Raw genomic sequence first — 72089 nt, forward strand, 5'->3', positions numbered from 1 at the left:
GATAAGTTCTGTCCTGTGGGAATCACATTTGAGGCAGCTTTCGTTAGTTCCTGGGCCTTTGCCTTTCACAGAGTGGAAGCTAGCTGGGTCTTGCACTGAGAGCATCCTTCCTTTGACTACAATGCAGATTTGCCCTTTCCCCAATCTCTTTATCTCTTTAAGCACAAGTCAGGAGTCCAACATAAAATGTCCTGGGGCTTTTTCTCTTCCAACTGTACAGTTTGTGTTTCTTCTTGCCCCACTTGTCCTTTTTTTCAGAAGAGTCCTAAATAACCACGTGACAGAGTCAATATCAGACTCTTGAAATCTCCTCTGCCAAAGAATTTAGCCCGCTGCTTTTCTCAGGAAAATTCTTAGGACAAGGACAGAAAGCAGCCACGTTCTTTGCCAAAATATCACAAGAATGGCCTCTAGCCCAGTTGCTGCTAACATCCTTGCTTCTCTTTGAGGCCAGTTGAGCTGGGCTTCCACAGTCCACATTGCTCTTAGCGCTACTGTCTCCCAGTCTCTGATAGGATGTTTCCATAAGCCCTGCTTACAGTAGTCAACAGATTCTTTAGTTCAAAGTCCCAAAGTCTTCCATATTCCTCCAAAAACCACATAGACAGGTCTGTGGCAGCAACGGGGCCAACTTCTGCATTAATTACTTTTCTACTTCTATGATAAAATGCCTTGATCAATGCAATTTATAAAAGAAACCATTTAATGGGGCTTTCAGTTCCATAGACTTGGATTCCATGATGGTGGCAGAGTGAAGTCCTGGCGGCAGGTACATCTGAGAGCTCACATGTAGAACTGTAAATAAGAAGCAGAGAGAACACTGGGAATGACATGAAGTTCTTTAAACCTCAAAGCCTGCCATCTTGGTTAGATTTTCTATTGTCATGATAAAACTCCATGACCAAAAGCAACATGGGGAGGAAAAGATTTAGTTTACCTTACATGTTCGATCACAGCCATCATGAAGAGAAGTCGGGGCAGAAACTCAAAGCAGGAACCTGGAGCCAAGAATTGGTGCAGAAGCCACGGAGGAACAGAACACTGCCTGCTTACTGGCTTGCTCCTCGTGACTTGCCCCATCTGCTGTCTTCTACCAATCAGGGCCACCCACCCAGGTATGGCATTACCACCTGTGAGATGAGCCCACTCCCTTCAACCATCCATCAAGAAAACGCACCACAGGCTTGCCCACAGGCCAATCATTTAACCTGGTGAGGTCATTTCCTCAATTGAGGTTCCTTCTTCCAAATGACTCTAACCTGCATTGAGTTGATATGAAAACTAGCCAGCAAATCCATTCCCAATAACATACCACTTCCCACAAGGTCACGCTGCCTAATCCTTCTCAAACAGTTCCATCAATGGGGACCAAGTATTTAAACATATGAGCCTATGGGGGCCATTCTCATTCAAACCACCACAGTATAGGCTGTAATCCAATGGGGAGTCAAGGAGCCATGTTGCAAGGAGGAAGCAGCTACCCTATTGTGTGGATGGTTAAGACAAACAAGAAGAGATCAGGGAACTCCCCAGGAGGGCTACTTAGGCTTAGTTGCCCTATGAGTGAATGTGTCAGTATGGTATGCCAAGGTTGTGGTTATTACAGTGGCTCTTCATTGTTCTGTCTATAACCCTCCCGCATGCAGAAGATTTCCCTTTGCTCCTGGGCATCCATGAACAAGCTATGATGTGGTCACTAAAGTAACCCTTTCTTTATACCACAGGTATCTGGAACAGTCTATTCCTGGCTCTTTCCTTTCCTTGTTGCTGCAATGTATCAGCCTACACAATGAAGGTTAGTCACTAAGCAGGCCACCCACAGACCGATATCCATATTCCAATGGAAACTGGCTCATAAATCAAAAGAACCTATGTAACACATCTTGTTGATCTGTTGAAATCTATGTGCTACTAATTAGCATGCTCACTAGGGAAAAAACATACACACACATGGGCAGTGTATACTCTCTCTCTCTCTCTCTTCCCCTTCCTTCCTCCTCTTCCTCCTTCCCTCTTCCCCCCTCCTGTCAAACATACACATATCTTACTGTCTGTTTCAATGTATGTACGTCAGCTGAGTAATGGTGTCTTTTGCAAGCAGACAGAAATAACGGGACTTTAAAAGACAGGTTTTTATTGTCCCACCAAACATCTTAGAATGGATCGAAGTCTCGGAGGAGAGGAAAACAAAACCACTCTCTCGGAGGCTTTCTGCCTACTCCTTCAGAAAATTGTAGGCATCCCAGGCAACACTTAGGAAAGTATTAAAATTTGAGCAACATTGGTTTGCTTGTTCATATGCATCCCCATAGACTTTCCCACCACGTCCATAGAAGCTTCAAAGGCTCCACAGTGAGATCCATCAGGATGTGGGGAAAGCGGAGAAAGACACCACTCCTGTGTTTGGAGACGCCGTGCTGGCACGAGGGCTCTCAGGCATCTGGAGATGCCAGCCTGACACAGTGTCTGCAGTTTCAGACTGTTTAATGAATTCTGAGAGCACCGCATCGCAGGTGCTGCAGGAAGTATGTTAATTTAAGATCACATCTTCCCAATCCCCACAGGTTTTATTCCAACCTAATAAATGAAATAATCTCCCGGCAAGCGCCCTGCTTACCTAATTAGGCACAGGACTGAGCAGCAGCATTTGGGGTACCTCCATGGCACTGGTCACCTTCAGAAGCTCACCTGTGGCCTGGCTGTGGGTTCCTGCCCCCAGCCTGCTATTATGCACAGATCAAAGGCAAACAAAAGAGGAGCCTGCAGGACTTCCCTACCTGCAGCTCTCATTTCCCCTCTTTCCCAGCCAGTTTCTCGTCTCGCCTTTCTTTATAAATACATCGACAGTGCAGGAGCCTCTGAAACCCTACGTGGCTTAATTAAACTAAAGCTTAGGTCTAATTTCCTGTTAATTCACTAAATAATCATATGATTAAGGTTATTTTTAAGCAAATGGAGTTTTTCCCCTTGAAGGCGCACTAATGGGAATGCTAGGATTCTATCCCAGGCAGTGGATCAAATGGAGACGGGTGGCATTATGCCTGCTTCTCACCTTCAGAGCCTAGCCTCAGGTTGCTGCCCAATGCTCTCCACCTCCCCCACTCCCACATTCTCCCTCACTCCTTCACGCCTGGGCTCAAGCCCCACAGACAGGCTTCTCCTGACCACCCAGGTCATAGAGCCACTCCCCCTTGGGAACTGGTGCCTGGGCCTCTCTGCTCAAAGTGACAACATGCGGACCGCACTCCCTAACTTAGAGGAAGAGTTCGTAGACCAACGCACATCATCCAGAGCCGACCTCTGGGTCTGCCTGGGCGGATTTAAAGTTGGCATCTGAGCCTGACCCCTGACGCCCCAGTTCATTTACTTTGGAATGAGGTCTGGGTCTCAGTGGAGACCTCTGGTGCTGAGTAGAGCAGACCTGGTGAGCGGCCATCCAACAGGGTGGCCCATTGGCGACATCATCTACACAATCAAAGGGGTCAGTTCATCCTCTCTTCACCACAAGATTATATATATATACATATATATGTATATATATGTAAATTTTTTGTTAGATTTATGTATTTTATTTTTATGTTAGTGTTTCGCCCGTGTGCTTGTGTGTGTGCAATGCATCCATGCTTGGTGCCCTCAAAGGTCAGAAGAGGTCATCAGATCCCCAGGATCTGAAGTTATGGGTGATTATGGATCACCCACCAGGTAGATGATAGGCATCAACCCCAGGTCCTTGGTAACCATAACAAGTACTCCTAACACTGAGCCATCTTTCTGGCCCCTAAAAAGATATTTTTTATTTCACTCTGTGATGTGCAGACCCCAGAACCAGACTCCCTGAAAGGGTGGACTTGTATAGATTCTACACTCCTGACCTAGCTTCCCTGTTGCTAGGAAGCAGCACCTTTCTTTGTCCTGATGGAAAGCCACTAGGCTGGAGGAACTGAGGTGTTTAGATAACCAACCTCCAACCCTCAGAAGCTTAGGAGTGAGGTGAAATGGAGAGAAGACAGTGCTTGTGTTGGAGACTTTCTGGATAATTCTGGGCTTAGAAGGACCACCTTCTGCCAACTGCTGAGGCCTCATTCTCTCCCACACTAAAACAAGGGGCTCACAGAGAAAGTCACCTCTGTTAGGCAGGGCCCCAAAGGGGCTGTCCTCTGAAGAGAGGTTTCAGAGCAGTTCCACCCAGTTTGAACTGGCCTTGACCTGGCCTCAAATAAACTCTGTGTACATAAAGTTTCCTGGACCATTGCTGGGACTGGTCTAGCCTCGAGCCTTAGCAGTTACAGCAGGACTGTTGCTGGGACTGGTCTAACCTCTAGCTTCTGAATTCAGTTGGCTTCTCTCATTTTCCATTTTCTGAGCTGGGCTTTGAACCAAACCTCCCTGTGGAAACCCAGAAAACGCTGCCAGGTTTCTCCAGGCCCTGCTTGAAGTAATCAAACCCCCAGTGAATGCCCTAACTCAGCCAACGCCGGCTTAGTCGCCAGCCCCTGCCTTGCTAAAAAATTCATAAACCACAGAACAGCTGGGCCACATTCTGCTCTCGGAGCAAAGCGTCCACTATCGGGTTTTCATCTGGCACTACTGAGAACTAAGTGTTTATTCTTGACAAAGACTTGAAAGAGGAAACCTCGCTGGCTGTCTGCTGGAGTCACTCGAGGACAGGTTTAATGGGAATCCCATACATATTCCAATGAGATGAAAGATATTATTCATTCCTAAAATGTCTTCAGAGACTCCATTAATGGAGAAATTCCAAGTGACAGAACCAAACACGGGTCCCCTAATATCTACATATAGTCGTATTAGAGAAGGGGGGGAGAGAATGCTTCATAACAGACCTCCCCAAAATCAGGCTTCTTTCCTTCTCAGCACAGAAGATAAGAGATGGTTGTGAGGGCCGGGGGGTGGGGGGGGGCTGAGAGGACAAAGGGGTCCCCAGAAAAACATGTGGGGCCAGTTAAGAGCTCCGTTCCCTGGCAGGAGGGATTCCATCAGGAAGTTTCTGTATTTGAACAATTGCTATGGAGACATGTCCTCTCAAGAATTTCCTCGATCCTGACAGGTTTGGTAAATGAAACCTTGTTATTATGCCATCAATATTCCATGCCTGGATAAGCTGTAATTAAATAAGCATTTTCAAAACCTCTGTTCCTTCTCCAAAGACTATATCCTAAGGGAGCAGACAGAGAAGCCGAAGTTCTAAAAGCCTGAGTCCCGTCTGATAGGGAGAGAAATGAAGATGCTCAGAGTCAGGGACCCCGTTTTGTCATGTAAGGGTCTGGTACGGCGGTACTGTGGGAGGGGCGTGTGTGTGTGTGTGTGTGTGTGTGTGTGTGTGTGTGTGTGTGTGTGCCAGAAAACGTAACCTTCTGGCCCGCCAATCACAACTTGCCTATCTGTACCTCCACGGTGCAATGGTAATTACTGCTCATGGGAACAATCATGATGTGCAGTGATGAGCAGTTGTCCTGCAGGTCCCTTCGCAGTGGGAACAACGCTCTGGTTTTTGTGTGCTCAGCTTTCATAGCAAATTATCTGGCAGTAACAAAGGGGCACTCCACGTTTCCTTTCATTCTGTTCCCCTTGTGTACTAAACGAGACGTCCAGCTCAACAAGCAGGAAACGAGGGTGCAGGATTGAGCCGCAGGAACGGAGAACGAATGGAGGGGTTTATTGCAGCCTAGACATATTATACACCCCCTGCCTTAGACTGACTGACTCGGGGTAAAATTAGGTATAGAGCAGAAGTTCTGGCGGCTGTTTCTAGTAACCCACATTGGCTCAGTATTTATATTCCTGGCCAGTAAAATAGCGCTAATAGAAACGTCTGGTGAAACAGATAAGGTACAAGCTTTAAACAAACCAAAACTAGCCTGAGAGCGGTAGATGACGCTTTCAACTATGAAGTGAGCCTTCATCCTTCAAAACAGCTTCACAAAAGTGTGCCTGGGCCCTGGAAACATCCTTGGAAGACCCTTCTCGGATGAGAAGGGGGAAGGGGAGGGAATGGAGGACTTCCGTCAGACTACAGAGCTGACTGGAGGTAGAACTAGACCCGTGAACGCGTTCATCACCATGACTCCTCATTCTGAGGAGGTTTTTGTGTCAGAGTGCTTGCTTGTGACCAGAGATAAAAATAGCAGCTGGGCACCGGGCAGGCGTAGGTAAAAACTGGCACCGGGCAGGCATAGGTAAAAACTGGCACCGGGCAGGCGTAGGTAAAAACAGGCTTCAGCTCCCAGCATCAGGCCCCTTCGTCTGACCTTTCCTCTAGTCTCCGCCCCTGTGGCCTAGGAGGTCTGGAATCTTCCTCCTGTGGGGAGAGGATGCATGAGCTCACCAATCCAGGAGACTTGAGTCTGAGATCTGATGGAGGTGAAACAGAGAAGGCTGTCTTCCGATGACACTAACGACGGAGGTGGGGAAGGGGAATCAAGGCTGGAGCTGCAGAGACCCGTAGCACCCAAGGCTGAGTCTCGAAAGGAGGAAACCGAACCATGGCGTGAGCAAGTCCAGGTCCTGATGAGAAGCCACGTTAACCTCTTGGCTTTCAGTGGGACTAGAAGCCATGCATTTTCTTTCTTCTTCTCTAGTCAATTCGAATTGGGTTCAGTTAGAGTAATCTTTTTCTTTATCGTTAAGTCTTTGAGGGGGGCAGGTAACTAAGAGGAAGACTGTGGAACTTTCTTCAACCTGTCTACGTTAAAAGCTTGCTTCTACAGGTCAATTAGAAAGAAAAACAGGAAAATTCCTGAAATGCTTTCACCTACTCATTGCAAAAGGTTGAGAGAAGCCCCCGCCCGGCCCCATCCATAGCATAGTAAAAGAAGAGTAATTACATCAAATTATGGTAACATGTTGGTCGTGAAATTGTTACTGTCCGTCATCGGTTCTGAGACACATTGTTCTCAGTTCCATAGTGGCTGTGATCGCATTTGCAAAAGCAAGGAAGTCTAACCACGGGGTTTGAATGTGGATTCTTCCAGGGGGCATTTGCATTTGTCTCTGACAGTCCGAGTAACCTGAGACCACTAGAAATCAATCTCTCTGCTGGAGGATTATCGGACCCAAGACGCGAATTCAGCCCTGAGGCCTAAGCAAGTCTCTACCAGCCTGCGCTGGTACACAAAATTCACAGCGTATTGTGCTCTCCTGCCTTCAGAAACCCACACATGAGGCAGATATAGTACTTTTCCGGGCCTTCTAGGGTTTCCATGGGCCCTTTCTTTCATCAGTGTGTAACCTATTGATATCCTTACTTCACAGGGGCCTCCTATTGGACGCTCAACATGGATATATTTTTCTTCAGTCAAGGGGTATGTAAAATAACAGTGCTTGCATAGCGTGGCTTCTTGACATTAATGAAACATATTGTCATGGATCTTTACCAGCCCGGAAAAGCAAGGGTGATTGTAAAGGAAGCAGAATTTCCAGGAAACCATTTCATCGATGCTGCTGACTGTCTTCCTTCTGTTAGAACCAGGGCTCTGGACTAACACAGACCCTTATGGACATCCTCCCGAGCCCCATCCAGCCTAGAGCAGACAGGACTCATGCACACATATTTTCTGAATTAGCTGCATTAGTGATTGCTTAAAACCTGGTGAACATTAATGTAACTACAGAGGCAGAGGAGAGCTGCCACAAGGAGGCTCTGGGGGCTGACTGCCTTCTGATACTGTCCCCGAGACAAGGGTCTCTATGGAAAGGGGCTCCCCGTCCAGAAAAGGCTAATTAAATACCTCTGTATTATGAGAAAGATACCCGTTCACAGTGAGGCACTAAATGCCGTCATTAAATTATTTGTCACCGGGCATGGTAGCATACACCTTTATTCCCAGCACTCTGAAGGCAGAGGAGAGAGAAGTATCTCTGTGAGTTCAAGGCCAACATGATCTACATATCAAGTTTCAGGGTAGTAAGAACTACATAAAGAGCTCCTGTCTAAAAATAAATAAATAAATAATAACAATTTTTGTCCTTTCATGTGAACTTCACTGGGTTCTTGAATAGTGTTCCATTTGCCCGTCTTGCTACCAGTAGATCAAATAGCAATGAATATTTCTTGTCATTCGCTTGAGCTTCTATAAATGCCACAGAAGCATTCTCCAGTACAACAGGAAATGATTCCAGAGAAGGCTGAACAAGATGCAATCTTCCAGCCTTCAACTCTGCCGCCACTGGGGTGAGACCTTGGTTAAACCCCGATTTAAATCCCTCTTCCGTTCACACTGCCTGATGCTCCTTCCAGTCCTCTTCCTCATTTGCTGCCAGAGAGAAAATATTTGCTAGGTGACTCTCCTGGTCTCCACCTCCTTCCTCTTGAGGATTGCTAGAAAATAGAGCATTGACTCCGGGTCTCCCTCTTTCTCTGTTCCCCTTAGAGCCTCTTGCCATATAACAAGATTGTTAAAGACAAATTGCTAACCATCCCTCTTACACACACACCTCATTAAACGGCTTGCGCAATTTTCTCTCCTTCTTTCTCCAGGGCCGCTGTAGGGAGAGGTGCATTTATAATCGGTGCCACTGTCACGAATGACTGCTAGGCTCACATAAAAGAAAGAATACACTCTTTGTTTTGCAAAAGGATTTCTGTTACATATAAGTGATTTTTTTTCTGTTTCCTTAATGATTGGCATGTTAGGAGACCTCCGGCCGCCTGGGGTTCGTGTTGGTTGGTAATGGATTCTGTTGGAATGGGAGAAACTACCCAGACTGCCAGAAAGTAACAGCTTGAAGGTGGTCTGCTGCCATTGTCCTCGTTTTCAACATGACTGAGAAGCTAGCATGAGTGGAGAGGAGTCGGCCTCTCGGTGCCTCAGCTCCCCCAGTTAAAATCCAAGTTTCCAAAAGACCAATGAAAACCAAGGGAGAAATGGGTTATTTTGGACAGGGCACTTGCCCTGAGTTGGGAAGCCTAGATGAAGACTGTTTTCCTGCTCCCCGGGGTAGAGTCAGTAAGCCTCAGTTTCTCCACTATGAAAGGGAAGTAAAACTGGCATTACTGCCAGCACACTGCCGGGATGCCCTGCAGGCTCTCAAAATCCTTTCTGTACAAACAACTTCAGGGACCACCTAGCCAGGAGTCAGAAATGAACGAAAAAGAAGAGAAGAGAGCTAGGTAGTGCTGTGCTTGTGGGCTCTAGAAGCCAGTTCTGAATATCATCCACTCTAACTGGAAGGCTGCCTTAGGAGCTCAGCTCCAGATACACGCTACACACAAAGGCTCATTAGGTGAGCAACAGGCAAGGAAGGTCACGGGACTGAAACATAGTAGCTACAGTTTGAGCGAGGTTATCACAAGGCCAACACAAAGGGAATACAGTGTAGCCAAGGGACACAGCAGGAAGAAAATAAAAACGCCAGCCTTCCCAGGGGACAGGTTTGCCTCTGCCCACCCGCCAACACAGAAACCCTCAGCTTCCATCTCAGCTCTGTCTGACCTCAGCTGGCACCTCCGTGCTTGACGGCAGCCTGGGAGCCATGTGTGACTAGACAGTGAGACAGAGGTGACTTCCCTGTCCTGGAGTCCCAGGTACCATATACTCAGCAGCCGCATGCCCCAATGTATCCCTGCAGCCGTCCTCACAACTGGAATTAAAGGCCTTGCGTGGGCTCGACCCAGCCGAGGAAGCTGACCACACCCTGGACATCCTAGACCTTGTTGGCGCTCTATGCAAAGCCTACACTGTTCCCCGTCTTCTCCTCAACTTGCAGGCATGATGGCCTAGTCCCACCACATCTCAGGGTGGGCCTTGAGAACCCAAACACCCAGCTGAGAGAGAGCTTGAGTCTAGTGAGAGCTATACCGTGATCGGAAGAAGAGCTGTGGGCACCAGAAGGCCTCGTTCTCTCCTCAAGCTCTGCCCTATATCTAGACTGTCAGGACTCTGGGCAAATGCCTCTCCAGCAGAATTAGCTTCAGAATGGAGCAACCACGTTGAAAATATAACATCCGTAAAATTCTATACAACTTAAAAGTTTTTAAATACTAGAAAGGGGTTGAGTATACTTTTTATTGTCTAGAAGCAAAAGATATCAAATTTAAAATTTATGAGAACCTTACATTCTCAATAATAATTTGTTAATTGAGTGATGAGACCTAGCTTTCAGTTTCTTTTTAAAATATAAACTATCAGTCAGATGAAAACATACATTACACAGTGCTATGCATTGAAGATTCTGAAGGTGACTCAATTTTTTAATAAAAAATTTATTTTTCTCTTTTAATTTTTCTTTTATATTTATTACTTTATAGCTGGGGATGTTTTGTCTGCATCTAGTGCATGTATTCCTGGTGTCCAGAGAGGTCAAAAGAGGGCACTGGATCTCCTGGAACTGGAGTTACAAATGGTTGTGAGCCTCTGCTTTTGGATGCCGGCAATCACACCTGGCTCCTCTGTAAGAACAAGTGTTCTGAAGCATTGAGCACATCCCTCCAGACCCTCCGTTTACTTAGCCAATTAGTTTGTTGAGAAAGTGTCTCACTTTGTAACACACACTGACATGGAACTTATAATGTGGCCTTGAACAAGCCTCATGCCTTAGTTCCCCAATAGCTGGGATTTCAGGAGTGTGTGTGCCCCTTCCCTGGTAACTACCTACCACCACCCCTTGGCTTGTCTAAGTGGGTAGTCCACTGCAATAAAGGCCACTGGGGTGGTGAGTTTCAGTCATAAACCAGCCAGCATAACAGATGGAGACGGGCGCCAATGAACAGCAAAGCCAGCCAAGGAAGCAGCCAGAAAAGGAACGTCAAGTCACCAGACTGCAATCAAACAGGGAGAGAGGGAACCAGAAGCCTCAGAGCTGAGACGTGTCAGAATGGGAGGTGACAGAGAGGATCAGGTGAAGATCCAGATCAGGTTGAAGCAGAATATAGATGCTAGTTTCCCACGCCACCATGTGAGACCAAATGGCAGCAGTTTTGGTTTTCCTGCTGCTGAAGGCCTTCTCGCCACCTCTCCTCAGGGCTGGGGGCTTTGCCGTGCCAGGAGGTCAGCAACCATCCCTTCCTCCAGCGCTATCTCTACTATGGATCAACGCAGTTCCCTAAGGTCTGCTTTGCCCATGCCCTCTTCACCCGCCACCGCCAGGAATGACCTACTGACCTCTTTCCACCCTGCCAGCCCTTCGTCTCTGCTCAAGACATTTGTTTCCCAAATCCTCTGACTCCTTCCCAGTTCCCCCAGTTTTTACACTTTTTTTTCCCCATCTAGAAAGCCATTTCTCTTCTCTCCTCCCTCCAGATTTTTACTCTTCCAGTACTACCTAAGATAAAATGGAAAGAAGAAAACAAAACACAAACACCACATGTCACTCAGGACTATTACAAAAGGCAAAAGATGTCTCAGAGAATAGGGTTCAAGTTAGCATATACCATGGACAAATGGATGATATACCCAAGAAGCAGGGGGTGGGGTGGCCCATAGGAGATGCCTAAGAGGAATCCTGAGGGGTCAAGGGGAATCTGGACTCGACTGGCCTGGCTGGATCCTTGTGAAGACAGGCCAAAGGTGATCAGACCTGTGAAGTGATGGACAACAGAGCACACGCCATGTCCCAGTGGACAGATGGGGAGCATGGTGGTTCCGGCTCGGCCGGATTAGCAGGGCTCTTGCTAAACTGGATTTTTAAAAGGAAGTACATGGATGAACCAGGACAAAAACACGTTCGTCAGACGCACTGCAAACTCCTCCTCCTCGTGAAGTCCTCCAGGATTGCTGGCCCACCAGTTGCTGAGCCTACTCTAAGTCCCCGGGTCCCCAGCCGTCTGTCATCCATTTGGAATTAATGTGTCATGTCGGATGGGGTTGCACTGGTATCTTTCAATCGTTTCTGTTATTTAATTTTCTTTGTTTACATCTCATTCACTTTTTAAAAAAAAAAACAATCTCTTGTCACATTCTTTTCTGTATTACACAAGTGCCCAAGAAGAGGCCTCAATTGCATCAACCCTTAATGAATATTTATTAACTGCTTTGTTGAGGCTGCTGGCTTTGCACTTCTTTCTCAGAATGATCACTCTAAAGCAGGGCAATAGCTGTGCTGCTGGAGTCAGAGCCCCGGAGTTCCTGCCTGGTGATGCCATTCACCAGCAGCAAGGCCTTGGGAAATCGATTGTGCCGTGTAAGCCTCCCCATTAACACTGGTTGGGTGCAGTAGGAAGTTAATACACAAGAGAAATTCTAGAATATCTAATGGGGAGGGGCAGCTACTACTAAAAGGGAAGAATCTGGAATACCTAATAAGAGGCGGCTGCTATGAGAAGAGAAGTCAAAATGGATTGGATGCTTACAAGTTTCATAACTTCTCTCTGGACTGGTGCTATGTACCGAGAGGACCAGAAACGGGAATAATTAAATTTATTATGCATTTTCAATGCCTGAAATAACGCAACTGTTTCCCCGGCCTACGGGCCTGTGTGTAAGAGTCATTAAACATATTTTGTTGGCTCCTCAGGATTCAAAGGGAAGTCTTGTAGACTTGGAATCTATGAAAGAATTAAAGCCCTTTGCTTTCACGAAAGGAGACAGGGAGAGGGAGAGGCGAGGCTGTCTTGCCACTACCCCAATCGTTCTCACTCCCCAAAGTGAGGCCCTGATTAGTTTTAATAGTGAAAATGTTGCTTTAGACCAATTCAAAATCGATTTATTAAAATTGACAGATTATCCAGCCCTTTACCATAAAAGGATGGGCTCACGTGCCCTATAAGTGTTTCTCCAAGAAACCTGGGGTTGTAAATGCCTTCCTAGAACGCTATCAATTTAAATGATTGGGGGGAAAAAAAACAAGACATAATAAGTGACAGATTTTTCAAATCAGATAAAGATGGGAACCAGATTATCTGTCTGGGGTGATAGATTGCAGCAATAATAAATTCACTTCAAGACACTGGATCAATTTTTAATCAAGCCAAGAATTATTATTGCAGAAAGATAAAATGACCCATGAGAAGATGCCTTAATTTTCCACCAATCAAATTATAGCCTTTCTAAATAAGATGTAATGAGATCCACGGAATATCCAGGTTACACATCCCACCTAATTACCCCTGTCCCCTGCCATGTAGTGATATACTGGTGGTAAACTGACCTCTGCATTTGCCCAGATGAAAAGATAATTAGTTTTTCCACCAAGCTCTGGTGAAAATAACAGCAGTGACACATGTCATCTCCTTCCACCAAGTCACAGTCTCTGAGGTGTTTGTTCTCAAAATATACAGGATATGACCTACTGGGTAATAAACCACACAGTCATTAAGGGAAGCTTGTGTCTGACAGAAAAACAGCCACCACCTCTAAGTTGGTGAGGGGAAAGCCGGGAGGTAAAGAAATCACTCTGCACTTGACATTAAACTTTATCAACAGGGAAAGACTCCCCTCCCCAACCTCCCCCAGGAACCACCAATCAGGAAATGGAGCTTGAATTACTGACCGTTGTGAAGGCTATCGAGAGGCCAGATCCTTATGTTCCAGCTGACCCACCTGTTCCCATCCATCCTTTCAGGCTAACAGGCCTCCATTTGGGATCTTGAAGCTTCCTTCTCTCCTCCAAACGCTGCTGGAGGAAAGAGCATCAGTTTGCTCCTAAACAAATCTACATGGCGACCCTCCAACAGCCAAACATTCATTCAACGACTCTCACTATTGCGAGGAGACATATCCCCGTCCTTTTTCTGGTTCTTAAAACAGCCCATCCAGCCTGGATCAAATGAATCAAATCACTTTGTTCTTGGTCAGAGTTGTGTTGGCTGGTTTAATGTTGACCTAACCCAAGCAAGAGCCATTTCAGAAGAGGGAACCTCAGGTGAGAAAATGACCTCACCAGATAGGCCTGTGGGCAGGCTCAAGGTGTCTTTCTTGATTGAGAAAGATGTGGAAGATCCCAGGCCATCATAGGCTGGGCCAGCCCTGGCTGGGCAGGTGGTCCTGAGTTGTAAAAGAAAGCAAACGAGTGGTACCATCTCTGGGCTGCTGGTCCTGGGTTCTATAAGAAAGCAGACTGCGTAAGCCTTGTAAAGCAAGCCAGTAAACAGCACCCTCTGTGTACTCTGCATTAGCTCCTGCCTCCAGGATCCTGCCCTGTTTGAGTTCCTGTCCTGACTTCCTTCAGTGATGAACAGCAATGTGGAAATATAAGCCAAATAAATCCTTTCCTCCCCCCCCCCAAAAAAAAGAAAGCAAACGAGCAAGCCCGTCTTCTTTCATGGCTTCTGCTTCAGTTCCTATGTCCAGGTTCCTGCCCTGACTTCCTTCAATGGCAGACTATGATTTGGGAGTATATGCAAAATAAACCCTTTCCTCCCCAAGTTGTCCTTTTGATCATGGTGCCTTAACACAGCAACCAACTGAAACCCTAATTAAGACAAAAGTCATGGAACTCAAACTGAGCTGTCTTAGTGCCGGAATTTCTTATATTTCTAGAATGTTCATTCGGATTCCCTCTTTCAGCCCATGATTAAGCTGAAGCTAGGATGTTCCTATACAAAGACTACGAATAAACCGGTGGTCCCAGGGTCGTGATCAGACTTCTGGTTTTTGGTGGAAGTAGCAGCCAACTTGAAGTGACATCTCTTTGGGATATTCTTATTGCTAAATCCTTTGAAGGGCAGTTTGCACTTCACCAAGAGTGCACAAACTGCAAAGATCTTGAGTTTTCAAACACAGTGCAAGGCCAGTCCAAATGCCCTCGTTGACAGCAAGCTGATTTGCCATCCACTGGAGGGGAGAGAAATCTGTCAATTATTCTAAAGTTATATTAGATGTTTACTCATTCAGCTGCAGATCTCAACATGGATAGTTCCCAAATGTATTTATTAATAAGAATTACTGTGTATTAGTTTTATTATTTTGATTATTTAATGTTTATGTTATAAAATGTTTAGGTCTTCTCCAAATTCATGTATTAAAGTCTCAACACCCAATGTGAAAATATTAGAAAGTAAGACCTTTGGAAAGTATTGAGTTTTCTGAGATTGTGGGCCTATAATCCCATGCTGGGACTGGTGTCCCCTGTGCTAGGACTGGTACCTCCCATGCTGGGGCTGGTGCCTCTATAAGAAAAGGAAGAGGCACCATTTCTACTCTATGAGGACACAGCAAAGAGACAGCATCTGAAAATTTCACTAATTTTTAAAAATAATGGCAGTCTTTTGAGATCTGGAAAAGGGCCTCTCCATGGACCAAACCTACTCATACCTTGATTTGGGGCTTTTCGGCCTCCAAAACTAGAAGAAATAAATGCTATTTAGGCCACAGAATCCTTGTTATTTTCATAGCAACACAAGATGGTTAATATGTGAATATATGAGTAATAATTGTTGTATTGATTATGTTACAATTTATATATAGTACTATGTAATACGGAAAATGATATGCACTTTTGGGAGCACAATGCTGACAATTTAATATTGACTGAGTCAACTCCACAGCACAAGGTCTAACTCCTTTATTCTAACTAGGGGGGGAGGGGGAATCAAGACTTAAACAAGATACAAATTTGCACAAAGTCCCACAGGCACTAATAGCCCAGGCATCCAGTCTCTGCTTAAGGAAAAAGATACAAAGTGAACGTTCCAGGAAATGGCTCACGTTCACCTTCAGTTAGTCTTCAACAAGGATTATCACCCCTGGACAGCCACAGAGAGCCATGATGTCCCACTGGCAGGTCTCCCCACTTTCCTGTCTTGGCTTTGGATGCTCTGTGTCCTCCAAGCACTCCACCTTCAAAATAATTGGCACAAGTACAGAGAGCATCATCTTGAGTTTAATGAATTCCAGCGATTCATCGTTTGGCTCCCCCTTCCTTGCTAATTTATTAATAACACTTACAATGAAATTGGCATGCTGTATAAATTCTTTCATTTTCTCTTTTCCTTAAAATATCATTCCAGCTGATCTGAATGGCGCTATGCTAAGATTTACAGTTTATTACCAGTAACGCAGCTACAGCCAATTGACCATAAAAGCCAGCTACTTTTCAGTAATTCAGACTGTCCATTGTAGTGAATAGAATATTTGCTCAGCTGTATCTTGGGAATATTAACATGTTCAAATATCCCTTTGCATCTGGCATTTGAGCAAGCCAATACCTTCGGAATCATCGGCTGAATGGACACTTCTGTCTTCTTGGTGTACTCTTAAAGATAAAACAGCATAACTATTTGAACAACAACAGGCAGACCATTGGTGGTCAATTTATACTATTTGTCTATGCTAGTTGTATGGGCAGGTACTCATGAATTCAGCTGTAAACACCTCTTCTGTTTTCATATGAGTCTATTTTGGGAACACGTTGTAATGACATAGCATTGCAATTCCATTGACCCTAGAGCCTAAACAAGTCCATGCAGAGGTATTGCTCAACTAGTGAAATGTTTTTAGCAAGTTTTCAAAGTGCTACGCTACTAAGAAATCATGGCAGAGCTCTTGGAGTCCTTGAACTGGATTGTCTAAACTGGATCTGCAAAGAGCCACATGGCTACCGGAAGTAGATGTTCTCTCTAAGGCAGCGAGCACTAGACACTAGACACACACAGAATGTGCTATCTCAGGAAGCTAAACTGACACAGCCCCTGTTCTTACCTCTTTTTTACCCAGGAAATCTCTTGTCTTCATAATAATATCCATACCCTACACACACACACAACCCCGATTTAGTGGGTTGAACCACGGCAGTTGGTGGCAATTGGTGTCCCCATGGGCTACTGTGTCATGAGTGAGATGTTCTCTATGATGCCACTTGTGAGTGGGAAATTCACTGGGATCAGAGGTAAGCGGTAAGCATTTGGTTGACACTTTCTAAAGAACTTGGCCATTCAAATACTTTTATTAAAATGTTCTCCTTGCCTCCAAGAAAGCAAGAAAAATGATGCTTAATTAAATGCTTAATGTTTACAGTTCAAATATTAGTTTTAGGTCAAATTTATGATGTACTACACTCATATTTTTATATTATATAGACTTTATAGTTCATTGATATTTCTTATGCAATCAATGTATATAATATATCCAAGTCCATTTATATGACAGCATATTTTTATTCTTTAAGATTATGATAAAGGTTTATAGCTATTGCATCTTTACTTTTATTAGATATTTTTATCATATCCATGGTTTATTTAATAGTAAGCTCTTGGTGAAGATTGCAATGCCCAATTATGACATTGTTCTTATGGGAAAAATATGACCATTTTACAATAGTTTCCAGGAATGGATTGTGGTCAAAGGCAAAGATAATGGTGCTTTAAAAGAAGCAATGCTCATGTATGTGTGTATATGCATGCATGCATGCATGTGTGTACATGTGTGTTGTGCACATGTCAAACCTCTAGTCTATCTAAGCTGTGTCACTAGACAGTTCTTCCTTTGTGCAGGCTTTGAGAGACACCTGCAGTTTCTTGGATGTTCTGGCCCACAGCGCAGTGATGTGGTGGGACAGGAAAAGCTTTGTAGGGTGACCCAATGGTCCATCACATGAAAAAAAAATAAAGCCCACTCTGGCCTCTCAGTCACTGTCTCCTGCGCCCCCCCCCCCGTGTTTGTAGCCATTTCCAGACTCCTAGACATTCTTAGCAATCGCAGAGTAAATCCATCCGCCTACTCCAAAATGCCTTGGGGGGAGACCAATGGTACAACAGCTCAGAAAATAATCCATAATGCCAAAACTTCAAACAAGTGTGGGTTCGGTGTGATTCTGAGTCCTTTAACACGCCCGATTCCCAAAGTGCCCACATTTTATTTGCAAGGGTTTCTTATTTCCTGCACAGATGTTCAATTCTCCCGAAAGGATTCCCCAAACAATATTATTTATAACACTCAGAAAGCCACATAAATAGCCATCTTTCGAATGAAAAGTACCTTTCTCAGTCATTTAAAAAGTAAGGTCTCCCTTTTTAATTGTGGAAATCAGGCAATGGGAGACAGACTGTGAATACAGTGCCCATGGAGGCCAGAAATGGGCACTAGGGATTGGAGATACAATTGCTTTGATGAAAGATTTGAGAGCTAGGAACTGAATTCTGGTCCCCTATAGAGCAGCAAGTGCTCTTAACTAATGAGACATTTCTTCACACATCTCACACACACACACACACACACACACACACAAACACACACACACACCCACAGACACACACACATATAAGGGGCAAACACAAGAGCTAGGCTGCCATGGAACTCACTATGTAGCCCAAACAGGTCTCAACAATCCTCTTCTCTTAGACTCCCCAGTATTGGGATTATAGTGACTTTTTGGTGGTGGTGGTTTGTTTGGTTGGTTGGTTGCTTTGCTTTTGGTTTTTTCAAGACAGGGTTTCTCTGTGTAGCCCTGACTTTCCTGGAACTAGCTCTTGTAGACCAGGCTGGCCTCGAACTCACAGAGACCTACCTGCCTCTGCCTCCCGAGGGCTGGAGTTAAAGGCGTACGCCACCATCGCCTGGCAGGATTCGAGTGATTTTAATGTGTCAAGTAAATAAGAACTCCATGTGTCCTCAAAGGTCAGGCCACCGAATAGGACACATGTGAGAAATTTTTATTCAGTCCCCAAAGCCATGGGACACCAAACGTGAAGCAAGGTGGCTTGGTGAAGCTGTAGAAACTCACGTGGCGTCACCTGTGCTTGTCTCAGGCCACTGTGTAGCCATTTCCTTCTGCTCCGATATTCCCTCCTGCAGGAAAGACGCAGCTCCCCAAGACACTAGAAGCTAATGGGACTTACAAGAGTCAAGGAGCTCAGGAAGGTGCAGGTTCTCAAGGCTCCCCCCTAGAGTCTAACAGGGGTGAACAGGCCCTGGAACAGGAGAGTCTGGCCAGCCCGTTGCATGCAGCACTCAGGAGCTGCCGCCCATGCTGGGGTGGGCTTTGTGGAGGTGCAGCTGTCTCTGAGTTATCTGTGCTCCTGGAAGGATGAGGGGTTACCCTCATCCACACTCCTGTGAGTGACCCCAGTAAATTCCCTGGTACTGAGGTACGCTAGACGGAGGTAGTGTTGTTTCTTTGGTCTGTTCCTGATGAAGGGATGTGTGTTCGTTTCCCCGGCGAAAGTCACAACAGCACAAGCTTATGCAGGCTCAGCACAGTCACTTTCTTTGTTTGCTCAGGCCCCGGGACCTGCCTTGATTGGCAGTGGTCGCAGCCGCCTTCATACCAGAAAAAGTGCCAGGAAGCACGGGACAGGGAAGGCAAATCAGATGCCGTGTCAGACCTGGGTATTACATGCCGTGGCTCTAGTGGTGAGCTTTCCGGGCTGGCAAGAACACAGGGAAGGAAGCTAGTGAGTTCAGGGAAGATGGCAAGGGTCCAGTCAGAACCTCGGTCCAGAGCCAGCTGCCGCCAGCAGAAACCACTCAACACAAAGTGATTTATTATTAGGTTTAGGTGACTTAAAACATCTTCACAGAGAGTCTCCAGGAGTAAGTCCTGGTGCCCTTCCACGGTGGGAAGCTGTCACCTTCTCATAGCATGTCGGTTGTGTTCGGAACAGGGCGTCCTGGCTTCCCTGCGCCGGCCAGAACAGGTGCTGCGGGCCTAGCCTTTTCCACTCACTCTTCTCCGCTCTGACCCAGCCTGGCACATACACGGAACCAATCGAGCGCACTGAGTCAGAGTCTAAGGTGCATTCAAGTCCCTTTCTAATTCTTCAGCTTTTGCAACAAAGGAGAGTCAAGTTGTGTTAAAATCACAGATGGAGCCAGCTGTGGAGGTCCAGGCTAGTAATCTTAGTGTCCGGGACCTGGGACCAGAAGAATCAGGCATTCAAAGCTAGCCGGGGCTATAAGAGGCACCATCTCGAAAAGAAAACAGAAAATAACAAAGGCGATCATAATCTAGAGACAGCAAAGGAGCAAGGGCGAGTGAACAGTAAGGAGCTGCTACAAGAAGAAAGTGTGGCTTCTATTGCAGGAGGTAGACTAAGCCAGAAAGGGACGTGCCAAGCTGGGGGACTTACACAGAAAGTCAGGGTCAGCTGGAGCAGACATATCGGTGGCTGCTCCCTTACAGACAAGGAAGGGCTTACCCAGCTAGTTGCTTCAAATGATCAGCTTGCTTATTTGCCTGAGTATCTGAAGTAGCAAGTAGAAGCTTCCAGGCCACCCTTGCCTTCTTTAAGAAAACTTGGAGAGAGGAAAGGATGGGCCTCTCCTGATGGTTCAGCCTGCTGTGGTAACTCAGCTGCAAGCCGGGCCTCGTGGGTGGCAGAAGTCACCCTGCATTCAGCCACACAGGCAGCTCCTATGCTCTGAAGAGTTACCCACAGCTGCCCTAGTCCCCACCCCCACCCAGCTCATCTCTCGCAAGCATGCAGGGAACCGGAAACAGCACAGTCCTCTTTGTGTGCATATGAGTCTAACCTTTATGGGTACCACTCAACAGAATTCCCATCAGCTTGTGTCGGGCATGGGCAGACCTCTGACACCAAGGCAGGCCAGCGTTCTCTAAAGCCAGTTCTGGTCTTGTATTCAGGAATCTGCCCACATGGCAAGGAGAACCCCAGGTGGTGGCTGCTCGGGCATTTCTACATGTTTTATTTACTCCCCACGATGATGGGATAGAGGTAAGAAAATTAAAGGACTGGAGAGTTGGAGCTTAATAAAAATGATGATGAATCGTTCCAGGGGTATACACAAACCAAACCTCCAAACTACAAATGATGGGTCCAGAAGGGATCCCCATACATCAGGGCTTCCACCTCTGGAGCCAGAGTCCAGGAATAAATGAAGAGACTTTGAGGGCCCCTGGTGAGATGAACCACATCCTCAGAAGTTTCCTGGGAGCACCCCAGAAAGAGCTGCTGTGAAGAAGCTTTCGTAAGCCTTCCTAGCTTTTCTGACTCACGGTGGAAGAAAACAATACAAATGATTCGCAAACAACTTCAGAACTGAACTGACAAGTGATGGCGGAGGAGTGGGGAGGTCGGATGCAGTTTGCAAGTTTGTCAGCATCCAGTGTCCTACACTGAACCCTGACTGACTTTAAGTCACCTATAATCCCTTAGAGGTGCACATGTCCTTGTCATTAACACTGATTTGCTTCAGAATTCCCTCCCACTTTCTTAAGCAGATGCCTCACGAGTGGGCACAACTGTAAGCCCATTGCCTCAACCCTACAGAGTGGTCTGCATTTTCGGGGAAACTAGAAACCTTGAAATCAAGAGTGGAAAATAAAGGGAGGACACATCATTTTCTGACTGTCAGTTTGATGAGTTTTAAGATCACCGTGGAGACGAATCTCTGGGTGTGTCTTTGAGAAAGATTCTTGATTAGTTAACTAGAGGCCAGATGGCCCCACCGTGAATTTGGGCAGCATTATTCCACGGTGGAGGTCCTAAACGGAATAAAATGGAACAACACCTGCATTCATTAGCCTCCGCTTCCCAGCAGCAGACTCGGTGTGGCCAGGCTGCCTCCTGACGCCTCAATGTCCTGCTCAGGTACATGCACTTAAAAAGTGAAAATAAAATATTTTTATGCAAATTTTGATTCAGTTCCCTTGATGGCATCAGACCAAGCTGTGAGTAGCAAGGGCTTGGGGAAAATCCCCCTGAAGTCAAACAGCTGGGTAGAAGAGGCCTCATTTGGTCTTGCGGTCTACCTCTACCCGTTGTGCCACTGGTTCTAAAATCGGCAACCCCTGGGGACTCACTACAGATGCACACGTGAGGACCCTCCCCAGAGTCACGGTATCAGAAGTTTCAGGGTGTTTGATTGTTTTTTTCTTGTTGCCGTCACTGAATGCCTGACCTGAAGCCACTCAGGGAGGAAGGATTTATGATGGTTCACAGGTCAGAGGCACATCCACTGTGGCGGAGAAGGCAGGGAGTCAGAGGTGGGAAGGCGGCTGGCCACAGAGTCCACAGCCAGGAACGCAGGTGTTGTCTCCTTTTTATTCAGTCTAGGGTCCTCCCCCACGGAATGGTGCTGCTCACATTCATGGTGGGCCACCTGGCCTCTAGTTAAACTAATCTAGACTCTTCCTCACAGACACGCCCATAACGATTTTAAAATTCATCAAATTGAGCCGGGTGGTGTTGGCGCACACCTTTAATCCCAGCACTCGGGAGGCAGAGGCAGGTGAATCTCTGTGAGTTCGGGGCTGGTCTACAAGAGCTACTTCCAGAACAGGCTCCAAAGCTACAGAGAAACCCTGTCTTGAAAAAAAAAAAAAAAACCTCACATCAAATTGACAGTCAGATTAACCATCACATAAGGTCCACAGGCCTGTGGGCCACCAAAACTTCCATAGAATGCTGCTGCTTGAACCCACCACATTGGGCAATAGTTGATTCTTCAGGGATTAGAGTGACTTGCATCTTCTTTGTTCAGGGTTTTATATTGTTTCATTTACTTTCCGCTATAAAGTCTTTTCTGTCATTTCTCAATGGAGTCTTGAGCTGTCTTTGGAATTTTTATATATTACAGACGTCTGTGCTAATTACTGCCACTCAGGAGATTGTTTCTTCGGATAAAGCAGGGAAGATATTGCCTCTGTCCCTAAAGACACATTGCTCTTGTCTCCTCCCCAGCAAAGAGTGACAGACAGCACAGCCTACAGAGCCCATCACGGAACGCACTGGAAGCACTTAACGGGCTATCCAAATCCAGTCTGTCTGAGCTCGGGTTATGAGGTGCAGTTTAGCTGCTGCAGGCGCACGGCTTCATTACCTTGAAGGATCATCCCCCAGGGCCCGCGAACGGAGGTTTCTCCGCTCGAGTGAAATTGTTTCCCCAGAGCAAATTCCCCACTACGACAGCAACAAAGATGTAGTCAGCCTTTCTTTTCTCCACCCAGAACCTCAGACCTTCAACGCTTTCCCCAGGGCAGAGGTCTACGCGGCAGTTTCCAGTCTGTATGAATGAACGCAGGAACAACAAAAAACCAGGAAGCAAGCAAAACAGTTTTCTCTTCTTTAGCCCAAAGTAATGGCATTCCACCATTCTGTTCAGTTACACATCTGCTTGCAGGTTCAGAACCTTCCTTTCACCTGAACCCAGTCCGGTCCCCTTCATCCCCACCTCGTGCCCTTGACGGCTGGCTGGCCTCCAGGCAGGGGATGTTAGAAGTTGGGAAGTGTGATACGCACTCGACGACAGCACATACCTCCCTGCATCTGCACTAAATCAAACCATTCTTTGCAGCACTAGTAGACACGGCCAAAGGCACTTGTAGCCAGTAGGTGTCCTTTGATTGTATTTTTAGAGTAGCCATGATAAAATAGAGTTGGATAGCCCAAAGAAACCAATAACTAATCTGACAGTCGGAATATATCTGGAGAATTCCAACGTGTCGTTTGGAGACCCGTTCCTGCAGTGTCATTGGAAGTAATGTGTTCTGTTCTGATTCCCGACTTCCGATAAACCCCGAGAGCTGATTTAAGTGTTGAAAGATACAAGAAAGCAACCCCAAAGCCCGGTGCCACTGAGAGAAGCACGCGCTAGACGCATGTGCACATACACGCACATGTGTGCAATGTATCCAGCGCCGCTTGAGACCAGGAAAAAACCACAGGAAGGAAAAAAACAAAACCTCACAGCCCTCCTGCTGGATCACCACTACCTAAATCAGAGCCTTGCCCAAGAACTCAACGCCCCCCCCCGACTGTTTCCTTCAGTATTTAATTAATTTGCACCCCCCATTCCCACAACTCATATTCCTCGAGTTGCAGCAGAGCCCAGCCCCAGAGAACCAGACACAGATCAGCACTCTCGGAAGCTGGCACTCTGGCTGTATTTAACAAGAAGCGGCACTGACAGTAATTGGAGTTTCATATCAAGGTAAATAAATGGCAAGATCATAAGAACACACTCCAGCGGGCCCCGTGCGTCCTGGAACAGCTAACATCAGAGAAGCAAGTTTAGCATCAGGCCTCGGTGGAGCTGCATTTTTCTATAAACAAACAAGGCGAAGAAAGCCTCGCCTTTGGTCAAGCTCGATTCCCACTGAAGAGAAGATGGATATTCCGTTTCATAGATGTTACCAAAAACTGCGGCTTTCATTTATTTAGTAGGAGGCTTTCACCCCCCTCAGCACGCAGACCCACGTCACATGACCCGCAGTGGGCCTGCAGCCTCTCCCAGCAGCAGCAAATTGTCCAACTGATTAACCGTGCTGGGGTATTAGGGCTCCAACTGAGTCCCTTTAAGGGTGGCTTGTCTTTCTCTTTTATCCGCACGGAAGGGAGTGCTCTCGCCTTCTAGAACTAGCAAGTTTCCTCTGGGAAGCGCATTCACAACCTCAGCACAATTGGCATTGTCACTGGTTGGTGGGTGTTTTGGGGTGGCAGTAGGCTCAATGACAACTCTACAGACTGTGGTTGATACCTGCGCCCAAACTCCCTGGGCTTGTAGATATGCCATACTACACAGATGGAATTAAGAAGGCAAAGCATCTGACCTTGAAGCAGAGATTTTCTTGCAGGACGTGGGTGATCCAGTGACATCCTAGGGCCCTGAGGAGTGCAGAGGAAAGAGGTACAAAGATGAGAGAGAGAGCGAGGTTTCAAAATGCAAGAGGGGCTTTGGCCTCTGGCCTTGAATACATGGCAAGGGACCACAAACCAAGGAATATAGGTAACTTACTGAAGCTGGGAAGGCCAAATGAGTGGTTCTCTTATAGAGCTCCAAATGAAGGCTGCCTAATGACATCCTGGATTTAGCCCTCTGGAGCTTACATGTGGACTCTCCCCAAATTAATGTAAGAATAAATCTGCTATCGCTATAAACCATTGGATTTGTGGTGATTTCTCATGGCACTGTCATGGAAGCCTTGTACTGAAAGGGAGTGTGGGGCTATCCCACGTGATCAGCTACATACATGACCTGTAAGAGACGCCAGAAGGATTTTCCCCCAGTGGGAGTCGTCAATCAAAAATGTCTCCAGATCCTGGTGATAGTGGACACACCTTGAATCCCAGCCTTGGGAGGCAGAGACAAGGCTGGTCTCTGTGAGTTCAAGGCCAGCCTGGTTAATGGAGTGAGTTCCCAGACAGCCAGAGCTATGTAGAGAGACCCAGTCTCAAAAAAATAAGTCTCCAGACATTGCCACATGTCCCTGGCTGACAAACTCACCTGAGCTTAATCACTGCCCTCAGGCTGTTTTCAGAATCATAGTCTATCAACGTAAGAATTCTACCACTGTTGGACCAAGAAGTTTCAATACTGCAGTATCGTGCCTCCCAAAGTATTTGTTTTGGAGAGAGAGAGAGAGAGAGAGAGAGAGAGAGAGAGAGAGAGGAGGAGAGAGAAGAGGGGAGGGAGGGAGGGAGGGAGGGAGGGAGGGAGGGGAGGGAGGGAGGGGGAGCCAGATGTGGTGGTACCTATAAACCTATAATGTCAGCCCTGGAAAAGGCTGAGGCAGAAACATCTCAAGTTTGAAACTAGATTAGTCTTCATATGCATAGAGAGACCCTGCCTTAACGGGAAATCCTCACTAGCACCAGAAGAAAGCAAGCTCACTCTGCAGAAGGCAGGTGAGAAGGTATTAAAGACATAAGCTAAAACCAGACCACTGCAGAGCTTAGCCCTCCCTAAGGCGGGGTAATAATAAAAGTGCTAAGGGGTTGACAGCACTTGCTTAGCTTCCAAGACTATTAGCAGCTGCACTGGACTTCACCCCCCACACTCCAGGCTGCCAAGACTTTCTTCCCAAAGCCTATAGGTTTTCTGTAGCCTTACATCGGAGGTTGGAGAATCAACAGGATACATGGAGAAATGTAGAAAGCCGTTTTCTCGTGGTTCGATAAGGGTTTGAAGGGTGTTGAAAGGTGATTGGGAGTGAGAGAAGGGCCCACACAGGTCAGAAGCTGCTTGTCTGTCCAGTCCTCTGACCCTCTGTGAAGACAGAGTTCACATCACATGGAGGCTGATCTTTTGCTGTATTTTGGCAGTGCCAGGGGACAGGATCCATGGCTTGTACATGCTAGGCAATGCTCTCCACCAAGCACATTCACAGTATATGTGAACTGCTTCACATGTAATGTGTGTTTGCACTGTGGGGGTGCTGGGTGCATCCGTGCAATTGAATGTGGAGGCCAGAAGTCAGCTTTGGGTGCCTTACTACCCACCTTAATTTTTGCCCCTAAAGTCACCAAGTTAACTAATCTGCTTGGCCAGCAAACTCCAGGGACCCACCTTTCTCTGTCTCTGCTAGAATTACAAGCAGGGAACCACTGCCTCTGGCTCTTTTTAAAACATGAATTCTTAGAATTGAACTCAGATCCTCATGCTTGTAAAGTACCTTTACCCACTGAGCTCTTCTGCAGCTAAGGGAACCTCAATTGAGAAAGTGTCTCCATAAGATCCAGCTGTAGGGCATTCTCTTAGTTAGGGATTGATGGGGGAGGGCCCAGCCCATTGTGGGTGGTGCCATTCCTGGGCTGGTGGTCCTGGGTTCTATAAGAAAGTAGGCTGAGCAAGCCATAGGGAGCAATTCAGTAAACAGCACCCCTCCATGGCCTCTGCATCAGCTCCTGCCTCCAGGCTCCCCATCTTTTTTGGGTTGCTGAGTATGCAGTCAAGACATCTGGAGGAAAATTCCCTCTGTTCGCTGACACTGACCCCTCCTAACCACACGGGCTACAAGCTTCTTTGGTTTTCATTGTCTTTTTCTTTTTCTTTTCTTTTTAGACATGGCAAATTTATTTATTTTTTATTAAAAATTTCCGCCTCCTCCCTGCCTCCTCCCCACCTCCCACTTACCTCTCCCTCCCCCCCCCCATTACAGACAATGGTTTGCTTCAGAGCCACCTGGAACTCGTTTGCTGCCCACCTACCCCAAGAATTTTCCGGTGATCTGACTGCTTTTGCTATCCCTGGGTAACCACGTCTCGGGGGCCAAGCTCATCCGGCTGTTACTATTACTGTTCCCCATACTCCTGGGGCAGGATCCTCTGTCTAGAAGGACCCCATTAAAACACAATGAACTGCAAATTCCAAACCTGCCAGATATCACTTTGTAGGATCAACGATTTAGAGTTTCTTTTATTCATGGAAGATTCCGGAAGGAGCTGCAGGGAGAGAGAGCAATTGCCAGACAGACAGCTACCCTCCCTGCAATGGACAGTAAGTAAGCATCCATAAAGAGTCATTCTGCTACCAGGATTCTTCTTCAGGCCTGCATATCTGCCTTATTTTGCTATCATATTAAGCACAAAAAAGCAAAAAACAAAAAACAACGCCAGCCCCTTTGCAGTGTCAGGGATATTTCTTGCTCTTTACCTGAATTTTTCCTTTCCTAGCTTCCCCACTTTTTTTTTCCTCCAAGAGGTAATTAGCCTTAGGGCAAGAGGACAAAAATGGAACACTGCATTAGGAAAAAGCATTTGGGTTTATGCTTTATTGATGCTGTGTTTAACAACACACATGCACACACACACCACGTGCGCACGCACAAAAAACCAAACAGTAGTTATTTAAATTGGTATGTGATGGAGCGGTTTTATTATCTTACACTGAGCTGAACAAACAGAAACCAAAGAACTTCTATCATCCAGTTGGTAATTAGAGAGATAAATGTATTTCACATTGAGCAAAATGCACCTGGAACTCCCGCAGGGATGGCAGGTCCCACCGGAAAACCCCTGTTGAGGACTGGAAAGCCAGTCTGCCTCCAGGCTTGGTGCTGTTCCAGCAAGATGAGTCCCTTCAGCAGGAAGTTCCTGCCTTACACATCAGAATGACATGGAGGAGATCCCAGCCTCAATCAGAAGTGGGAAAGTCAGATAGAATGGTTCAAAGCTTGGCTCTGAACTTGTCAAGCTAAGGGCAGCAAGTGCTCGGGGCGCTTTCCACTGGGAAGTCACTGAGAGACGGGCGGGGTTGGGGGTGGGGGGGGAGAAGCAAAACCTGAGGCAAGACTTCCGATCATCTGGTACTGGAGGTATACATGGTTTGTGTGGCTACCATGTAGATGCCAGTAACATAACGTGAAAACACAACCTGAACTTCGGTAGGGATAGGCTACGTGTGGCCAGCATTCCTGGAAAGAAGACGTGTAAAAGTCGAGTGGATTACTTTGGGGAACTTCATTCAATCAACACTTATTATATTCCCCATGTGAAAATGAGTAGTTACGTGGAAAACATTTGAAAAGCACAACATAGCTCCTTTCTTGAAAGTAGGGTCGATATTATAGAAGTAATTGTCCTACAATTTGGAACCAATGCTTGCTCTAAGGGAAGGTACAGCCAAACACTTCCCTGCCATTCACAATGACGAAGGGGATCCAGAAGGGTCTGAGAACGCCAGGGTATCTGAGCTGAGCCTTCCTGTCTGATGAAGTACCTAATTCGGGAGCACAGCTGGAGCAGATGCCCAGTGACACAGATGTAAGGCACATCTGGGGGACAATGTTCCCTAGGGAGAGAAAGCTGAGAAGGAAAACACTCTTCCTGGCTGTGTAGCTTGTGGCCCCCCATCGAAGCTCTTGAAGTACCTATTGTACCCTCGGTGAGTATGACCAGCACATCCCAAGTGGCTTCATGTGCCATACTTCCTGTGATCTCTGTATAATAATTGCCTGGGGATCTTGGCCCACAAGAAAGAGTGAGCATGATTTCAGTTTGGGAGTTGTTGTTTTAATGGTTGTTGCTCTTGCTGTTCTTTTTCATTCACTTCTTTTTTATATACCACTTTTAATTAATTCTTTGAGAATTTCATGCAAGCGTACGATATCTTTTGACCATAGTCACCCTTAAGTCCCACCCCCAACTCCTCTCAGACCCACTTCTCACCTACCACCCCATCTCAATTTTGAGGTCCTCTTCTCCTAAGTCCATTTGGGCTGCCCATGTACTTACGGGTGTGAGGTCACCCCACTGTCCATGGTCATCCTACCAGGAGCTGCACCTTAAAGAAACCCTGACTCTCGCAGCAGCCCTCAGAGGTCAATAGCTCCTCAGCAGGAGGAGGAGTGAAATGCAGACTTGCTGTGTAGTAGTCTCCAGCCGGCAACCCCAGCTGTTTGGGGGTTCCCGAGAACCGTGGCCCTGTCATGTCCAGATGTTTCACCAGGGTGGCGCCCCCCCCTCTCCCCGATCTCTGTCTCTTTCCATCTGTAAGCTTCTTCTCCCAAGATGGTCCCTGGCCTTGCAGTAAGGGGAATGAAACAGATTCTCACCTATGGCGTACACTCCACAGACACCTATCTTTTGCCCTTCGACCAGTTGTTTGAACCAGAGGTTCCGTGTTCACCACGTACTCTGAACAACGACCCTCTCTGATCAGGTCTGAGAGCTGCCCTAATCGAGGCGCAGTGTTTTGTTGTTGGTAGCTTTTGGTAGGTGACTACACTTAGGGTAACATCGTTCTGCACAATCCATGAGGATAACTGGCAGTACAGAAGCTTAGCACAGCATCCAAGACCAGAGCACGGAGGACCACCCCATGGAAAAGCTGCGCATTGGGGGCCAACAACCCTAGTTTGTTCCTTAGAATTACAAGCACCCTTTTAAGTGGGCTAGCCTGCATGTCAATGGCTTCAGGAAGAGGCCCTGGGGTAAGAACTAATGTCTTAAAGAATACTGAGAATTTGGCTCTGCAAGTTGACAGTACATGCAGATCTCAGATCTCAGATTCTATACTCAGCTCTGACGGCCATAATGCAGTGAGCTCTTTGGCAAGTTTAAGGTGAATTGCCACTGTGTGCTGTTCAATGAGGGTATTGTTTCCTAGGTACAGGATATACTCAGCCCTTGCTCTTTTGAGTTGCAAGCACAACTCGCAGCAGCAGCCTTGCTCAGCGATAAGATTACAACACACAGCATGACAAGGCCTATCAGGGCAGCCGGCCCTCAAGCTCCATGTATATTCTAATCTATAGATGGAATTCAGCAAAAATAGGATCCACATCCTCCAAAAACTTGTCTCTCTCCTCTCAAAAACATGTTTGGGTCTCATTCCTGTGGAAATTGTAAGTCAGGAACTAAGGGATGGGTGGGATCTTGTGAGCGTCTACAATCCGGACGCTCACAATCATCAAAAGCAATCATCAAAGTTGCCGTGCCACCCTAAATACATTATGTAACTAGTCCACATAGAAAGCGGTTGCAGAGGATACCCCATTCCCCTTAGCTGTTTACACCAGCAGCTATTTCTTGGGATTGCAAGGTTCTCCTCAATAACTAAGATTGTAGCTTCCTGCCTGGGAAAAAATGTCATTGGACTGGAATACCAGGGACACTGTGTGACCCGATGAACAAATATAATGTGCATGGAAGGGGGGGATGAACCTCATTCCATTCACACTTCCATTTAGTTGTTTCTAAAAACACATATTTTATATATACATGTGTGTGTGTGTGCGTGCGTGTGTATGTGTGGTGCATGCATGCTGAGAGCATTCACACGGTGGGGCTTAAAATTAATAATCAAATTATTTGCACATCATTTTAATTAAATCCACATTTTTCCTGTCCCTCCCCAGCTGTTGGCCTGTTGTTTTGTGGCATACATCTGGCAGTCCTCAGAATTCTCCACAGCCACCAGTCCTCTCAGTCCCTAGATACACCTGCTCTCTGCAGCTGGTCCCCAACAGGTGCAACGGAAGCCTGCTTGATGGGCATTATAAACACCACCCGCTGTTGAGCATCTGTGAGGTAACAACGGGCCCGATTCTACCTCATACTTCTTCCTTCAGGGCAGTGAGGGATGCCTGCGTGAACCAAACAGCTGGCAAGCACATCAGCCACCTCCCGGACTCAGGAAGAAGTGCTTTGGGTCACCAGGCGTTAACAGCTGAGGCCACCTTCACAGTCATTAACAAAAGGTCCCCTCAGAGAGAGCTGGACCTGGTGGTTCCTGGTTTATCTCAGCTTCCAAGCCCTCGGCTAGTGGCCTGGATGCTCCGTCTCCACCCTAATAAGCAAGGCACAAATCTCCTCATGGTCCCCCTGCTTGTGACCATTAGCCACCTGGTTTTGATTGGGGAACCTGCAGACCAGTGCTTCCCTGAGAACTTCCAAATGAGAAGCATATGGAAGCCACGCATAATGGGAGAATTACCACACTGCCGCTCCTTGTTGATAGAGTGATAGATATTTCAAGCAGAATATTGTTCAGCATCTTTTGGGTCAATTTGGATGTGTGCTCCAAACCCCGGAGTTTGGAAAGGGGTTCAGATAATTTCTCCTGTGGCGATCTGAAAAACCTCTCATCCTATCCTGATGGCATCTATGTAATTAGTCCAGATATAAACATGGGTCTAAAACTGCGCTCCGTGGCCAGCACAGTTAATGGACTCGTACAGTAAAGCAATAAGAGTTACGATGAGGAATTTCGATACAATTAAAACCATAAAGCTAATCATGGGTCTGTTTGAAATGAATTCTAGATAGGAATGAAGCACTACAAACCGCTTCCTCATTAAACAGTTTCCGGGTCTACTCACAGAGGTTCACAGAGGGTGTCAGTCACCTACAGATAACTGAGCTGGGACTAAACACACAAAGATGGCCACCACACCACTGCTTCCCTTGGTACTCACCTTGCGCCAATGCATCACTCGCCCTGCCCCTGTGAGATGAAGGTCAAGTACCTCTTCATCAGCATCCTCTTGGAGCCTTTTCACACACTCTCTAAGCTGCCGTGTATAGTCAGTCTGTCACCTGACACGTGCAGAGGTTGCCTCTGGGGGTCATAGGATCCTTGGCCGCCATGACGCCTCGCTGCTTGCTTGGCAAACTCATTACGTCACCCCGTGACTGTTGAAGCACCACGGATGACTGTGTGAGAGCCTGCATCGATTTCCACACAGGATGTTTATTGATCATCACGATAATGGTCTAAAAACACATTCCTAGGCCAAGGAAACGTGAACATGGGGAACAAAACTGGGGTTGCCTGAACTAACGGTGTAGAACCGGACACCGAAGGATGGGATTGCAAAGCCCACAGCACCCACTTCCTCGTTCCTTCACAAAGATCCATGGAGGCAAAGTGTCATGTGGTGTTCTCCCAGGAAGGAGCTCATCCTGGCTCTTAGTGATAGTCTAAAATGTTCTCTCAGGGATCTCCCTATTAAATGCTGGGGGCAGTGGCTTGTGTGATCACGGAAGGCAAAAGTTGTAAGTGGTAGACAGACAGGCTGACAAAGTCAACATATCATACCATACATACATTGCTCTGGAATGTGGTTGTAAATCAGAGTGACCTATGACCTTTCTAAAACTCCAGATGACCAGACTCCATCCTTGGAGGATCTGTGGTGTCCCATTTGATACTTCTTGTGTGTTAGAAAGCACAAATCCCCAAGATGAGACCGCTGGTTCCCACACTGCCCTGAGAGGAATGGCCTGAGTCTGTTTAAAGAGGCAAGTTCTTCTTGGTGCCTGGGGTGATGCAGTCCTGCTGGGCTTGAGCCTTGGTCTCCAGACGGTCTAATACCCTGTAATGTATTCAACTGCTCTCTTCTTGCTTGATATTTAGGTTCTGTTTCATATTCTGATGTTATAAATAACAATGCACTGAACATCCTTGGGCACTCAATTTCTGAATAATTTACTTTATAATAGACTTATAAAAGAGAAATTACTGAGTCATAAAGGATGTGAGCTCTTTTTCAGTTCTTAATACATATTGCTAAATTGATTTCTATAATGCTTATGCCGATTTATATTCCAAACAGCCAAGTCTGCTAATGTACCTCCCTGTACCCTTACCAACCCTGAAGAATATCTTTACTTTCGCTGGTTTCATAGGTGGAAACGATTGCTCATTTCAATTGGCATTTCTTTACTATAAAAGCAGGACTTTCAATGTTATGAGTCATTAATAATTCTGCAAACAGACCATGGACACTGTTGGGTCAGTCTTAAATTATTCCTTTGTCAAATGTTTTCAGCTGAAGTCTATCATGGGCCCCCCCACACCCTTATGAGACTACATTTCCAATTTCATAATTGAAATCAGAGGGGAAAAGTAAAAGCTTTTTAAAGAAGTTCATCACTGACTTTTGAGAGCACCCCGGCATTCACATGAAGAGGGTGTGTCTGTCCCGTAGTCACATGGAGAGGGCGTGTCTGCCCCTATAGTCACATGGAGATGGCACGCCTGCCCCTATAGTCACATGAAGAGGGGACTCCCACATCATTCTCCTGTCAGTGCATGGGCAGACATGTCCTCTTCATGTGAGTACAGAGGCAGATACGCCCTCTTTATGTGGCTAAAGGGGCAGACATGCCCTCTTGATGTGGGATTCCCCTCTGTATGCTGTGAATACCATTGTTAATAAAGAACCTGCTTGAGCCCACAGTAGAGAAGGGCAGAAACAGCTAGGCAGGGAAAACTAAAGTGAATGCTGGGAGAAAAGAAGGGCAGAGTAAGAGAAAGCCATGAAGCCACCGGAGACAGACTCTGGGAACTTTAGCCGGTAAGCCACAGCCACATGGCATACACAGATTAAAGAAAAGAAATGGGTTAATTAATATGTAAGAGTTAGCCAATAAGAAGCTAGAGATAATGGGCCAAGCAGTGGGGTGGTGGGGGGGGGGGGGGGTTTTAATTAATATGGTTTCTGTGTGGTTATTTCGAGGTTAAGTGGATGGGAACTAACTAGCAGTCTCCATACTATAGGAGGAGGGTGTGTCTGTCCCTATAGCCACATGAAGAGGGCATGTCTGCCCTGTAACTCATGTGAAGAAGGCGTGCCTGCCCCTGTACTCACATGAAGAAGGCGTGTCTGTCCCTATAGTCACATGAAGGGAGCACGTCTACCCCTAAAGTCACATGGAGAGGGTGTGTTTGCTCCTGCAGGCAGAGATTTACCATAAAATTGGAGTGCTAATCTTCTTTTTCCATAACATCTGTGTGTTTCAACTCACAGCAGGAAAAAAAAAGACTAATTCTGTATTTTGTTCCTTGAGGGATAGTTGTTTGGTAGTTTTACTTTTTTTTTAAACAAGAAGGAATGGATAAGTAATAGAAATAAAACTGCTATCAACACTTTCTCCACCGTCGTGAAATAGCCACACAAAACCAGGGATAAGTTGCAGCAAAGAGCTGTGTGTTTGTGAAGTGCAGTTGGAGCACTCAAAAGGCTGGGTTTCACTGTGGAAGAAAACAATGAAACTGAAATATTTAAATCTTTTCAAGACAACGTGAACTGTGAGCGCTAAGTTCACTCTACACACTGTGGAGCCTAAGTTAAATTCAGAATTTATTAAGCACTTAGCATGTCAGTTTTTAGATCTGTCTCAGATATTTCTAAAAATAAGTAAAAATCATCCAAATTTATGATTTTAAAAATGTTTTTAGTGCATGCATATGTGCCGGTGTGCATTCCTGCGTGCATGTGTGCATGTGTGTGAGTGAGAGTGAGTGTGTGTGAATGTGAGTGTGTATATGCATATGTGTGAGTGTGTGTGCATGTGTGTGAGTGAGAGTGAGTGTGTGTGAGTGTGTGTGTGAGTGTGTATGTGAATGTGTGTATGTGTGCATGTGTGTGAGTGTGAGAGTGAGTGTGTGTGAGTGTGTATGTGAATGTGTGTATGTGTGCATGTGTGTGAGTGTGAGTGAGAGTGAGTGTGTGTGAGTGTGTGTGTGAGTGTGTGAGTGTGTATGTGAATGTGTGTATGTGTGCATGTGTGTGAGTGTGAGTATGTGTATGTGTGCATGTGTGTGAGTGTGTGTGTATGTGTGCATGTGTGTGAGTGTGTATGAGTGAGAGTGAGTGTGTGTGTGAATGTGAGTGTGTGTATGTATATATGTGAGTGTGTATGTGTGTGAGTGTGCGTGAGAGTGTGTGTGTGTGTGTGAGTGCACATGCCTTTGGAGGCCAGAGGTGTTAGATCCTTTAGAGCTAGAGTTACAGGAGGTTGTGAGCTACCCACTGTAGGTTCTAGGAAACAAACTCAGGTCCTCTCGAAGAATAGTCTGTGCTCTTAACGACTGGCTGTTCCAGCCCCCAAATTCATTACATTAAAACTTCATTTGTGGGTCTCAAGAATGTTCTACCACTGAACTCCATCCCAACCCAGAGTTAAGCTTTGAAGGTAGCTTCATGCATGTCAGCGAGAATGTAAAAGAAGCAATGTATGTGTCAAAAGTTTTCAAAATCCTTATACTTTTGAATTAGTCATTTCTTGTCTAATGGTTTATCAAAAAGGAAAAAACAGGAAAGGAGGAGAGATGAATAGAAAAAAAGGAAGGAGATGGAGGGAAGAGATAGAGAGGGGAGAAAGGGGAAGGGAGGAGAGGAGAAAAGACAGGAAGGGAGGGAGGAGGAAAGAGAAAAGAAGGGGAAGAAGAGGAAGGGGAGGGGAGGAACAGAAAGTAAAGGTGAAGAGAGAGGAAGGAAGGGGAAGATAAAAGAGGGGAGGGAGGGAATAGGAAGGAAAGAAGGGAGGGAGGAGGGAAGAGGAAGGGAAAGGGAAGAGGATAGAGGAAGAGAAGAGAGGCAGGAAATGAAAGAAAAGAAGGGAAGGGAGGGAGAAGAAGGAAGCCCAAGCATATGAAGAGTTTTTCAGCACAAAGCTATTACTCATATACATAGACAAGAAGGAAACAGAAAGCAAGTTTTGCTCATTAATTTAATCACAGTGGTACCAAGTAACAAGCCAATCAGATTTTTAAAAATAAACATAAAGCAATGAAATAAAAAATAAATAAAGATGTCCTTGGGGTGGCAAGGACGTCTGTGCAGCCACAGTCCCATGTTTTCTAGGTTTCACTATTTCCATCCCATTCTTTCCCATTTCAACAAAACAATTCTTTAAAAGCTTGTTTACTCATGTCACTCATCTGCCATAGCCTCCAGTGACGTGTTACCACCCTCATCCCTGCCAATGGAATACTACACCTTCTGCAGCCTGACTCTCTCGCCGTGCTCAACACACACACACACACACACACACACACACACACCATGCTGATGTCCACCTGAGGCCTTGACTCTCTCACTGTGCTCAACTTGGCTTCACACACACACACATACACACACATACACACACACACACACATACACCACACTGATGTCCACCTGAGGCCTTGACTCTCTCACTGTGCTCAACATGGCTTCACACACACACACACACACACACACACACATACACACACATATACACACATACACACACACACACCACACACACACATACACCACACTGATGTCCACCTGAGGACCTGACTCTCTCACCATACTCAACATGGCTTCACACACACACACACACACACACACACACACACACACACACACACACCATGCTGATGTCCATCTGAGGACCTGACTCTCTCACCATACTCAACAGGGCTTCACACACACACACACACACACACACACACACACACACACCACGCTGATGTCCACCTGAGGACTTAGGATCATAAGTCACCGATCTCAATCCTTTCATGTGTAGCTCCGTGTTGACTCAATTCTCAGAGATGTGATGCTGCTGACTTTGAAGAAGAAGGTAGGAAGACACAAGGCAAGGGTCGTGGGCACCTCTACAAGCATATAGGCAAGGAAATGGCTCTCCTCATGACCTAGACTGACACTTCAGACTGGATCAGGGCTTCTTAAACCTTTTCACGCTTACAGTCACTTTCACCTGAGAAATGTTTGTGTAAGTAACTGTACAATATAGAAGTACAAACCAAACATGTATTGAGAATAAATCATAAAGAAATTTATTTTGAAACAATTCACTGATAAGCTTGCAATTTTACCATTTGTGAAAGGGGCATCCAGATCTGCACGTCCATGGGATGGATGTGCTTGCTTATGTTTATATCCAGGACTAAACCTTGGCTGAACATTTGATACCACTGAATTTAAAGCATCTTCAATATTTTTCAGAGAATATCAATATTTTGATGTTTTAAGCATCAGTGTAGAGAACACTTTTTCACATAAATACATAGCTCAAAATAGCAAAGGTACATCTAGGGCCAGTTCAGAAATTTTTAGAAGTTCTATCCTAACATCAAGTCAAAAATTAATTTAATAAATTTTATGAAGCTCAAGTGGAAAATTCAAAAGAGTGTTTCTCAAAGACAAACATTCTAACACAACAAAATCCAAAGATATATTAATTTGATACTCACATACCAAGGAAAACATCTGAAATTCTTTATTTCTGTAATCAAATTGTGTTTCTCTGAGAGCAGTCAAACACACTGCAACTTGTAAAGCACAATCATCTTTACTCTGAAGAGAGGAGTTCCAGGCAATGTCTGTCAGCTTTTCATGAGGTGAGGACCTGCACAATACAAAGTGAAACTGGTGTGTGTTTGAACAAAGCCAGGAGTGAAGTCACATGACGCAACACAGGCAAGCACGGCCTGAAACACCTTGCATTCACTGCACTGCTGATTTCAAATTCTTTGGTCATTGCACATTTAGAAACCTTTTACTATCACCAAATGTTTATTATCCCCACATTTTGTTAAGCAAACCCACAGTTTAAGAAAGTTGATCCTAGATCCTATAGCCCTCAGGTCAAGTCTAGCCTGGTTTTGTAAAGTTTCCCAGGAACACAGACCGCCTAAGCATTTATGTTTTGTGGTTGTGTTACTTTTCCTGGACAGACAAATAATATCTATTCACCCTAACCAGGGCATCAGTGGCAGCCCAAAGAAACAATTCTGCCAAAGCCTGATGGAGGAGGGTCATCTGTCTATATATTACTTTCATTGGTTAATAAAAAAACTGCCTTGGCCCTTTGATAGGACAGAAGATTAGGTAAGTGGAGTAAACAGAACAGAATGCTGGGAGGAAGAAGGTAGTGAGGCAGACGCCTCAGGCAGTCGCCATGACTCTCCTCTCTGAGACAGACGCAGGTTAGGATCTTCCCGGTAAGCTACCACCTCATGGTGCTACACACATTAGTAGAAATGGGTTAAGCAAGATGTGAGAATTAGCCAATAAGAGGCTGAAACTAATGGGCCAGGCAGTGTATAAATGAATACAGTTTCCGTGTAATTATTTTGGGTAAAGCTAGCCAGGTGGCGGGAAGTGGCCCTCCGCCGTTCCATCTACAAAAGCCAATTTGCTGAAACAATGAGTTTATTGGGCTTGCTCAGAGGAACATGGGTGAGAATTTACTTAAGGGACTGAGGGTGACCTCCCCAACATTTACATCACCGCCGAGTCCTCCTTGTCATGGATGACCTCATGGAAGCAGCAAAATGGAGTCCCACCTTCATTTATCTTCTTCACACCTTCCATAGGCTCATGTGTCTCCCAAAATCACGTGGATCTGAGGGGCAGGAGGAAAAGGTGAGTAGCCTCTCAGCAGAGTATCTTACAGTTCTTCCCCAACTTCTTCTACTGGGGAGAGTTCATAGTCCCATTACCACCATTGTAGACCAAGATATCATTATATGCCTTACTTGTGTCTTTGCCGTGACTTCAGAGCCAAGGTTATCTCTGCCTGGTGGTGGTGATGGAGTTATTCACAGAGGGGAAGCCGTGCTTCACCAACTGCCCATGCTGCCTTGCTACTCCCATGGCTGAGCTGAGTAGTAGCACACACATATCCCATAGCATCAAAAGCCAGAAACGGGTATGGTCCAGACCTAGAACGTTACAAAGGAAGTTTTACCAATCCTTCCAGAGTCACTGGAGCAGCCCCATAGAAGCCCTTGATCAGGAAGTGCTCACGAGGCCACAGGGGTACCTGATGCTTCTCTGTGCAGCCACGATAAGAGGGACATGCCTGTCTTTTCTCCTGCAGTTGGTTTTGTGACTAGTATCTTCTAACCTGCTCAGTGAGGGTGAGGCATACAACCAACAATCCGAAAAGATCCAGCTGCGGCAAGCTAAGATGTTTGCTTCTGAGTGAGTTGCATCCCGCCACCACTTGCCCACCGCCCAGCAGCCGGCAAAGGGTCCATCCTCTTCTTTCACTGAAGTTGACTGCTGAGCAGCCTTCCAAACGGAGCACCTTGGTCTATAGTTCCTCTGTTTCAGACCCAACAGCGCTTCTTCCTAATTGACCACTTGCAGGCTTCTCTGTATGTCCTTCACCATACACCCTGGGTTGGTGCTCTAAGTCCCCTCCCCCAGAGACACGGAGCAGTGTGAGAACAGAGGCGTGTGGCTGCAGTTACAGTATTTCTCCAGAACTGGAATTAATTATTGCTACTTGCTCCTCTGTCCCTCTTAGATCTGCAAAGTGTGGGTCACAGTGACTTTGTTTTTCTTGGCCCACCACATATTGAAACCATTCCTGCATGTCGATACTGAATATCTCTCTCAGCCAAATCCTTGTGAAAATTACTTACTGTGCAGTACAACGGAACGAGTTTCTAAAGTTGAATGTCTTGGGGTATTTTATCTTTTCAAGTGCGTACCAAAAGTGATTAAGTTCAAACTAAGGGGTACTGTCCTTGCCAGTTTCCGTTCTTGACACATATGTGTCTGGGTTTACGAGTTCAAAGGCCTCTAAAAGGATTCAATCTCTAGCTTCAATTTTCTCCCTGTGAGTGAGAAGCTGTGTTGCATCCCGGCTTAAACCATCTGCAAAGAAGTCTGTGGCATGGGGCTTCTGCCCAAGATGTCTCTCATGTGGCCAGAAGAGCCAAACCAGAGCCCTCTACCGCACCGCAACCCCTCCAAGGCAGGCCACGGGGGCGCCACAATGGGGTGGAAGGCAAAAAACACAACTACAGGGCTCTGAGCAAGGGATAAGTGTAACAGTCCTGCGCCAAAAAGTATGACTCAGCATGCTCTCACTGCACACCCAGCCATGCTGCATTCCTGGGGCCTCGCCCTGCTGCCTGCTCCCCTCCTCTTCCCCCACCCAGTGCTTTCGCCTCCCTTCCCTGTCTGCAGAGATCCAGGATCCCACAGCTCCTTCCTTCTCCGCTTATTCCCATGAGAACACCACACCACCTTTCTTCCACTTCCCCCCCAATCCTGAAGAGATTATCTATGGGATTTGCACAGCTAACCCGGTATTAAACCCAGAAAGCCCGTCACAGTTTTCACCTTTCCCCAAACCCTAGGTTTACTTTCAATGCCTATTACGAGACGGCATTCAGTCTCATTCGTCCTTAGAAACCCGTAGACTCACGCAAGCTTATTTACAATCCCAGGCAGTTTCTGATGAAGCTACTCCAGCCTTGGACAGAGCCACAAGGCACTAGACATACATGCTCAGGGCTCACTCTTGCCACTGCACTGGCGCAGCGCAGCGCTGCAATATTTCCTTAGGCAGATTACTATAAACAAATGTCCTTCTTGATGTCTACTTATTGCCACTTTTTGTATTTTTGTGCTTTTTTTTGTTAGTGGTTTTTACTGTATAAAATGGCCCCAGGACAATGCTGACAAGTAAGTGCTGAGTTGGACAGGAAGAAGATATTCTGGCGAGCCGGTACACAGAAGCGTGGCTATAGATAATGGTAGCTTAGTGGCGTACATTTCAAAAAACTAAAAGGAAATATTTTGAAAGTTTCCACCATGAGGGAATAATAAAAGTTTAAAGAGATATGTTTAACATGACTTTCTATGTGTGTGTATGAGTGTGCGTGTTGAAACATGTTATGCCACTAATATATAATTTTTATGTGCTAGTTAAAAAACAAATGTAATAAATAATGAAAAATAAGTATAAAAAGTAAAACAGCTACCAAGAATTCAGCATCCCTGAATTCAGGTTTCAGGCAGTTGTGTACTCTATGAAGGTGAGCACCCAGCTGCATCCAACGGTCATACTTCTCTTGGACATGCAACCAATGATATCTGTCTTAGTTAGGCTTTCTACTCCTGTAAAGAGACACCATGATGGCGAAACTCTTATACAGAAACTCTAATAATTGGGCTGGCTTACAGTTTCAGAGGTTTAGTCCATTATCATCATGGCAAGACTTGGAAGCATGCAGGCAGACATGGTGCTGGAGAAGGAGCTGAGAGCTCTGTACTTGGATCTGCAGGCAACGGGAAGTGAACTCTCTCTAATCTGAACATAGCGTGAACATAGGAGACCTAAAGCCTGCACCCAGAGTGACATACTTCCTCCGACAGAGCTACACCTACACCAACATAGCCACACCTTCTAATAGTGTCGCTGTCTATGAACTTATTGGAGCCAATTACATTCAAACTACCACAGTATTTAACCATAAGTTTCACTAAAGGATGTGCCCTCAAAGAGAAACACGCCAAGGTCCAGGGAGATGGCTCAACAGTAAAGATGCTTGAAGCCAAGCCTGACGACCTGAGTTTGGTCCTCGGAACTCACATCATAGAGGGAGAGAATGACTACTACAAGGTGTTCTCTCACTTCCAGACATGCACCATGGGGTGTGTGTGTGTGTGTGTGTGTGTGTGTGTGTGTGTGTGTACACGCGTGCGCACACACACACAGAATTGATCAATCAATCAATCAATAAATGTAAAAAATTAAGGCTGTGGATCCATCAGCTGACAAAATCATGACCAGAGGGTCACAGAAACCAACCCTTGTATTTCCCATAGAGCAAACGGCTCTGTGTTCACTACTTCAGCATTCTAGGTGGCTTTATAGAACATAATTACCGCAATAGTAAATAGTAAAGACTGACAGTCAATACAAATCAAGAATCAAATCAAATTAACGTTACGCACACAGGAGGAGAGCATCTTCCCTCTTTTACAGACGTGCAGATCACGGTCTTGTTTTGCCATTCATTCCCTCTGATGTCAACCTCCAGAGTTCCCCAGCTCCTGGCCAGGCTGCTCTCCCAGCCATGTGTCCTCCTATGCCGCGTGAACAGCCTCAGGTCCTGCACCAAAGTCTACTCCTCTCCCGCTACACCCAGCCCTACCCCCTTCTGAAGCCACTGCTTTAACCTTGAGGTAAAGCAAGAGTGGGCTCCAGTTATGTCCACTTTACATTTCCTTTGCAGATTCCTGTTTCACTGGTCCCAGGCCTTGTGAGCTGCCCATTTCCTCCCTAAGCCCACAATTCTAGAGTGTTTGCATTCATGCTGCTGTTCAATGCATTGTCAAGACTCCGTGGAGATGTTCACAGTCCTAGTTAGGTTTCTGTTGCTGTAATAAACGTCATGACCACAAGCAAGTTGGAGAGAAAGGGTTTATGTCAACTTGCAGCTTACAGACTATCATAAAGAGAACTCAGGGCAGGAACTCAAGGCAGGAACCTGGAGGCAGGAACTGAAGCAACAGCCATGGGGAAAGACTGGTTACTAACTTACTCCCATGGTCTACTCAGTTTGTTTTCTTACAGTTCCCAAGATCCCTTTTCCAATGGTGACACCATCCACAGTGGGTTTAGTGCTTCCACAGCAGGCACCAATAAAAGAATGTCCCAGACATTGTCTGTAGCTCAATTAGATGGAGGTATTTTCTCAACTGAGGTCCCTTGTGCTAAGTTAACAAAAACCAAACCAACACACTCATTGATTCAAACCTTCCTGTTCCACACACACCTTCGGTTTTCCCTCTTATACTCCAGCTAAAACAAAAGCATTGCCATGGGCACTCTCACTGCCCCCCAACACCCATCCCACTTGAAGACTCAAAAACCTTGCATGTGTAGATGTTCCCATCAGTCTGTTTTCTGACCACAAGGAGATGACTGTGATTGGTTAAAATGGTCCACAAGCTCATCCCCATCCAAACTGTGTATTGTGACTCTCTACTGTGTGGTTCCAAGAGACCAGGGCAACCTCTGCACTCCTCATCTCTGGCAGCAACACCTTCTTGAGTAAGATGATTATTGAAATGTCAGCTCTTCTAGCAAATCCTTGGAAGGGGAAGCATTGTGATCTACAAATAGTCATTGTGTGGCCCCCAGGGAATTAAAGGATCCAGACATTGAGCTTCAAGGACGATTCCAGGACAAGAGAAAGGGAAACTCACAGTGGCAGAACCCATCACTGACCACCAAGGAAACTTTAGCAAGAGTTCACATGGTCTCTGCCCCGCCCTCCAACTGCAGCCCACAGAAGATGTGGAGGCCAAGGGACACTTCCTGCTCTACCACTGAGATGGAACCAGCAAATGCTAGACTAGAGATGCTGTGGGTCAAAGAACTTCTCTATGAATGGTTAACCGTGAAGAGAAAGAAGAAATGAAGAAAGCTTACAGATTCAGCGAGAATTACATCGTAACAACCAATTTGCAATATGTGGAGCTTCCGTGGACTTTAATTTAATAAACTGTTAAAAAGTAAGGTGTGGATAAGATAATTAGAAAATTAAGTACTACCTGCACATTGAATAATATTAACAGAGTATTGTTAACTGTTTTAAGCATAATGACACTGTGAGTATCTTTAAAAGAAAACAGACCTTATCTTTTTTTTGCAGACATATTTTAGTGAACTTTTTTCTTAGCATGCAGAGGAATGGGTTGTATAGTCTTTATAGGGATTCACACAAACATATTTGTTGCTGAAATGATACAGTTGTGGGGAACACACTTCCTGGTAGCACAGGGCTGGGGGAGAGGGGTGTAAAATTGGCAGAGGTTTTGCTGGTTGCTGCTGAGTGAGGCAGACGGCATGCACATCAGGCCATTCTGGCTGCTCCCGTGCATATTTAAAATTCTCCAAAACAAGGGGACAACACAAGCATATGGAATGTGGCTCTCCCGCTTCCTAGCCGCATCGTCTTTCCTAGTTCCTCAGCCTCACTGAACTCCTTTCGTGAACAACATGCACTGCCCCTCAGCATCCTGATGAGAACACCAATTAAGCTTCACGACACACAAAACAAAGAGTCGGAGTGTAGCTTACTTTTTTGCAGGTTTATTGATTGTTTTTATTTATTTGTGTGTCTATGTCTATGCATCGTCATGTACAGGTGCCCACGAAGGCCAGAAGAGGATGTTGGACCCCCTGAAGCTTGAGTTCAAGCCGTTGTGAGCTGCCTAGCATGGGTGCTGGGAACGGAACTCAGGCTCTCCGCAAGAGCAGCAAGTGTGCCTAACAGCTGGGCCACCTCTCCACCTTCTCCTGACTTTTCTGTTGCTGGGATAAGTTGAACTGACCAAGGCAAGTTATAGAAGGAGGGGTTTATTCAGCTTCCAGTTCCAGGAGGCTAAGAGTCCAGTGTGGCAGGGGAGTGTGGCAGCTGTCAGCAGACGGGGCAGCTGGGGCAGAAACTGGGGACTCACACTTGAACGACAAGCAGGAAACAAGAGGGCGCACCAAGAACGCTATGTGAGACACAGAAACTCAGTCCCCAGCACTAGTGACATACTTCTTCCAACAAAGCCGCACCTCCTAAACATACCCAAACAGCGCCACCAACCTAAGACCAAGCATTCAAATGCCTGAGACTATGGGGGACATTTGTCATTCAAACCACCACAGTCAGTTTAGGGAGGAGCAGGAAGAGGATGCAGAAAGGAACTCCATCTCTCTTCCAGTCTTTGAAATCTATTTCTCCAGCCCTACCTGGGGGATCAGAAGCACAAACTGCATTTCCAAACACTAAGAAATAATTTTCCTAAGGCCAGGAACTTTAAACAGGAGAAACATTTACCTATTCACAGGGTATTTCACACACTTCTGGGATAAAATGTACAAATTCTGCTTCAAGTACTTCGCGTCTGCCCATTTCCGGTATTGGTAGCTAGCTCAGGGGCGAATCTCCAATCCATTCCCTTCCGCTGCGACACGGCAAATCTGACGGAGGTCCTGGGACAGGGTCCTTGGTCATTTAAAAGTAGGATGGAGACACACAAGTTGGGAAGAGTTCACTGCCACTACTATAGAGTTAAGAGAAAGCTGAAGGAATCCAGCTTCGCCTGGAAAGACCGAGACAAGTCATTGGACATTTCACGTCAATCACAGCAGCAATGGGGGCGGAGCGAAGGTCCGATAGAAGGACCGTAGGCAGGAGAGATGCAAGCGACCCGCAAGGACTAGAGTGACCGAAGCTAGGTAGGCTGGGGGCGAGGAATGGGGAGAAAAGGAATGTGGTGGAGACATGGCAACAGAGTTAGGCTGTGCTGATGTCGGAGAATCTTCTTGTAAAGGAATTTGGCTAGGAAGTGGCTCCTGATATAAGATACGGGTGGTGTTTAAGAGGTGTAGTGAATGATCTGGTTTGTGCTTAGGAGGTAAGGTTGATTGACAGTCCTGGAGGAACAGTGACCACAATGAGTGTTGGAGGCCCTGGGCAGGAGTTGGGTTGACTACTGCGGTGCAGGTGAGAGACATTGCTGAACGGGTTCTTAGGAAGGGTGGGTGAAAGCTGAGCCCAGATTTGGAAAAGGTAGACTTTAGGAGCCAGAAGGACACTATTTTATAGAGTATTTTACTTTGCTGGCCACTGGGGCTAAGACAATAAGCAAGCATCACTATGAGCCCCCCACCCCCTGCATTTTAAGCCCATCTGCAATTTGCTGACACTTGCAAGGGATGCACAGGGGAGGAAAGGAGTGGGGTGGACAGAAAGGAATGGCACGGTAAAACTTGTATCTTGCTGTGCTGATGTCCTCGTTTGCTGAGGGATTCTGGTGAGTCCATTTCATGTAAGAGACTTTCAGCTTAAACAGCGGTGGCGCTTATTACAAAGAAAACAAGAATTCCACGGATGGTCACCTGAGCGGGTCGCTGAGAGCCCAGATTGCTTACCCCTTTCTGTTCAGTCACTTTAGCCTCTTAAACAACCTTCTCTCTTAGTCACAAGATGGCTGCTACAGCTCCCGGCATCAGTGCATATCTTATATCAGGAGCAACATTTTAGCCAAATTCCTTTACAAGGAGGTCCTCCGACATCAGCACAGCCTAACTCTGTGGCCACATCTCCGCCACATTCCCTTTCTCCCCATCCCTCGCCCCCAGCCTACTTAGCTTCCGTCAGGCTAGTCCTGGTGGGTCGCTTGCATCTCTCCTGCCCTACAGTCCTTCCATCGGACCTTCGCCCCGCCCCCATTGCTGCTGTGATTGACGTGAGAGGTCCGTTGACTTGTCTCCACCTTTCCAGGTGAAGCTGGATTCCTTCAGCTTTCTCTTAACTCTATAGTAGTGGCTACTGCCACATGACTGTGTCGTGACATGTCCAAATGCCCAGCCTCCCCACCAAAGTAAAAAACGTCTTCCAGAGACCAGTCGCCACCCTTGCTTCCTCCCACCCTCTCTGGAACGGGATGTGAAAGGAGAAAGAAGGAAGGTGCTGGCAATTTTCCCAGCCACTAAGTCGAGAAACCTGGAAGTTATGAATTTCCAGAAGGGAAAGGAATGCTGTGTGCAAGACTCCCACTTTAAAGATAAGTAAATCGCCTCTTCTTTCATCTGCTTTGCGCGATTTGTCACCAGATTGGCTGTCAGAAGCTCTCTCCCAATGTCTGCCAGATCTCCTGCCTCTGCATCAGCCCAGCCACAAACACACACTCACCTGGGATTGGTAAAGAATTCTCAAGATTGGCCTCCTTTGTCCAACCCATGCTGATGGAAGAAACTGTGAATCAATTCTTTCAGGCTGTCATCCCAGGCACCCAAGAAAGCTGCTAGGCTTTCCAGCTGGCTCTGGATTTTTAAGCCAAGAGCCCATCTGGGCTCCTGAGCTCAGTCATCTAGGCGATCCTCCTAGCCCCACGGTTCCCACACACCCAGACACACACGCTATGTCCCAGGTTCCTCCTGAGACAGAAATATGGCAGACTCCTGACTTCCAACCTTCTACTCGGTCAAAGACTGTATCCCAACTGTTTGCCTACACTGACTAAAACTCTGTTGTGTTTAAACACAGCTCATGTGTTGACTATGTAACCCTCAGATTATACTTTAACAGATATTGGAAACTTCGGGAAGAAGGAATTCATTGGGGGTGGGACTTTGAAGTCATTTGATTGCATGTAGCCCCTCATGTCTCTCTTACCCTCTGCGTACTAGAATTTTACCATGCAATGAAAATGTTCCATGAAACCACACACTCCCCTGCTGTAATGCTTGGCTGAAGGATATGGAGCCAAGAGCTGAATGAACCCTTTGGACTCAAAATAAATTCATCCTGTGCCAAGCATTCTGTTACAGTGCTGACTTACTAATACAGCCTGCAGTTTGGCTCAGTGGGTAAAGGTGCTTGCCACCAAGTCTGACACCCCGAGTTTCATCCCCAGGACCCATCCAGTAGAAGTAGAGAGCTGACTTTGGCAAATTTTGACCATTGTCCGTTGATCACCACAGGCATACACACATAACTAAATAAATGTAATTTAAAATTTGAAACCATCTTATCCCACATTCCCTGCCATTACATCTTCCCTCCCACAGATTATAATAATCTCTGTTCTCCCTGAACTCCCACGGCACTGATGTGCACTGTTCAGGCTCTGTTTAGGATTTTATTGCCGTGAAAAGACATTCTGACCTCAGGAACTCTTACAAGGGAAAACATTTCATTGGGGCTGGTTTAGTCCATTATCATCATGGCAAGGGGTATGACAGATGCCTGTAGGCATGGTGCTGAAGAAAGAGCCAAGAGTTCTACGTCCAGATCAGCAGGCAGTAGAAGGAGAAAGTGACACCGGGCCCTGGCATAGAAGGCCACATGCATTCCGTCAAAGCCACACCTCCTAATAGTGCCACTCCCTGTGAACCTATGGGGCCATTTTCATTCAAACTACCACAGTCTCAGAATTGGAACTAAGTGACTTGAGGGCATGGGCTATGTCTTCAGCAGCTTGCATGCCCAGCACTCTGTCTCCTACAGTCCCTGCTTATCAATGCCTATTCTTCCTAACATGCAATATAAATGTTCCCTGCTTAGAAACTAAAAAAAAAAAACCTAAAAACCTGGCACCTCTGAACTGCTAAAAAACTTGGCAACGTCTTTATTTCAACATTTGCCACATTTTTCCTGCAGATGGAGCTAAGGTTTCTAGCACTGTGAAGAGACACAGTGATCACAGCAACTCTTATAAAGGAAAACATTTAGTTGGGGTGGCTTCTAGTTTCAGTGCTTGCTTTTGTCATCAAGGTGGGCTATGAGAGCATGCAGATAGACATGGTGCTGGAGAAGGGGCTGAGAATTCTGCATCTTAATCCTGCAGGAAACAGGAAATAAACTGTGTCACCAAGCATAGATTTGAAGACCTCAAATCCCACAGTGACACATTTCCTCCAACAAGGCCACACCTACTCCAACCGAACCTTCTAATAGTGCCACTCCCTATGGGGGACATTTTCTTTCAAAACACCATGCTCCACTCCCTGACCCCCAAAGGCTTGTAGCTATATCATAATTCAAAATGCTTTTAGTCCAACTTCAAAAGTTCCCATAGTCTATAACAGTCTCAAATATATTTAAATATATTTAAGTGTACAGAGTTCCAAGTCTCTTCTGAAATTCATGCAATCCTTTTATCTTTCTCTATTTACTTTTCTTTTCTTTTTTTCTTCTTTTTTTATGTTTTCAAGACAAGGTTTCTCTGTATAACAGTACTGGCTATTCTGGAACTTGCTTTGTAGACCAGGCTCACCTCAAACTCACAAAGACCCTCCTGCCTCTGCTTCCCAAGTGATGGGATTAAAGTGCACCACCACCTCATGACTCATGCAATCTCTTAACCGTAATCCTTTATAAAAACAAAGTTAGGGCTGGAGAGATGGCTCAGAGGTTAAGAGCACTGGCTGCTCTTCCAGAGGTCCTGAGTTCAATTCCCAGCAACCACATGGTGGCTCACAACCATCTGTAATGAGATCTGGCACTGTTTCCTGGAAAGTGTATATATAATAAATAAATAAATTTAAAAAAAAAGGTAAAGCCGAGCGGTGGTGGTACACGCCTTTAATCCCAGCACTCGGGAGGCAGAGGCAGGCAGATCTCTGTGAGTTCGAGACCAGCCTGGTCTACAAGAGCTAGCTCCAGGACAGGCTCTAAAGCTGCAGAGAAACCCTGTCTCAAAAAACCAAAACAAAAAACAAAAACAAAGTTAAAGATCAGATCACATATTTCCAACATATAATGGCACAGGACATACATTATCATTCCAAATTGTAGAGAAGGGAGCACAGTGAGGGAATACTGGACCAAAGCAAGACCAAAAACCTGCTAGGCAAGCTCCAAACTGTATCTCTATGTCTGATATCAAACACTCTTCAGATATGCAACTCTCTTCCGCTTCGTTGACTGCAACATGCTTCTCTCCCTTGGGCTGGTTCCATTCCCTGATAGCTGCTCTCCTCGGCAGGTATCCCATGGTTCTGGTGTCACCAACATCTTGGGGTCTCCAAAACAATGTAGACTTCACTTTCACAGTTTCGTGCAGTGACCTCTCTGGACCTCTACGCAGAGTGTGGTGATTTGAAAAAAAGAAATGACACCCAAAGAGAGTGACAGTGCTGGGAGGTGTGGCCTTGTTGGATAAAGTGTGTCACTGTGGGAACAGGCTTTGAGGTCTCTTTTGCTGAAACTTTCCTCAGTGAGTAAGTCAGCTGACTTCTTGTTGCCTGCAAGATGTAACACTCTCAGCTCCAACACTACACCTGCCTACACATCACTATGTCCCGCCATGATGATAGTCAACTAAACATCTGAACTGTAAGTGCACCCCAATTAAATGTTTTCTTTTTAAGAGTTGCTATGGTCATGGTGTCTCTTCGCAGCACCGAAAAAGCCCTAATACAAAATTTGGAACCAGGGACTGGGGTCTTGTTGTGATAGGCCTAACCATGCTTTTGTTTGGAGGAATTTGGAGTTTGGTACTCTCACTTATGAGAGCAAAGGAATGCTTCAAGTGCTGCTTAATGGGCCATGCTGGTAGGAGCATAGATGACTGTGTGGTGCTGAATGCGACTTGAACTCTGGGGTGGTCACTCGATAGATTTCAGAGAAGAAGAATTTTAGCATGTTGCATAGAGATTGTCCTTGTGATACTTTGATGAAGAAAGTGACTGCCTTTGGCTCTTGTCCAAAGAGTCTTCCGGGGGCTAAGAGTTTTGGATAAATTCTCTTGGCAGAGGAAATCTGAAAATCTGGGCTTAGTATAGATGTTGTCATTGTGGTTTTTAGTGGTAACTCTAATGAAGATTTATAAAGAAAAGGAACAAGCTGAGCAGGGTAAAATACAAAATGAAAATTTTGAGGGAAAAGGGAACACCAGAAAATGGAATAGAGCTAAATTCTGGGTTCAAGAAGATAAATGGATTAAGCAATGGGATAAAGTGAGTGGTAATCTCAGGACAAGATCCCGCCCAGATAAGTTTCCATCTTGTGGAAAGAAACTAAAGAAAAACTTAGAGCCAGGGATGGTGGGGCATATCTTTAATCCCAGCACTAGGAAGGCAGAGGTTAGCAGATATCTGTGTCTGAGGCCAGCGTCTACATAGCAAGTTTTAGGACAGCCAAGCTTAGGCAGTGAGGTACAGAAAACTGGTAAAGGTGTAATTTGATGAGAGGGACATGATCCAGCCCTAGCAAGCAGAAGAACTTGGCAGCTTCAGTCAAGTGGTTCTGGCTTTAGAGTTAAGGACAAAGGAAACGGGTTATGGAATTTACCTCCACACCTAAAGCAAGCCTCTGAAGTCAGGCATGTCAGGGGCCATTGTGCGAAGCTATGAAGTTGAAGCCTGGATTGCCTTGGAGAGCCTAAGGTGTTAGAGATGTCAGAGTCATGGGATACCTGCTAAGGAGAGCTGCTAACAAGGGTGGAACCAGTCCAAGGGGACAAAGTATGTTCGCAGTCAACAAAGACGAAAGGAGCTGGAGATCTGATGAGCACTTTGACATCAGACATGCAGCTGCAGAGTTTAGAGTTGGCCCAGCTGGTGTTTGGTCTTGCTTTGGTCCAATATTTTCTCGCTATCCTCCCATCCCTATGTTTTGGAAAGGTAATGTATACCCTGTGTCGTTATACATTGATTTTTTTTTTAATTCTTATTTTTACAAGGGGATTATAGCTAAGAGATTGTAATGTGTCTCAGAAGAGACTTTAGACTTTTGACTTTGAAACAAGTATAAGGCTGTTATAGACTATGAGGACTTTTGAAGTTGAATTTTGTATTATGATATGGCTATAAGCCTTTGGGAGCCAGGGAGTGAAATATAGTGGTTTGAAAGAAAATGGCCCCTAAAGAGAATGGCACTATTAAAAGGTATATTTTGGGAATCAATACATGTATGAGTGGGGTTGGATTCCATACATGCACATTTTTATTCCTGGCTACCATATTGTTAGTCAAATGAAGTGATCTCTAACTGACTATCAATGGTAACCTTTAAGTGGGGAAAGGTTATCAAAGATAAGAAAGACAGAATGGCCGGTCCATTCTCACAAAATCAGTCATGGTAACCCATGAACATCATTCTTAGAATATCCTAGTTTTAACATTGAAAATTTTATGTCTAAAAGTCCCTAGCAGCCAAGGTCAGCAGCCTCTGCAGGAGCAGGTCTGAGACAGGGACACCCATGGAAGCAGGCCCAAGCCAGTGACCTCCACCAAAGCAGGTATAAGGGAGAGACCTCTGAGGGAGCAGGTCTGAGCCAGCAATCTCTGTGGGAATGGACCTGAGCCAGCAACCTCCATGGGAGCAGTGCTGAGAGAGCAACCTCCATGGGACCAGGCCCAGGCCAGCGACCTCCTCTGGACCAGGTCCAAGCCAGCGACCTCCATGGAAGTAAGCCCAAACCAACTACCTCTGTGGGACCAGGCCTGAGCCAGCGACCTCCACAGGAGCAGGCCCAAACAAGCAACCTCTATGGGAGTAGGCTGGACCAACCTCTAGGATTGCAGATCAACCTCTGGGAGTGCCAAGCAACACCCAGGAACACCAAGTGACCTCCGCCTTGACTGGAACTTTGGCCCCAACTTGACAACAAGGACCAACCATCTGAGCCTTGGATCCACTGGCACCTAAAAAAGTAATCACCAGAGACACAATCCTAACTATACCAACCAACCAGAGGAAAAGATAAGGAGACAAAGTAAGAACACACTCAATACCACAAAGAGCAACACGACACCAACAAAAACTAGTGGCCCTACAACAGCAAAACTTGAATACCCCAATATAGAGGAAGCAGAAGAAAATAACCTAAAAAAATACCTTTAGAAGAATATGTGAGGCCATTAATCAGGAAATGAAAAATTCTCTCAAAGAAATAAAGGAAAGGACAAACAAAAAATTGAAAGAAATCAACAAATCCCTTAAAGAAAACAAAGAAAAAGCAATCAAACAGATGAAAGAAATTATTCAAGTCTTGAAAACCAAAATAGAGACAATAAAGAAAACACAAACCAAGGGAATCCTGGAAACAGAAAATATGGGAAAATGATAAGGAATCACAAATGCAAACATAAAAAGCAGAATATAAAAGATGGAAGAGAGAATCTCAAGCGTTAAAGATAAGATAGAGAAATTAGACTCATCAGTCAAAGAAAACATTAAATCTAATAAAAGCTTAACACAAAATATCCAGGAAATATGGAACACCATGAAAAGACCAAACCTAAGACTGATAGGGATAGAAAAAGGAGAAGTCCAACTCAAAAACACAGAAAATATATTCAACAAAATCATAGAAGAAATCTCTTCCAACCTAAAGAAAGATATACATACAAAGACAAAAGAAGCTTACAGAACACCAAATAGCCTGGACCAAAACAAAAAAGTGCCCTTGCCACATAATAATCAAAGCACTAAACATACAGAATAAGGAAAGAATATTAAGAGCTGCAAAGGAAAAAGTAACATATACAGGCAGGTCTTTCAGAATTACACCTGTCTTCTCAATGGAAACAATGAAATCCAGAAAGTCCTGGTCAAGCGTGATGTAGACATTAAGAGACCACAGATGCCAGCTCAGACTACTACACCCAGGAAAACCTTCAACCACCATGGATAGACAAAATAAGATATTCCATTACAGAACCAGATTTAACCAATACCTAGTCACAAACCCAGCCATATACAAAGTACTAGAAGGAAAACTCTAACCCAAGGAAGTTGACTACATCCACAAAAACACAGACAATAGTTGATCTCATAGCAACAAATCCCAAAGAAGGGAAAAACACACACAATAACATCACCAACAGTGGAAACTAAAATAACAGGAACTAGCAATCACTGATCATTAATATCCCTTAATGTAAATGGTCTCAAATCACCTATAAAAAGACACAGGCTAACAGATTGGATATGAAAACAGAATTCATCCCTTTGCTACATACAAGAAACACACCTCAACCTCAAAAACAGACATCATCTCGAGTAAAGGGTTGGGGAAAAAATTTCCAATCACATGGACCTAAGAAATCAACTAGTGGTAGCTATCCTAATATCTAACAAAATAGACTTCAAACTAAAATCAATCAAAAGAGACAAAGACATTTCATATTAGTCACAGGAAAAATCCACCACGGGGAAACTTCAATACTAAACATCTATGCCCCAAATACAAGGGCGCCCTCATAAGTAAAAGGAACACTACTGAAGCTTAAAACATGCACTAAACCACACACACTAATAGTAGGAGACTTCAACAGCACCATATCACCACTGGACAGGTCTGCCAGACAGAAACTTAGCAGAGAGATACGGGATCTAACAGAAGTTATGACTCAAATGGACTTAACTGACATCTGTAGACCATTCCATCCAAACATAAAAGAATATACGTTCTCCTCAGCACCTCAGTGAACCTTCTCAAAAATTGGCCACATATTAGGTAACAAAGCAAACCTCAACAGACACAAAAATATTGGAATAACGCTATGTATATTAATAGATCACCATGACTTAAAACTAGAATTCAACAGCAATACTAATTTTAGAAAGCCCACAAATAATGGAAATTGAGCAATGTTCATATGAATCACCACTGGGTCAAGGAAGAAATAAAGGAAGAAATTAAAGACTCCCTAAAATTCAATGAAAATGACCACACAACATACCCAAATTTATGGGACACAATGAAAGCAGTGTTAAGAGGAAAGTTCCTAGCAGTAAATGACTACATAAAGATGCTGGAAAAATCCCATACTAGTGAGTTAACAGAACACCTGAAAACTCTAGAACAAAAAGAAATAAACTCACCCAGGAGGACTAGAAGGCAGGAAATAATCAACTTGATAGCTGAAATCACAAAATAGAAACAAAGAAAATAATACAAAGAATCAATGAGACCTAGAGTTCATATCAACAAAACAGACAAACCTTTATCCAAGCTAACCAAAAGGCACAGAGAGAATATCCAAATTAACAAAATCAAAAATGAAAAGGAGGACATAGCAACAGACATGGAGAAAATCCAGAGAATCATCAGGTAATATTTCAAAAACCTGTACTCCACAAAATTGGAAAACTTAAAGAAAATGGACCACTTTCTGGATAAATATAATTTACCAAAATTAAATCAAGACCAGATAAGCAAATTAAATAGATCTATAACTACTGCTGAAGAAATAGAAACAGTCATCAAGTCTCCCATCCAAAAAAAAAAAAAGAAAGAAAAAAAGCCCAGGACCAGGTGGTTTCAGCACAGAATTCTACAAGATTTCAAAGAAGAATTAATCCCAATACTCCTCAAACTATTCCATGCAATAGAAATAGAAAGAACGTTGCCAAAATTTTTATGAGGCTACAATTACTCTGATACCCAAACCACACAAAGACATTACTAAGAAAGAGAATTGCAGACCAATCTCACTCATGAATGTTGATGCAAAAATACTCAATAAAATACTGGCAAACCGAATCCAAGAAGACATCAGAAAACTCATCCACCATGATCAAGTCAGATTCATCCCAGAGATGCAGGGATGGTTCAACATGAGAAAATCTGTCAGTATAATACACCATATAAACAAAGTGAAAGAAAAAAAAAACATGATCCTCTCATTAGATGCTGAAAAAGCCGTCGACAAAATACAACATGTCTTGGGGAGAGAAAAGATACAAGAAACACACCTAAATATAATAAAGGCAATAAATAGCAAGCCAACAGCCAACATAAATCTAAATGGAGAAAAACTCAAAGCAATCCCACTGAAATCAGGAACAAGACAAAGTTTCCACTCTCCATATCTATTCAATATAATTCTTGAGGTCCTAGCTAGAGCAATAAGACAACAAAAGGAGATCACGGGGATACAAATCAGAAAAGAAGTCAAACTCTCACCATTTGTTAATGATATGATAGTTTATATAAATGATCCCAAAAATTCCACCAGAGAACTTTTAAAACTCATAAACACCTTCATAAATGTAGCAGGAGAAAAGATTAACTCAAAAAAAAATTCAGTAGCCGTCCTTTATACAGACAATAATAAAAGGACCAAGAAAGAAATCAGAGAAATGTCACCCTTCACAATAGCCACAAATAGCATAAAATATCTCAGAGTAACTCTAACCAAACAAGTGAAAAACCTGTATGACAAAAACTATAAGTCTTCGAAGAAAGGAATTGAAAACACAGAGAATGGAAAGATCTCCCATGCTCTTGGGTAAGTAGAATTAACATAGTAAAAATGACAATCTTACCAAAAGCAATTTATAGATTCAATACAATACCCATCAAAATCCCAGAAAAATTCTTCACAGACCTCAAAAGAACAATACTTAACTTCATATGGAAAAGCAAAAAACCCATATTAGCCAAAACGATCCTGTACAATAAAGGAACTTCTAAAAACATCACAATCCCTGACTTCAAACTCTACTACAGAGCCATAGTACTAAAGCCTGGTATTAGTATAAAACAGATAGGAAGACCAATGGAACCAAATCAAAGACTCAGATATCAATCTACACACCTATAAACACCTGACTTTTGACAAAAAAGCAAAAAATATCAAATGGAAAAAAGAAAGTATAGTCAACAAATGGTGCTGGCATACTTGGATCTCAACATGTAGAAGAATGAAAATAAATGCATATCTATTGCCATGCACAAAACTCAAGTCCAAATGGATCAAAGACCTCAACATAAAACTAACCACACCGAACTTCATAGAAGAGAAAGTGGGACGTACACTTGAATGCATTAGCACAGGAGACCACTTCCTCAATATAACCCCAGTAGCACAAACACTGAAACAATTAATAAATGGGACCTCCTGAAACTGCGAAACTTCTGTAAAGTAAAGGACATGGTCAACAAGACAAAACGGCAGCCTACAGAATGGGAAAAGATCTTCACCAACCCCACATCAGACAGAGGGCTGACCTCCAAAATATACAAAGAACTTAAGAAATTGGTCATCAAAAGATCAAATAGTCCAATAAAAATGGGGTACAGACATAAACAGAGAACTCTCAACAGAGGAATCTAAAATGGCTGAAAGACACTTAAGGAAATGCTCAACATCCTTAGATATCAGAGAAATGCAAATCAAAACAACTCTGAGATTCCATCTTACACCTGTAAGAATGACCAAGATCAAAAACTCTGTTGACAGTTAATGCTGGAGAGGTTGTGGGGAAAAGGGAACACTTCTGCAATGCTGGTGGAAATGCAAGTTGGTACAACCACTTTGGATGTCAGTGTGGCGATTTCTCAGAAAATTAGGAAACAGCCTACCTCAAGACCCAGCAATACCACTTTTGGGTGTATAACCAAAGGATGCTCAATTGTACCACAAGGACATGTGCTCAACTATGTTCACAGAAGCATTGTTTATCACACCCAGAACCTGGAAACAACCTAAATGCCCCTCGACAGAAGAATGGATAAGGAAAATGTGGTACATTTACACAATGGAGCACTCCACAGCAGAAAAAAATAATGACATCTTGAAATTTACAGGCAAATGGACGGATCTAAGAAACATCATATTGAGTGAGGTAACCCAGACCCAGGAAGACAAATATCATATGTACTCACTCGTAAGTGGCTTTTAGCAAAGAAAAACCAACCTACAATTCCGAATCCCAGAGAACCTAGACAACAAAGAGGACCCTAAGAGAGACATATACATGGATCTAATCTACATGGGAAGTAGAAAAAGACAAGGTCTCCTGAGTAAATTGGGAGCGTGGGGACCATGGGAGAGGGCAAAAGGAAAAGAGGGGACAGAGAAAAATGTATTTTTCAATTAAAACAATAAAAATAAATAAATAATTTAAAAGTCCCTAGATTCCAGAAAAATCTGGATTGCTTCCTAACATAATTCTAGCACCCAACTCACCTCCTTGTCTCCTTCCAGTCCTCAAATGGCTGCTCACCAGCACAGGTAGAAGATGCACACACCTATCCCCCACAGCCGCATCCACACCAGAGTCTGACTCCTCACATTTCCCCAAGCAGATTCACAGCCCACTCTGCACCATGGATGCTTCAGCGTATTAGAAATGCTTTTTCCATAAGATGTGTGAGGTATGGAATGGTGGATTTTTTTCATTGCTAACCTCGCTGAAGTTAGAGAATCAATGGTCACATCTCTGGACGTGACTGTGACTGTGTTTCCAGAAAGCTTTAGGATCAGGGAAGACTCCAAATGGGAGTAGCACCAGCTGTGGGCTAGGGTCCTGGAATGGGGGAGGGGGGTTCTGAACACCAGGACTCATCCCTGCTTCCTGACTACAAAGGCAATGTGAATCAGCTGCCGTGCGCTCCTGATGCTCTAACTTCACAACGAGTCCGCCCTTCCTAAGTTCTTTGTCAGGTATTTCATCACAGCAATGAGAAAAATATGGGACGCTTCTGCAAAAGTAAGATAACTGAGCAAAGACACTGAGATCATTTAGGTTCCCTGCATGTCACTGAGAAGCAGCTTATTCCCCCAACTCCATCCTAAGATCACATATGAATACATTTACACGGGGAAATCTTCTAGAATCATATCAGAAGGTCATATCTGCCTTTGAGAACTCTGCTTACTAATAAAATGACTTACCTTCTTCCATCTTCTTGAGTCTGTCTCGTGATGGTTAAGAAACCACATTCTAAGGGGAGGCATTTCCAGATCAAAAATTTTCTTTTTTTAAAAAAATACCTTTTATTAATTTTTTAAACAATTTTATACATGTATACAGTTCATCTTGTTTGGGCTGTGCAGATGACTCAGCCATTAAAGGCCAGACTCACAACCGAAAGGACAACATATCTTAGTCATATCAGCCTCTCAGCCTCCCCCTAACACCCCCAGACACCACCTACACATCCGCTCCCCTTTCGTGCCCTCTTTTTTCTTTTTCTTAATTCACTGAGTCCAGTTAAGCTGTCTGCTTGAATGTTGACTGGTTTCCTAGTTTAATCCTGAGCAGGCAACCAAAACACTGCTGTGCGTTCCTAGGTGCGATGCCCTCTCAGGTTCAAAGGACAGCTTTTCAGAACACTTCCACATCCTCTGGCTCTTTTGCGCTCCTTGTGCCTAGAGGAATTGATAAAGCTGTCCCACTTAGAAGCACCCAACAGTCCCTTGTTCGCAGCACTTTGACCAATCATGAGCCCACATTAACTACCACCCAGTGCAGAAAGATCTTTTCTAGTCAAGGCTGAAATCAGCAGAAACACATGGGTGTAGACACAAATATTAAGAGGTTCATTTGACGGCATTTCCATTTAGCAAAGAAACAGTAGTAGGTTCTCCCATAGAGCCCACGGCCTCTCCAGTCACGAATTTTGACCAAGTTTACTGTATTTGGTATGAGTCCCCTCCTGTTGGGCAGGTCTCAGATCAGAAAGCAGCTGGTGGCTACGCCTAACTTTTATGCCAATGAGCACATTTTGCCTAGCAAGCTGGTGTTGTAGTATTCATGGTTTACCAGTAGGTAAAAGCAGTGATGACTTTTATCCCCCAGAAAGTGCACATTTTGGGTACTATGAAAGCTAACCAGATGGGAGGAAGTCTTCAGATCACTTCCAGCTTGATTTCTGCAACCAAGCATATTGTGTCTTCAATAGTCTTACTAGATAGTTCAGGTAGGCAAGCAAAAGCAACAGTCTGTGCTGTTTGGTGGGTTCTGAGCCTCCCTGACTAATACTTTGTAAGATGGTATCCCATGTTCAGCATTGAGATGTTCATTTAACCACCCATATCGTTCAATGGAAACATCGTCCACCCATACAGGGCATCTGCTCAAACTTCTTTTCTTTTCATTACATATTTGTGGTGATTTGAAAGAAAATGCCCCCCCCCCCGACAGGAAGTGGTACTGTTAGGAGGTGTGGCTTTCTTAGAGTAGGTATGGCCTTGTTGGAGGAAGTGTGTCACCTTCTGGGTGGGCCTTAAGGTCTCCTTTGTTCAAGCTATGCCCAGTGTGACACGCAGTTGCTTCTGCTATCTACAGATCAAGACAGAGAACTCTTAGCTCCTTCTCTAGCATGTCTGCCTCCACGTCCCACCGTGATGATGATAAACTAAACCTCTGAAACTGTAAGCCAGCCTCAGTTAAATGTTTTCCTTTATAAGAGTTGCCATGGTCAGGGTATCTCTTCATGGCAATAGTAACCCTAACTAAGACACTATTTTAAGTAGCTTACAAAATTTCCACAAGAGATTTATTTTTATTATTATTATTATTATTATTATTATTATTACAGTGTGTGCTCACGAGCTGTGTGTGTGTATCCATGATGCTCTAATGGAGTTTAGAAAACAACTTGTGGAAGCCAGACTCTCCTTCCACCATGTGAATCCCAGAGTTTAAACCTGGGTCATCTGACTTCTGGGGCAGGAGCCTACATCCAATGATCTACCTTGCTGCCCCTCTAAGGATTTTTCATATATACTTACTTTTGACAAAACAGTCTCTTGACCCCCTCCTTTCCCCTGAATGCCCATCCCTGCTTAAACCTCTCACCGCCAGTACCCTCCCCTCCTCTGCTTTCATGCCACTGGTCTTCCGCTGGCCTCTTAGCCCTGAAGTCCTGGTCAAAGTTCTATACCTAGACCATCTGGAAACAGTCAGAATCGTGGGGATTTGGCAAGGAGGACTTTCCCCCTCCCTAACAATTCTGGGGCTCTCTGTCACCGACCTGACTTTACAACAGAGCTTTCAGCGTGAGAAGTTGTCCTCCTGTGTTCCCATGGTTCCCGGGAGGGGATGGTGGCAAAGCTCTGCCAGGGGTTGTCAGAGCCATCCTCACAGCCTTCCACAGTGTCTAAGGCCTCAGAGCCGAGATCACGTGAGCCCTGGTGTGATACCTCAGGACTTAGAAAATGTATTTCATTTGGTCAAACAGTCTGTTAGATCTGGGAGTTTCTGCATGATGTGTAACATTCAAATTGTTTCAAATGGACTCAAATAGCTGGGTTTATTGATTTATTTATTTATTGCTGTATTAACTGGAGATTCAGATACCTTCGAAATCCACCATTACAAGCTTCAAAATATGTAACTAACACTACCCATAAGGTTGGTAGAATCAAATTTTTTTAAGCAGGAAGAAACCCTTAAATCGTCCCTTTGCATCAGCTGCAGCGTCGTCGGGCAAATATGCTATAGAACTTCACAGAAATACGATTTGATCTGAGAACATCTGTAGCCGTCTGGAACATATTTTCCCCAGGACTTCACTTCGAGCTCTCTCTATACATATCAGATGTTCTCCACAGAATCTGTGACATGTCTTAGGATTCTTGAATTCACATCAGTTACGCCTCTGTCTTGAATGGTGCCAATCTGAGTTGAAACCCTGCCAACCTTCTTAGCACCGCCACCAGCAGAGTTAATTAATCTGCGGGTCTTGTGCATAGACAGATTAAAATCGGGATGTACGTACACACGGACTTTCTGCTTCCCTAGAGACTCGCTTCGGTTTCCAGAGACAAGTGACACCCTGAGAGCCCCGTGTCCCCGTTCGCATTGGCAGCAGTGCTGCTTGTCTCACGGTGGCTGACAGGGTGCTTCACCAGTGGCCTGAAGTCCTTTAATCATGCAAAATTAAAGTACTTCAGCATAACTTGTCCTGCCCGTGTGTATTTTTGATTATAAAATAGCAGCAGTGTGATTAATAGCCCTTACTAAACGGGAAGTCTTCCTCTCTTACACTGGTCTCTGTCACAAATGTTCAGCGAATTACATCTGAAGTATACGTCATAAGAAAGGAACCTACTTAATTAATTTTGATGACATTATTTCAGAGATACACAAAGATGTACACTCAAGGATATTCTTCAAGTGACTAAGATTTAGAATTCTAAAGATTTAGAAAGAATTGTGCGATAGGGGACCATTATAAGATTCTTACAAAGAGCGTTCTCTTTTAAAAATTAATGTGCCAAAAGTATTTTTACTTTCATGGGAAAAAAATTACTATTAAGTGATCAAAAAAGAAATTTTAAAAGCCATATCACACCCTAATAGAATTCTGTTCATGTTTTTTAAATTATGAATATTGATATCACGTGGAAATAAATGCGGCAAGACGGGCCAAATGGTGCAGGCAGCTGTGGTGGGTTGTGGGTAAACTGCATTTTTTAGTTCTTGTTTGTAACACTTCCAAACTGTGACCTATAATCCCAAAACAGAAAGAGGTAGCAAAGGACAGTGGACTTGTGTGTCTGACCCCCAGAGACAGAATGCTCAGAAGGGACCTGAGAATCTGCACCCACATCCGGGAATGCTGATGGTGTTTCTTGAGAGAACGCCCCTTTCGCAGCTCCGCTGGAGGGCTTTTGACCCTGCCCGGTTCTCTGGTCCTCTGTAATCGCGTGTTCATGCCTGTGCGTGTCGCGTGTTCATGCCTGTGCGTGTGTGTCTGTGGCCCCTTTTCCTTCCGCCGTATGCCCTTTTTCTTCCAAACAGCAAGCCGCTGGTGCATGTTTATCAAAGAAATTAGGAGCAAGATGTTGAGGCAAAGAAGGAATCGGAGGAATACTGTGGTAGCCGCTGTTCCTTCTCGAGTAATCCACAGGTGGGCCAGAATCTGAGCAGATGCTGGAGATCTGCCCTCACTAGCTCTCCCAGAGGCCTGTTGAGGCAGCAAGAGGAAGAGGAGGCGTCTTTGGCTTGGCTGGGGAAGGCTTCGCGTGAGACAGGGTGTTCCTGGGACAAACGGAAAGACGTTTTCTAAGATCTGTAACATGGTATCACCTTTTACCCCTAACACCCCAGGATGCATCCTGCCTCCACTTAGCATATAAAAGGAGAGCAGGGATTTGAGGTTGACAGGGCTTTATAAAGGTCCAGAGAGCTAGGAATCAAGGACGGTGGCGGGAATGTCCCTTTCTAAGGGATCTGGGACAGGAACACATGGCCTTCATCCCAGACACCCGCAGGCAATCCCCAAAGTCAGAGGTTCTTAAAAGAAATTCAGTAAAGAAAATGAACTGTCTGTTTCCACTTCCCAAGAGACTTTCCAGCCAGCAACAAGATGGAGGCCAGGAGGGAGCTGGCCCAGGGAGGTCTGGTGAGACCCGAGCTTCCCACACGCTACTGTTCCAGCTGTCCCGGGCTTGGCCTCCAGTGGCGGCGGCGTCTTATAAAAGGCCACAACACTTTCCTCTTCTCACCATGGCACGAGGCCCTCCGCGAAGCCGGAACTAATTCTTATGACAAGTTACAAAACCGCTGGCGAAAATGTTGGCAATGCTGACACCTCGCACAGTGGGAGAACTCACAGGAGGTCTGTGACCAAGCTCCGCTGTTCAGTTGGCTGTCCTGGTAGATCCCAGAGCCGACAAGGAAGTCGCAAAGACTGTGTCTTCCCTGGCACAACTCAAGATCCTGACAGCTGCCTCTGCATAGCTGGTCAACATTTTCAAAGAATTCCACTCCTTTAAATCAGAAGGCTGAGGATTGGACTCTGTTAAAACTATCCTGTTAAAATTCTGCCGGGCAGTGGTGGCTCACGTCTCAGGAGGCAGAGACAGGCAGATCTCTTTGACTTTGAGACCAGCCTGGTCTACAAAGGCGAGTTCCAGGACAACAAGAACTGTTACACAGAGAAACCCTATCTGGATAAACCTGAAGGGGTGGGGAGAGTATTTTGGTCTATATGCTACTTTGCCAAAGCCAGGAAGCCCTGAAATGGTTTAGTTCATGTCTCTAAATCAGAAAAGGGGGTGAGAGAGGAGCAGAGGGGAAGAGAAAGAGAATCATAGGAAGTTAAATTGAGCCTTCAAAGCTGAGACATGAGCACATGCAATGTGGGGGTGGCACTGAGCTGCAACACAGCTCTCTGAAGGAACTGGAAGGTGCATTTTTCTACATAGGAAAGCCTTGGGAGCCTTGGGGCTAGAAGGCTAGAAGAGCACCCATCATCCCTTGGTTTCTGGAAGGTCCCCATCATCCGTGGTTGCTGAAAAGTCCCAGTTGCCCCCTGGTTGCTGGGTGCAACCCTCTTATCAGCTTAAATATGAGTAGAGATCATTTGACAACACAGTCTGTGTATTGTATACATGGCAGGATAATCAGGTCTGGCTCCTAAACCCAAGCCAGATACCTCAGAGGACCACAGAAGTGATGGTGGTTCCAAAGAGATCCCTGAGGTCCCACAGATAGACTGAACACCTGAGAGTTGAGTCATTAGCTTTAATAAGCTCTCCCTCCCATCTGCAGATGGGCAAGACATGGGGCACACAGTAGGACTCTCAGAAGAGGGCTCCTGCTGGCATCACAGGGTCGGTGTCCAGTTTAAACTGGATAGTGTTCAGAAGAGATCTGTAAACTACCAAAGGGTCAGAGATAGACAGGGCTTTCCAATTTCTTTACTTCCTCAACATAATGTCAACAGCCAACAGGGTTTTGGCACATAAATCCCCATGGCAACCGGAACTTCAAAGCCTTTGGTAGGCCTCCACTCAAAAGCATCTTTAGGGCTATAGGAAAACTACTTTCCAAGAGCCCTCGAACTGTTTCTAAGGGATCGCCCAGATGTTCTGCAAACTGTAACTTCAGCAAGTCTGCCTTGGTAGGAGCTCCTTTCCTGACCTTCGACCTCAGTCTAGACCTGCAGACACCTGGAATCAACATTCCAAATGTATCTTCCTTTTTTTTCAGAGCCTTTAATCATCAAGAGAGAGACAGACAGAAAGACACCTGCACTTCCCCCAGACTTCAAGAGCCCCTAAGAGGGTGACCAGATATTGCACGTTACTATGGCCTCAATAAAAGATAACAGTGTTTGGCTCCCCTGAATTAAGGTATTTATTACCATAACGCCCAAATCTAAGAAGTTTAAGGCAATTTTATTTTGAGTTATCTAAAGATGGGGGTCGGGATCTCCCTGACCAACAGAAAATCTTTCATGTGATCATTTCAGACCCAGGATTATTCTGTTTCACAATTTTGCCCTCTCTGGGGCTCATGGGGTCTCCTGACTTCAGCCTTGTTCAGTGAGCCTATCGAACTGTTTTTAAATGCCTATAGTACAGGCCGGTGGCTCAGTCAGTAAAGTACTGGCTGTGGAAGTATGAGGGCCTCACTTCAGACCTCCAGCACCCACATAAACAAAATAGGTAAGGGGACATGCACCCAGAATCCTAGCAATAGGAAGGCAGAGGCAGGAGGCTCCCCAGGGCTCACTGGCTAGTTAGCCTTGGCAAACCAGTAAGTCTCAGCTTCAGGGAGAAACCCTGTCTCAAAAACTTATGTTGAAGAGAGGTTGACGAAGACACCCTGTGTGGACTCTGGCCTCAGCAGACATGCACACATGTGTCCACATCCCAGCATATACATGTACACATACACGTGCATATTCTCTGCCCACACAGGAATATCTGTGACTACCAACTTGCAAAGAGAAAAGTTTTATGTGGGCTCACCCCTTTAGAGGCGTAAGTCCATAATTTATTGGCTCCCTTTCTTTGAGGCCTGTGGAGAGGCAAGAAAGCCTGGAGTGACCGAGCACAGCTCCACCTTAAAGCCAGTAAATAAAGGGAGAGTGAGAAGAAATTTTCACCATGCCCTGCAGGATGCTCCCTCAATGACCTGAGGACCTCCAACTAGGCCCCATAAAAGTGTCACTGCTTCCCAATATTGCCTTCTTGGGAAACAAATCTTTGGAGAACATTTAAGACCCAAATTATAGCACACTACATAGTTCATCACTGAAAGAAGTCAGGACAGGAACTCAAGCAGGGCAGGAACCTGGAGGGAGGAGCTAATGCAGAGGCCATGGAGGATGCTGCTTACCGGCTTGGTCTCTGTGGCTTGCTCAGCTTGCTTTTTTATAGAATACAGGACCACCAGCCCAGGGGCAGCCCTACCCACAATAGGCTGGGCCCTCCCATGTCAATCACTAATTAAGAAAGTGCCCTTTAGACTTGCCCACAGCATGATCTTAAGGAGGCATTTTCTCAGTTGAGGTTCCCTCTTCTCAGATGACTATGGTTTGGGTCAAGTTGACAGGCAACCAGGGAGCACAGTTGGTACCATGCTGTTATAGGCTCTAGCATCTGGCAGATAGAAGACGTAAGTTTCTCAGCAACAGAACTGAGGGGTGTGTCTAGTCCACTTGGGGAAATCCTCCTTTTGCCTATTTCTTGACATGACTATTAACCCTCCTTCCCACTCGCTCTAGAGAATAAACTACATTGTTCTGCCCATAAACCATCTCATGGTCTATAAGTCCACCTAAGTTTCTCAAGGGTACAGTCCCACCATGGGCATCTTGGGGCCCACATTTGAGTGGAAGCATAATATAATAAGAAGAAAAAGAGGAGAAGAACAAAGCCCAAAGAGGCATGCTCAGGTGTAACTGACCACCGCTGACTTCACACTCGGGTGTGACTGACCACTACTGACCTCCACACTCGGGTGTGACTGACCACCACAAACTTCTGTCCTCGGGTATGACTGACCACCACTGACCTCCATACTCACGTGTGACTGACCACCACTGACCTCTATACTCGGGTGTGACTGACCACTGTTGACTTCCAGGCTCAGGTGTAACTGACCACCACTGACTACCACACTCGTGTGTAACTGACGAGCACTGACTTCCCTGCTCAGGTGTGACTAACCATCACTGACTTAAACGCTCAGGTGTGACTGACCACTGCTGACCTCCACGCTCGGGTGTGACTGACCATCAGTGACTTACACGCTCGGATGTGACTGACCACTACTGACCTCCACACTCGGGTGTGACTGACCACCACAAACTCTGTCCTCGGGTGTGACTGACCACTGCTGACTTTCTGTGCTCAGGCGTAACTGGCCACCACTGATGCCCATGCTCGGGTGTAACTGACCACCGCTGACTTCACGCTTGGGTATAACTGACCATCACTGATTTACATGCTTGGGTGTAACTGACCACTGCTGACTTCCAGGCTCAGGTGTAACTGACCACCATTGACTACCACACTCATGTGTAACTGACAAGCACTGACTTCCCTGCTCGGGTGTGACTAACCATCACTGACTTACACGCTTGGGTGTGACTGACCATCAATGACTTACACGCTCGGGTGTGACTGACCACTGCTGACTTCCATGCTTGGGTGTGACTGACCACCACTGACCTCCACGCTCAGGTGTGACTGACCACTGCTGACCTCCACGCTCAGGTGTGACTGACCACCGCTGACCTCCGCGCTCGGGTGTGACTGACCACCGCTGACCTCCGCGCTCGGGTGTGACTGACCACCACTGATATTCACGCACAGGTGTGACTGACCACCGCTGACCTCCCTGCACAGCAAGCAAGATATACACTTCTTCACATTTTCAAGTTCGCTTCGGAGAAACATGGCCTCTGAGCTGCAGCCACGCTTGCCCTGGACACAGAGAACAGCATCTGAGGCTGAAAAGAACTCATGCTCTCGTGCTGGTGCTTGCTGGACCTTCCCAAGAACAGGACTGGCACCTTCAGATGGTCAGTTTTCCTTTCCAGAAGCAAATGACTATCAACCAATTAAAAATATTAGTAGAAATAAACCTTCGTTGTAGCTAGGAAAACATGAATAGTTAGGAAGTCAAAAAATTTCTGGCTGGGCGGTGGTGGCGCACGCCTTTAATCCCAGCACTCGGGAGGCAGAGGCAGGCGGATCTCTGTGAGTTCGAGGCCAGCCTGGTCTACAAGAGCTAGTTCCAGGACAGGCTCCAAAGCCACAGAGAAACCCTGTCTCGAAAAACCAAAAAAAAAAAAAAAAAATTCTGTCCACAAACAAACTGCCGCTCTGCATCAAAAAATAAACCTTCGAATTCTAAACTTGTAATTGTACAGAGTGCTTCTCAATGGCTCTTCTTCATAACACGGTCAACAGAGGTACAAATGCAGTGTTCAAAGGAGCTGAAGACAGAGGTTTTCCAGAAACCAAGAGAATTTCGTGGAAAATAGACGTGGAGGCAACCTTGGATATAAGTAGACAAATAGCTGTGCCAACTCCTAGAAGCTGGGTTAAGGCAACAAGCTAAGAACTGCTGTTAATTCTACATGTTCCTCAATTTGGTTTGAATAACTCGAAGCTGCACAGCAACCTCCTTGAAAATAATCTGCGATTCAAAGTCAGTAACTCAGGCTGGTTCCCGCTTCAGTTAGTCCAGATGACGGAGACTTTGTCACTTACAGGATTTCCCCATCAGACAGACATCTCTCTGGTTGAATCTCATATAAACACTGAGAGCAATGGCTTATCAAATGTCTAACCATTATCTATGAGCAAGGAGAGCCATTAAATGAATGAACCTTTAGCAAATTAAAATGATTTTCTAGAAAACTAAAAGAAAATTGAGTCCTAGAACAAACTTTCTTAGAAATAACATTTAATGAAGACATTTTTTTCCACTAGGTCTGTAAAACTTAAACCAGTTAAAAGAGGAAATAGATGTTTCTGTATTATAAGCAGTTCCATTTATTAAGACAATCATTAACCATGAAAGAATCAAAGGACTGTGCCTAATGCCTGGGGAGATGCCTTGGGAAGCCAAAGGAACATTGGCATTTTCCCTGAGTCACCCGATAAGAAGGAGGGAATTGCACTCAGAGACTGCCCACAGAGGGACAGACAGACAGAAAGACAAGGCAGCAACCAAGTTGAGGCACAGCTTACCGAGTTGGCATCAGATCCTTCTTCCCTCTCATCTGTCACCAGTATCACCCACTGTCCCTTGGGTTTAAGTAGCTCCATATGGTCCCGATGTTTGGAGGGGCTTGTGCAATCAGCTATCCTGGGCTGAGCCACCATGGTCAGCAGGCAGTTGTATCCTGTTATGAAGCCTAAAGAACATGCTTGTTCTTCACCCAGATCCTTCTTTCAGCACCTGGTAGTGCTAACAAGTTCAGTTTTGAGACTCTTGATATAATTTTAAAGGCCAGGTCTCTGTTCTCTTCGGTGACTCAGGAAACCAAGCTCTTTGTAGCCCAAGATGAGCCATGAAAGGAAGAGGAGGAACTTGTGGAGGAGGCGTAGTAAGCTTCTGGCCATGACTTCAAGGGGAACCCATCCTTTACACACCCTCCACCTGCCAGGACTCAGGGATGTGGTTCACTTAGATGCACGAAGAGCTGGGAAACATAGCTTTGCTCTATGCAGACCTGTTTGTTGGTGGATTATAGCCATTTCTACTGCCCGGACTCTGCCCATAAATCCAGATGACACTGGTTCATCTCTTCTGCTCATCAGACAATGACAAGAACCGAACAGTGAGGGACACATTGCCCTTGAGTAATCACAGCCTATTGGGAAAGAAGAACAGATAAATTAATAAGTATGATAGCGCATAATACATATTGTCATTGAGTGCCAGAAGAATCCAGAAAAGAGCGAGTCCGGGGAAGCTCTGGGTATATTTAAATAGGGTCTTGAAAGAGAGTTGTCAGAGGCTAAAATCCTTCCAACACTATCTGCCCTGTTCTGAGGGTCTTTCATGGATTGGCTTAGTCAATACATGAACAAAAATGTATGGCAACAGCTATAGGAGGTGGGCCTCTCACCAAAGCAGCTACATTAGAAAACTGAGGCCCCAACAGGGAAGTCATCCTCAGTTTTCTGCTAGCAAGAGAGCCAAGAGTTGGTCTCAGGCATCCCCCCCCCCTTCCCTGAAATAACTCTCATCACACTGGCTCTGCACTAAGGCTGTGGAAGCTTATCAGAGACCAAGGACAGATTCCCCTCTCTCTCAGGGTGGCTCTGTGCTTGCATTTTTGCAGCAAGGACACAGAAGGAAGTTTGGAAGTCTGGTATCCTGGCTACATACTTGGTCCTGACCACATGTGCCATGCTACAAACGTCCCGAACCAGGCCACCACTTCAAGGCTGGAAGGGCGTTAGGGCATGAGGAAGCTGGGGCAGAGTGGAGAAACTAAAGGGTAGAGAGCCATTATCTTACGAGGGTCAACGTGTGGCCATCGAAGATGAAGTGGACATCCAGCCTGTGCTTGATTTCTTTTTTTTTCCAGGTTAATGAAACAGCTTTATTGTAAAATAAATATATTGAAGTTGCCTCAGTGCTAGAGTTACAGTTGTAGGCCACCAAGTTTGATTTTTTTTTTTGATACAAGGTCTTACATGTAATCCTGGCTGGGCTAGAACTCACAGAGTTCCACTCACCTTTATCTTTTTTGTTCGTTTGTTTTGTTGGATTTTTTCTTTTATTATTATTATTATTAAAAATTTTCGCCTCCTCCCCACCTCCCATTTCCCTCCCCCTCCCTTAAATCTCCTCCTCCTCCCTTTCCAGTCCAAGAAGCAGTCAGGGTTCCCTGCCCTGCGGGAAGTCCAAGGTCCAACTCACTCCATCTAAGTCCAGAAAGGTGAGCATCTAAACAGACTAGGCTCCCCCAAAGCCAGTTCATGCGGTAGGATCAAAACCCAGTGCCATTGTTCTTGGCTTCTCAGCAGCCTTCATTGTCCACCATGTTCAGAGAATCCAGTTTGATCCCATGCTTTTTCAGTCCCGGTCCAGCTGGCCTTGGAGAGCTCCCATTAGACCAGCCCCGCAGTCTCAGTGAGTGGACGCACTCCTCGCGGTCCTGACTTCCTTGCTCATGTTCTCCCTCTTTCAGCTCCTCATTTGGGCCTTGGGAGCTCAGTCCTGAATTCCAGTGTGGGTCTCTGTCTCTATCTCCATCCATCGCCAGATGAAGCTTCTATGGTAATATGCAAGATATTCATCAGTATGGCTATAGGAAAGGGCCATTTCAGGCTCCCTCTCCTCAGCTGCCCAAGGAACAAGCTGGGGACATCTCCTTGGACACCTGGGAACCTTTCTAGAGTGAAGTCTCTTGCTAACCCTAAAATGGCTCCCTTAATTAAGATATCTTCTTCCCTGCACCATTATCAAAAACACTAATGATAGCCTGTGCTTGATTTCTGAGTCTGGGATTCTTCATCTGTGCACACTGTCCCATTGACTTCCTGTGGCTAGGATAAAACACTGACCCAAATCAACCTGGGAAGGAAGGGGTTTATTTGGCTTCCACATTCCAACCATAGTTCATCATGGAAGGAAGGCAGGAAACTGGAGGCAGGAACTGGTGCAGAAGCCATGGAGAAGTGCTGCTTGCCAGCTTGCTCTCCCTAACTTGATCAGCTATTTTTCTTATACATCCCAGGCCCACCCACCCAGGCATGACACCTCCCCCAGTGAGCTAGACCATACCACATCAATCAACAATCGAGGAAACATCCCATGAATATGCCCAAAGAGCAGTTTAATGGAAGCAATTCCTCAACCAAGGACCCCTCTTCTCAGTGACAATATTGTATGCCAAACTGGAAAAGTACTGATCAGCTCATACGCTAACTTTCCCTGTGCTATAACAGTTCCTCCCTGTTTACTCAAGCATGCCTACACTGTCCGGTGAGGCAGGGCCATATGACTAGTCACAGCTAATAGGAAATGAGCAGAATTATTTGTGATTTTCTGGGACATAATACCTAGGGCTGACCTCTAGCCATTTGCCTTGATAACCCTGGAAGCCCCCTGCTGAGATGGCAGTGTAATAAGAAAGAGAGAGGAGACTTCCCGGAGAATTGCTTGACCCGCACAGGACTTGGGCAGGCAAGCCCTTTCTTCCCCTCACCTGGAGATTTCTGGATTCGTAACCCATTAAGGGTATATACCACACTTGATTGGCAGTCCTTGACGATCCCTGGTTTTGTGAGCTTATCAGTATTCACATTTTGAGATGCAGCTATGACCGCCACCTGGAATGGCATCACCTAAGACTGTGTCATAACAGCCGCAGAGCCTAGCCCACCTCCTAGCACATCCTCTCGCTCTGAGTGGACACCTAACCAGATGAACGGTTTGGTAATGAGGTTTGACAGCCCTGGCTGGGTGAAGTGTTGATTAGGCTGTCTGTGCAGGGCCTGCTCATGCAGGCGGTCTAACCAGTCACCTTCTGAACCTCCGGGCTCACCGTGCCCTCCACTCCACACACTCGGGAGATTAGCAAGTTACAAGCCAACATCTCTCCAACAGGCTGCCTGCAGCTCAAGTGTGCGTCCATATTATGAAAAAGCTAGCTACACTCGGGATGTGCTGGGTATAAGTTCAGCCAGCCGTAGAGGACAGCGTCCTTTAGGAAATTCTAACTTGTGTACTCTTTCCTTACAGAGAGATAGATGAACAGCTGTAATTACATCTACAGTGTGATGAGTGTGACTTCTAAAAAAAAAAAACATAAAGTACTGTGTGTGTGTGTGTGTGTGTGTGTGTGTGTTCACAAGCGTACACTCACACATGCACCACAGCACACATGAGGACAACCTTCAGGAGTTACTCTGGGTTCTCCAGAGTCAGAACTGGGCCATCCGGCTTTCGTGGTGAGTACTTCCACCTCCCGGGACATGGCTCTGGCCCAACAAATTGTCTTTAATTTCTAGAACCAGTCAGACCATCAGACACCAATCACAAGGAGACAGGAAAATATGTTCCTCTTCATTATGCTCAGATGGAACCAAACTCAAAAGCAAAGCTCAGAAACTGTCTGATTGCCTAGACAAGCATGGAGTGACTTAATTCAATGTGTTAAGAAATAGCATTTCTGAAAAAAATGTTACAGTAACCCTCACTTAGCTAATGAGAAATCCCTGAGTACAAGCGATTGCTATTATCCAAGCCAGGGTGCCTGGCTTGCACTGCCATCCCCTCACCCCTCCTCACCCTGCTTTAGAACTTCTCTCTAAAACATCTAGAGGATCACATACAAATCACCATGTAGTTGTTTATACATTATACATCTTCTAAGAATTATACTTTTACGCAAAAGAATTACAGTATTTACCTATAATCACTACTATTTATAATTATGTAGACATAAATACACTAATGACTTAAGGGTTTTCTCTCATCATTTTTATTCTCTTGCCTTCCTATTCTGATCATTTACTCTAGTGCACA

The sequence above is a fragment of the Arvicola amphibius genome, chromosome 1 (genome assembly GCF_903992535.2).
Source record: "Arvicola amphibius chromosome 1, mArvAmp1.2, whole genome shotgun sequence".
NCBI classification, from domain to species: Eukaryota; Metazoa; Chordata; class Mammalia; order Rodentia; family Cricetidae; genus Arvicola; species Arvicola amphibius.